At 44.5% G+C, this 72,089-nt stretch overlaps 1 protein-coding gene and 1 long non-coding RNA gene across 5 annotated transcripts; one reads left to right on the plus strand and one right to left on the minus strand.

The window, feature by feature from the left end:
- Positions 1–31,856: 31,856 nt before the first annotated feature.
- LOC111847304 (uncharacterized) lies at positions 31,857–46,328 on the minus strand. The gene is made up of 3 exons (XR_002839072.2): positions 46,218–46,328; positions 33,389–33,562; positions 31,857–32,375 (listed from the first exon to the last, which is right to left on the minus strand). It is a non-coding gene; the product is annotated as an uncharacterized lncRNA (long non-coding RNA).
- A 1,429-nt stretch (positions 46,329–47,757) lies between these two features.
- Positions 47,758–59,669, plus strand: pcdh10b (protocadherin 10b). Of its 4 annotated transcripts, none has more exons than XM_023818412.2 (5): positions 47,758–50,722; positions 51,434–51,492; positions 51,733–51,839; positions 54,800–55,099; positions 57,574–59,669. In XM_023818412.2, exons 1-5 carry the CDS (start codon positions 48,221–48,223, stop codon positions 57,591–57,593), a joined length of 2,988 nt encoding a protein of 995 aa, XP_023674180.1. In that variant the 5' UTR covers positions 47,758–48,220; the 3' UTR covers positions 57,594–59,669. The 4 variants fall into 4 exon arrangements, with proteins under 4 accessions (XP_023674180.1, XP_023674181.1, XP_023674179.1 ...); XM_023818413.2 differs by having other exon boundaries at positions 54,800–54,957; XM_023818411.2 differs by lacking the exon at positions 57,574–59,669 and having other exon boundaries at positions 54,800–57,563.
- The last annotated feature ends 12,420 nt before the right edge of the window (positions 59,670–72,089 follow it).

Genomic DNA, 72,089 nt, shown 5'->3' on the forward strand with positions numbered 1-72,089 from the left:
TAAACTGAAATATTAAAATGCCAAACTGAATCAGTGCTTAACTGACTCTGTGCAGAACACGATCCAGTGAATTTTGTGTATAATACTGAGATTGAGCATTTGACTGCTTATTTCTTTGCATCCTGATTGTTCGATTGAACACTGAGCTCTCCTTTCGCGGAACTATCAGAAATGTGTTTGACTTTAGCGTTCTGCTGAACAGTGCTGTTGGAGATGAGGAATCAGCAGTGCGCACTGAACAGTGCTGTTGGAAATGAGGAATCAGCAGTGCGCACTGAACAGTGCTGTTGGAAATGAGGAATCAGGTATGTATTTACAAGTCAGAGGAACTTGGCTCTGATGAGAGGCTGAAGGAAGACCAGACTGTTGCTGTTTGTAATGAAACTAACATTAACACATGAGTTTATTTAAGAACAGCAGTGGGGTCTACCAGCCCTCAAACTACGCATTCGTCTGGGGCACCAGGTTTGGGGGCCACCTGTTGGCTACACACAGTCACTACTCTGCGGGGAGGGGGGCACTTTTTAAGTGTAGCCCCAGAAACAAAAAAAAAATCTTGCTCCCTTTCTAAAAATGTAACTTGGAAAAATTGCATGACTAAACAAAGATGGAGTGATTTCATTTGGTAACAGTAAAATCAAGTCAGACGACCATTCAAATAAATGAATGTTAATTTATCAAATATTATGTACTGTACAAGCAGGTTTGTGTGCTGCTGCACCCCTGCAAACACGTGGCTCAGACTTACTCGTGGCCTATGCTGGAGCGTGTCAGGCCGCCGCAGAGCTCACACTTACTCGTGGCCTATGCTGGAGCGTGTCAGGCCGCCGCAGAGCTCACACTTACTCGTGGCCTATGCTGGAGCGTGTCAGGCCGCCGCAGAGCTCACACTTACTCCTGGCCTATGCTGGAGCGTGTCAGGCCGCCGCAGAGCTCACACTTACTCGTGGCCTATGCTGGAGCGTGTCAGGCCGCCGCACAGCTCACACTTACTCGTGGCCTATGCTGGAGCGTGTCAGGCCGCCGCAGAGCTCACACTTACTCGTGGCCTATGCTGGAGCGTGTCAGGCCGCCGCAGAGCTCACACTTACTCCTGGCCTATGCTGGAGCGTGTCAGGCCGCCGCAGAGCTCACACTTACTCGTGGCCTATGCTGGAGCGTGTCAGGCCGCCGCACAGCTCACACTTACTCCTGGCCTATGCTGGAGCGTGTCAGGCCGCCGCACAGCTCACACTTACTCCTGGCCTATGCTGGAGCGTGTCAGGCCGCCGCACAGCTCACACTTACTCCTGGCCTATGCTGGAGCGTGTCAGGCCGCCACACTGCTCACACTTACTCGTGGCCTATGCTGGAGCATGTCAGGCCGCCGCAGAGCTCACACTTACTCGTGGCCTATGCTGGAGCGTGTCAGGCCGCCGCAGAGCTCACACTTACTCGTGGCCTATGCTGGAGCGTGTCAGGCCGCCGCACTGCTCACACTTACTCGTGGCCTATGCTGGAGCGTGTCAGGCCGCCGCAGAGCTCACACTTACTCGTGGCCTATGCTGGAGCGTGTCAGGCCGCCGCACTGCTCACACTTACTCGTGGCCTATGCTGGAGCGTGTCAGGCCGCTGCACTGCTCACACTTACTCGTGGCCTATGCTGGAGCGTGTCAGACCGCCGCACTGCTCACACTTACTCGTTGTCTATGCTGCAGCGTGTCAGGCCGCCGCAGAGCTCACACTTACTCGTGGCCTAAGGAGATCTTGGAGGTGTCTTCTCACCATATTTTTGCTCTCCAGGAGAAAAACATGCAAACTACGGTGTCTTGCTTTGCTAATCATTTGAGTATATATATTATTTTTGTTTGTGGTCATATCTGTAAGTAAAAAAGTGAGCATACTTGAATATCTTTTCCAGTACTTTTGTAATTCCTTAACTGATAGCTCCTTGATTGACTGTTCTGTTGGGTTCATTGCTTTGCATCCTCTGATTGCAATTTGAATAATAATGATTTAAAGATGGTTTGTTGGCTCCCCATGTAGCCTCCTGCCGCCGGGCTGCATCTCCTCGCTGTATCGTGTCCCCCTGGGTAATATGCTTTCTTCCAATAGAGCAACGACATGCAGTTAGACAAACTGGCACTGTCAGTTTGCCTGCAGTGTCTGAGTGTGTATGTACGTATATGTGCCCTGTGATGGACTGGCATCCCGTCCAGGGTGTACCCCAGCCCCGTGCCCTGTGATGGACTGGCATCTAATCCAGGGTGTACCCCAGCCCCGTGCCCTGTGACGGACTGGCATCCCGTCCAGGGTGTACCCCAGCCCCGTGCCCTGTGATGGACTGGCATCCCGTCCAGGGTGTACCCCAGCCCCGTGCCCTGAGATGGACTGGCATCCCGTCCAGGGTGTACCCCAGCCCCGTGCCCTGTGATGGACTGGCATCCCGTCCAGGGTGTACCCCAGCCCCGTGCCCTGTGATGGACTGGCATCCCGTCCAGGGTGTACCCCAGCCCCGTGCCCTGTGATGGACTGGCATCTAATCCAGGGTGTACCCCAGCCCCGTGCCCTGTGACGGACTGGCATCCCGTCCAGGGTGTACCCCAGCCCCGTGCCCTGTGATGGACTGGCATCTAATCCAGGGTGTACCCCAGCCCCGTGCCCTGTGATGGACTGGCATCCCGTCCAGGGTGTACCCCAGCCCCGTGCCCTGTGATGGACTGGCATCTAATCCAGGGTGTACCCCAGCCCCGTGCCCTGTGATGGACTGGCATCCCGTCCAGGGTGTACCCCAGCCCCGTGCCCTGAGACGGACTGGCATCCCGTCCAGGGTGTACCCCAGCCCCGTGCCCTGAGACGGACTGGCATCCCGTCCAGGGTGTACCCCAGCCCCGTGCCCTGAGACGGACTGGCATCCCGTCCAGGGTGTACCCCAGCCCCGTGCCCTGAGATGGACTGGCATCCCGTCCAGGGTGTACCCCAGCCCCGTGCCCTGTGATGGACTGGCATCCCGTCCAGGGTGTACCCCAGCCCCGTGCCCTGTGATGGACTGGCATCCCGTCCAGGGTGTACCCCAGCCCCGTGCCCTGTGATGGACTGGCATCCCGTCCAGGGTGTACCCCAGCCCCGTGCCCTGTGATGGACTGGCATCCCGTCCAGGGTGTACCCCAGCCCCGTGCCCTGTGATGGACTGGCATCTAATCCAGGGTGTACCCCAGCCCCGTGCCCTGTGACGGACTGGCATCCCGTCCAGGGTGTACCCCAGCCCCGTGCCCTGTGATGGACTGGCATCTAATCCAGGGTGTACCCCAGCCCCGTGCCCTGTGATGGACTGGCATCCCGTCCAGGGTGTACCCCAGCCCCGTGCCCTGTGATGGACTGGCATCTAATCCAGGGTGTACCCCAGCCCCGTGCCCTGTGATGGACTGGCATCCCGTCCAGGGTGTACCCCAGCCCCGTGCCCTGAGACGGACTGGCATCCCGTCCAGGGTGTACCCCAGCCCCGTGCCCTGAGACGGACTGGCATCCCGTCCAGGGTGTACCCCAGCCCCGTGCCCTGAGACGGACTGGCATCCCGTCCAGGGTGTACCCCAGCCCCGTGCCCTGAGATGGACTGGCATCCCGTCCAGGGTGTACCCCAGCCCCGTGCCCTGTGATGGACTGGCATCCCGTCCAGGGTGTACCCCAGCCCCGTGCCCTGTGATGGACTGGCATCTAATCCAGGGTGTACCCCAGCCCCGTGCCCTGTGATGGACTGGCATCCCGTCCAGGGTGTACCCCAGCCCCGTGCCCTGAGATGGACTGGCATCCCGTCCAGGGTGTACCCCAGCCCCGTGCCCTGAGACGGACTGGCATCCCGTCCAGGGTGTACCCCAGCCCCGTGCCCTGAGATGGACTGGCATCCCGTCCAGGGTGTACCCCAGCCCCGTGCCCTGTGATGGACTGGCATCCCGTCCAGGGTGTACCCCAGCCCCGTGCCCTGTGATGGACTGGCATCCCGTCCAGGGTGTACCCCAGCCCCGTGCCCTGTGATGGACTGGCATCCCGTCCAGGGTGTACCCCAGCCCCGTGCCCTGTGATGGACTGGCATCTAATCCAGGGTGTACCCCAGCCCCGTGCCCTGTGATGGACTGGCATCCCGTCCAGGGTGTACCCCAGCCCCGTGCCCTGAGATGGACTGGCATCCCGTCCAGGGTGTACCCCAGCCCCGTGCCCTGTGACGGACTGGCATCCCACCCCAGCCTTAAGCCAAATTGCTTGCCACTATTTGCAGGTCCCTCCAGTAATCCTGTCCAAGACAAACGATTGGAGGCTGGCTGGATAGATTAATATGTACCATTACATACATTTTATTGCCCTCAGTGTTTACTAAGGTTTTTATACATATTTTGACTAAATAGGAGGTACGAGCTGCAGTTGTCTGGTGGTGAGAGCAGAGGTGAGAATAATCTCCCAATATAGTAGCATAAGTGTTAATTAAGGAGCGAGCTGGTGTTTGGTGTGTCACACAAAAACAACACGGAAAAAGCAGAATCACTGAGCAGGAGGGGGGGGGGGGGGCACGTCCCACCCCATCAGCTTTCCCATTGGTATGTCATGTCAACTTTCAGGCTTCTGCACATAACATCCTGCTTGGTCCTTTCTTCTCTGGCTTTCTGTAGGGCTTTTCCATCACCCCCCCCCCTCCCCATCCCCCGATAATAGAGTCATCAGAATGAATATGTCGCTACGGAAACAATCATTTCTGTTTTTGAATTGCCATGGATCTGCCTGATGTGCCGCGGGCTCCTCTAAACGCCTTATAACCGTCTCAGAGCCGCTGATTACGTTTCGTAATGCTACTTGTGTTTCACCTGTTGAAACAGATAAATGAGGAATTGATCCGCCCCTGATTGGACTGTTGATTAGGCGCGGTATGTACATCGGGGTGGGGGGATGCCGTTATTCAGAGTCTGCTAAATGGGGTATTTTTTGCCCTTTGTAATGGATGTTTAATTACAATGGCACTCTTTAAGGTAGTAAAATGAAATGTGGATTTACATCATTAATTTCTTTTGAAAATTGAGAGAAATAATCAGCAAGTTTCATCTGCAGCACGCAGTTATGTGCTGTGGTACCGCGCGGCCCTGCGCTTCTCCGGGGCTAACAGGCACGCAGGGCTCTTTGATCATTTTCCAGTTCCTCTTCCTTACGCCCGCCCATAATCCCTGCTATGCGGAGGACTTCACTGCGCTAATTTTCCCTACAGACCCGTCCAAACCTCCCACCTTCCTCCTCGCCCCCTCTCTGCGCATCCGGGGTGCACGACAGCGCCATCGTAAACATCTGCAGTCCTTCTCCAAAGCCACCCTGCAATTATACTGACTCAGGAGTTGTGCCCGCAGCAGAACTGTACCTCTTTACTGGTGTCGTTTGAGCCCCCCAGTAAGAGCTGGAACAGGGTGACAACAAGAGTGTTTCTCTTTCAGAGAATGCTCCACACCGACAGCATGCAGTAAAATATTAAATATTGTCTTTGTGTGGAAAAAATAGGGTAAATATCATCTGAAATGTTTATATAAAATAGAAAAATTATGGATAGTTTATAATACAGAGGGGTGGAGGATGAAAGAAGAGAATTTGGATGTTAAGTCCTGATCGGTTTAACTGGTTACCAGAGAAATGGACATGGCCTCATTCAGAAGGTGACCTCTGTCAGGTACCAGAAAGCAAATGGCAGCATGGGAGAGTGACAGGTTGCCACATAGTGATTAAGAGTGGGAAATTAGGTTAATTTACTGCAAAAAAACAAACAATTGACTGGACCTTCATTCCAAAATGTAAGGAACATACTAAAAGAATTTTACAATTAGACTTCATCCAACCAGAATACATTCTTACCCTAAACAAGGTGATAGCTAAACTAAAGCCTTTTTTCCTGTAATATTTTCCTTCTTATATCCCTTGCATCTTTTGCTGTGTCTGATAATCCGCACCCGGAGACTGTTTTTTCGGACTTAGGAACCCTCCGCTCGCTGTCTGCTCAGACTGTCCGTGTTGATTGCTCGCGCCGGGTCGCCTGGGATTCCCTGACATGCATCACTGTCTCTGCGGGGTAATCCCGGTCTCTGTATTTCTATTTACTTTTTATCTCTGCCGTCGTTGCGATTTCCCTTCTTGCCACTTAACGTAAAAAACACACACAGCCCCCCCCGCCCCCCCACCAGTCTTCGACTTTACAGTACCCATCAAACATTCTACTAAAAGTGCAGTCCTGCCTTCTTGGGATTTCAAAGTTATCCTCTTGTTTAAGTCTTTCTTTTTGTTCATTTGTAAATCACCTTGTTTTTTTATCGCTCCAGAAAAACATAAGCTTCAGGCCGAAAAAACGGTACAGTGAATTTCGTTCTGTAGAACTTCGCTAGTTCAGCTAAAATTGCTTGTTGCCCTCCTTGTTGCCGCTTTGTAACCGGTCCGTGTTTCCATTGCCGGTGCCCTCCCAAGGTGCTTTCGCATTTACATACCCCGGATGAGAACCTTCACTCGCGTAGAAACAGTTTCAAAGCTGTTAGCTACTTAAGTCATGACATTGTTAGAATAGGCTGTTTTATTCCACAGGTATGAAGTTTTTGTAACTTTTTTTATTTCTCTGAATTTTGATAGCACTTCCTTAACAAGTATAAAACAAAATTTTGATTCTTATATATATATATTACTTAAAATGCATTTCATCTCTCAGTCAAACGAAGAGTGAGAGGGAGCCCTTTGTTATTGAAATGAGCAACTATTCACCGTTATTTCCCATAAGAAAGGCAAGAAATCATCGCCAAAATTTGCAAAAATAACATTTGAACATAAAATACAAACATGACTACAATGTTTAGGTTAGTTTTGCTAGCTACTGGATAACTTTTTAACTGATGCATTTCACTTTGTCTAGAAATGTATATATTGTTTAAATAGCTATTTGTCTTATATCAAATGGTCTATGACCAAAATGCACTGAAATAAAGCCAGACTGCATAACTCACTGGAAAACATTAGCTTTGTTCGGGTGAGTGACGGGGCAAAAGAGGGAAAATGGCGCACTTTCAGTCGTCGATGCAGTGAGCTGAATGTTTTGCAAGTTTCTCAGATCACTGGATATCACCTTTTGAAAGGCGATGGCATGCAGCAGTCCTGGCATCAGATTAAGCGGGATTTTTCATTCTCATTAACGTAAATGGTTCCCAATCTCCGACACTGGTTGAGTGCATGTAAACAGACACATATTTCTTCCATCTGTTTGTTTGACGCGTTTTGCTTCCTTTTTTCATTTTTTGTTATTGTTATTTTTTATTTTGCGATATCTCGGATTATACCTTCAGGTTTGGCTGTTTCTGAACCAAATTTAACCCAGGCTTTCAGCGCTGACCTTTCCTCTGTAGTCAAAAGGCTTTTTACCAGACAACATCCTGCCGTGACCTTTGTAGCTACAATTTTGTACCAAGGTCTTCTTGCCTCATCACACCAATTAAAGCAGAGAATTTGGTACAGCACCGCTCACATGCTTGTGTTCAGTCTTGCATCTGCTGTTGTAATTATCTTAGAAATTCTGGGATATCACCTTGAACCTGAGCTAAATTGAATTATACTGCTTGCTCATTGCTCAGTGCCTTTATTGGCGTTTTTACTGGCCATGTGTTTGAGGTTCCCAGGTAGCGTTCAAGCTGTTCATAACAGTAATTACTCCCCTGCAGGAATGTCACCTCCCCCGTGTTTGTTTGCAATGTTCCTGGGAGTTTACCTGCTGCATGTCTGCCTCAGGTATCTGTAATGTAATTGCCTTTTTTGCCCAATATGATGACAGTTTTTACAAACCATAATTTTGATTGGCTGTTTACATTTTACCGCATGGGTGGTGGGGTGTCGCCCAGTAGATTTGGGATCTATGCCCATGTTTGTATTTTGTAATTCCAGTGCGTGGCACCGTTGGCCCCTTCAGCAGGGCCCTTTTTTTCCAGTGGCCCCGGGGACAGCGGCTGTCTCTGCTCACTCTACGCTAAATGAATAGATTAATATTAAGACACGGTAAGACAGTCAGTTACACCTTAGGAGGAAAATCTTACTCTGCCTGTTCTGTCTGGCACAGTTGACACAGATAAAGCATAAGACACAATATCAAAACAAAGAGCGCAATGGAAACATATGAAGGTATAAAGTATGTATACACACATATAAGCATAAATACACACACACACACACACACACACACTATTTGGACAAAAGCATCGGGACACCTGGTCATTACACCTACAGGAACTTTTATGACATCACATTGTAAATCCATAGGCATCAATGTGTAGTTGCCCCCCCCCCCCCCCCCCCCCTTTGCAGCTGTAACAGCTGTCACTCTTCTGGGGAGGCTGTCCACAAGATTATCGAGTGTGTCTGTGGGAATTTTTGCCTGTTCGGCCAGAAGAGCATTTGTGAGGTCAGGCACTGATGTTGGATGTTTAGGTCTGGCTCACAATCTCCATTCAAGTTCATCCCAAAGGTGTTTGATGGGGTTGAGGTTAGGGTTCTGTGCGGACCAGTCAAGTTCTTCCACACCGAAATCACCCAACCATGTCTTTATGGACCTTGCTTTGTGCACTGGGGCACAGTCATGCTGGAGCAGAAAAGGCCCTTCCCCAAACTGTTCCCACAAAGTTGGAAGCATAGAATTGTCCAAAATGTCTTGCTATGCATGTTTCAGAATTGCTATGCCATTCTATGCTTCTAATTTGAATTGGTGCTTTGCCTGCAGGGGTGTCTGAGTAAGTGACTGGTGTGTGACTGTGCCCTGTGATGGGTTGGTGCCCCATCCAGGGATGTTCCCTCCATGTTGGGCTCCGGGCCCTCATGACGCTGAAGAGGGTTAGCGGTTACAATAAAGGGAGAGATGGAAATGTGTGTGTAATTCATTTTATTGTACAAGTTCACCTTCTTTGGTGGAGCAAAGATATGCACTGGAAGCCTTCATGGCATTAAGTTAACAATGCATTAGCAAAAAGACATGAGAATATGTATTTTTCCTCAAGACAGCGAGCTGTTTACCTTCATGTGGGGTCTGTAAAATGACTTGATGAGTATAATGCAAGATTTGCAAATAGGACAACAAAAACAGACTGGAGGCGAGGAAATGAAGACTGTGGGACCCATCTGCAGGGTTATTTGTTTGCGGCATCTGGACTGTAACCATTTCTGAAGACGGGCAAATATTACAATAAATAAGATTGGATCCAGATATCTGGGGTCACTGCAGTGACAGCAAGTAGTTTAACCAATTGTGTTCTTACTGTAAAGTATATATTGTGGAGAACAGAGATTCTCGATCCGGTCCTCAGGGACAGATAGTCCATGTTTTCGCTCCCCGGGAGCAAAAATGTTGACTGTCTGTGGGTCCCCAATGACTGGGTCGGAAAACACCGATGTAGACTTGTAAAAAAAGCAGTAAAAGTAATAGGCTGTTACAAAATGGGTCTTATTGTTGTATAAAATCTTGTAAGATTTAAGCAAGTGATTCTTTCGAGGTCTGCTGTTCTATTTAATCATAAAGTTTTAAAGTAAACCTTAAATGTTTAATTTAGTTTCGACCGGTCTTGAAACAGGCCATCTGTTTGATTTCACATTTTTTTTTTCCCGTAATTTACTTTGACTTTGAACAGGATGAGAAGGATGCATCTACAGCCCACATCTGTTTGAGCCACGCTGATGTTAATGCTTCATTTGTAACCCAAGTGTTTGTTTGTGTTATTTAATCAATTATGTGATGTCTTCATTGTACATTTACGTGTATATATATATATATATATATATATCCATCCATCCATTTTCTGTAGCTGCTTGTCCCATTCAGGGTCGCGGGGGGGTCCCGAGACTATCCCGGAGGCCACTGACCTATCGCAGGGCACACTCCCACACCACTTACTCACACACCACTTACTCACACACCAGTCACTCACACACCACTTACTCACACACCAGTCACTCACACACCACTTACTCACACACCAGTCACTCACACACCACTTACTCACACACCAGTCACTCACACACCACTTACTCACACACCAGTCACTCACACACCACTTACTCAAACACCAGTCACTCACACACCACTTACTCAAACACCAGTCACTCACACACCACCTACTCACACACCACTTACTCACACACCAGTCACTCACACACCACTTACTCACACACCAGTCACTCACACACCACTTACTCACACATGCACCTACGGGCAATTTGGTAACTCCAATTAACCTCAGCATGTTTTTGGACTTTGGGGGTAAGCTGGAGTACCCAGCGGAAACCCCATGATGACACAGGGAGAGCATGCAAACTCCACACACATTGATCCATGGCGGAGACTCGAACCCAGGTCCCAGAGGGGTGAGGCGACAGCACTAACCACCCTGTTTATCCATGTATGTAACATAATACAAAGAGAATAGCAGATGGTAGGTCAGCTTCCAGGGGTCTGGACCAATTGGGGGTTAAGGGTCTTGCTGAAAGGGGCCCACACCAGTCTACCACCCCAGGATGTGTAACAATATATTTGTTCCATGATAATATATCATCATATATGGGGCATGTACTTAGGCACAGAGATGGATAGTTCCGGTCCAGAAAGTTAAAATTCAGACCAAGATTTTGTTTCAACCAATCAGTTGAGTCCTCTGTGACTGTGACTCTTTCTACTCAACTGGTTGGTTGAAACAAAATCTTGGATTTTTCTCTTTCTGGACTTGAACTATCCACCTCGGTACTTAACTGAAATGTGAAAGAGGAAGCAGGAGAATTTTGGCAGCCGCATGAAAGCCTTCTTCCATAATTAAGACCTTCTGCGCATTGAGGTGCACGGGGCTTGTCGTTGCCCATCATCCATACAAGTGAAACCTTTTCTCGTCGTGTCTGGAGAAATCTCGCAGTTCCCATAATCCTCTGTTTTTGTTTTGTCTACCCCGCCTTAATAATTAATTTCCCCATTTACTGGTGGGTTTTGACATATGACATGAAGTCTAGGCTACATCAGAAAGGTCGCCTACATTTCTCTTTATTCCTGTGATATTCCTTCCTGCTCCCTCACACAGGGCCACCAGAATATATTATATACTGTCATGTTTTTTTTTTGTCTAAAATGACATTTCCTTTGAAATATTATCTACAAACATCCAATTGTACAAAAAAGTTTATTTTTTAGTTTTTTTTAACCATCCCTGTCTTTCTTTCCTCACTTCTCTACACTCATTTCTTTCTGCGCGTGTTGGTGAATGTGCACGACATTATAATGCTTTTTAAAAGGTTTGTTCCTATTAAATGGTGACATTTAGAAGGAAATTTACATTTCCAGAACTGGAGTTGGTCGCATTTGGTCATAAGCACAGGATGGCTCAAATGTGTCCATGTCAATTAATATGCAGGAAACTTCAGAGAAGTCCGACCAAGTCCCTGATGGGACGGTCTCGTCGCCCTTCATATCCGCAGAGAGTTGTGCCTGACAACTTACACTCATACTTCTGTCATCTGGAACTTCACATGCAACCAGGACCCACAGAGTAATAAAATTTAGCAGCTGGATGAAATGTCAGCTTGGCCTTTTCCGCGATGCACCGATTCAAACAGAGTCAAATGTTTCATTTTGTTACGCCAACTGCCAACATTAGCTTAATGGAAACTGTACAGAAAGAGTGACATGTGTCAATTTCCTTTATTTATTTTATTTATTTATACATAGCCTCAGAAAGTTAGGCCACAGAGAGTTTAAAAAGACGACGATTTAACATTAAGCGATAATTTATAGTTCAACATTTTATATGAAGGTATTCATTAAGCAGAGGGTCTGGCATCTGAAATCTGAACTCTTGCTTTTGCGATCACATGACTTGTCTTCTAGGAAATGGCCGCATGGTTAACACACAGTCCCACCACTTGCTTTGCCAGCTGCCCCTCAGAAAGGTTGTGGGGATTCTCTCTCCTCACCGAATGTCAAGCTGCGTCGTTCAGGAATTCCACATATTATCAGTGACATTTAGTTCTCCCTAGTCTTGCAGTTCCTTTACACGTCTAACAGTTATTTTGTCCGTCTATCATAACATATAGGGCCTTTGAGGTCATGATATGTAAATGAGCTCAGGCACGAACGTGGACATACAAGCGAGATGGAGAGCCTTATCCCTGTAAACAAGGGAAGGTCAGCCTGTAACTGCAAAGCACTGCTTCAGCCTACAATCTCCAGGGTGTAACAACAGATTAAATACAAATAAAAATTATGATACAAAAAAGGCAAGACTTTTTCTGTAGGTGACACAGCCTTATTTTCCACATCCATCCATCCATCCATCCATCCACTTACTTTGTAAAAACACTCATCCCATGTTCCACACTCCATGAACAGACATTCTGTAACTGAAACCTATGTAGGTACCACGTTGGGGCACGCACACACACACACACATGCATACACACACGCATGCACGCACACACACACGCATGCACGCACATGTAGGGTAAACATATCCTTATGGGGACCGCTCATTCATTTCAATGGGAAAAATGCTAACGCTAACTATGACTGTCACGCCCCGCTCCGTCCGCTCCCGATGTGTGCCACGCCCACCTCATTACCTCCTGTTTCGCCCTAATTGTTCCCACCTGTGGCTCGTTCTGTTACCTAGTCTTGTGTATATAGTCCGAGTCTCAGTCTGTATTCCCCAGATCTGTCATCGTTGTATGGTCCGTCGTTGTCTGCACCTGTCCTTTTGCCTTCAATAAACCCTTCACCGGACCTTTTGGCTTCGTTCGCCTGCTTCCGTGCTCGCGTTCACCTCCGAAGCTGACAGAATGACAGATCTCCCGGAAAGCATGAAGCAGCAGTCCGAGCACCACCGGCTCGGACTGCTGCAGGACTTCATGTACTGGCATGCCCAGCCCGAGGTGCAGGAGGACCCGCTAGCCCTGGAGCTGGCTAGCCGGGGCCGGGACCTGCTCCGGAAGGAGCGCCCGCCGGGGCAGGAGTACCCTCTGGGTAAAGCCCGGAAATGCCTCCGTCGGCTGCAACGCCGGCTCGCCGAGCGTGGGGAGAAGCAACAGGAGGAGACTCCGTCGCTCTTCTTAGGAGCTTGCTATCTCCTCCCCGCCTTTGCCGACACCAGCGCTGCGAGCCTGGCAAGCTCGCATCCGGAGCAGGCCCCTCCGATGGAGGCCTATTACTATCGGCCGGAGCGTCTGGGACAAGGCGGAATTCGCGCCGCGAGAGATGGCATTCCCCGGGTTCCCGAAGCCCTGAAAGGGAGGACGCCCACGCGCTCAGCACCCTTCCTGCCGGCTCCGGACCTGCGTGTTCCGGCTGTGCGTTGGACGGCACCGCCGGCTGCTGATGCCGCCGCACTGCCCGCGGCACCGCCGGCTGCTGATGCCGCCGCACTGCCTGCGGCACCGCCTGCTGATGCCGCTGATCTGCCAGCGGCTTTGCCTCTCCTGCCTGCTACCTCCGCCGATCCGCCTGCGGCTGCGCTGCCTGCTGCCTCCGCCGATCCGCCCGCGGCTGCGCTGCCTGCTGCCGCCGTCGATCTGCCCGCGGCTGCGCTGCCTGCTGCCGCCGCTCCGGATCTGCCCGCGGCTGCGCTGCCTGCTGCCGCCGCCGATCTGCCCGCGGCTGTGCTGCCTGCAGCCCCGCCTGCTGCAGCCTCCGCGAGGACAGCAGCACCGCCCGACCTGCCAGTCCTGCCTGTCTTCCCTGCTGCAGCTGCCGCCGCTCTGCCTGCGGCACCGCCTGCTGCAGCTACCGCCGCTTCGTCAGCGGCACCGCCTGTCCTGCCTGTCTTCCCTGCTGCAGCTGCCGCCGCTCTGCCTGCGGCACCGCCTGCTGCAGCTTCTGCCGCCTTGTCAGCGGCACCTCCTGACCCGTCGGTCCCATTGGACCCGCTTGACCTGCCTGGCTTGCCTGCAGTCCCGGTGGCTGGCCGCGGGGTGACAGCGCCCGCCAAGGCGCCCCCTGCTGGCCGCGTGGAGGCTGCGCCCGCCGAGACGCCCCCTGCTGGCCGCGTGGAGGCTGCGCCCGCCGAGGCGCCCCCTGCTGGCCGCGTGCTGGTGGCGTCCGCCGAGGCGCCCCCTGCTGGCCGCGTGGAGGCTGCGCCCGCCGAGGCGCCCCCTGCTGGCCGCGTGCTGGTGGCGCCCGCCGGGGTGTCCCTCTCTGGCGCGCCCGGAGTGCGCGCCTTTGGGGGGGGGTTCTGCCCCGCGACGGCGCCCCCTGCTGGCCGTGGGATGGCAGCTCCTATCCTGCCGGCACCTGAACTGCTTGTCCTGCCAGCACCGGAACTGCCTGCCCTGCCGGCACCTGAACTACCTGTCCTACCGGCACCTGAACTGCCTAAGGTTGCCACGGTTACGCCCCCTGCTGCCCGCGTGCTGGTGGCGCTCAATGAGGCGCCCCCTGCGGGCCGCACGCCCGAGCCCGTCTCACCTGACCGGCCCGTCTCGCCTGTCCAGCCGGCCCAGCCCTGCTCACCTGTCCAGCCGGCCACCGTTCCAGTCCTGCCCGTGGCCCCGCCTGAGGCCGCCGTTCCAGTCCTGCCCGTGGCCCCGCCTGAGGCCGCCGCTCTGCCCGCGGCCCCGCCTGAGGCCGCCGCTCTGCCTGCGGCCACACCCGAGGCTCCGGCTGCCCCGCCTGTTGCCTCTTTGGAGGCCAAGACACTTGTCTGCCCAGACTCGACCTCCCTCCTGACTCCTTCTCCCTTACCCCGGCCAGACCGACACCGCCCAGGACCCCGCCTGTCGGTGTCCCGTAAGGGACGGGGACACAGGCGTCGGGCCTGGGTCCCGCCCGCCATGCCCCCTGGCTCGCCCGTTCGGCCCCTAGCTGTGGCTCGGTGGCTGCCTGCGGGTCCTGCGCCTCGGGGTCGGCGGTCGCCGCCGGGTCTCCCCCTGGTCCCTGGGTGCCGGTCCTCGGTCCCGCCTCCGGCTCCCGGTCGGCCGCCTCCGGGCCCCCCTGCTCCGGCTTGGCGTCGGACGGCGCCTTCGCCGGCTACGGCTGCGCCTCCGCCTGCCGCGGCTTCCCCCTCCTGCCTGCCTTCCCTGGTGTTCCCTCCTGCTCCCTCCGTGTCCCCTCCGTCACTCCCTCGTCCCGTTCCCTTGGTCCCTGGGTGGTCCCCTCCTGCTCCCTTCTCCCTCTCCCCTGCGGCCCCTCCGGCCGCTGCCCGTCGCCCGCCTGGGCCTTTTCGTGCTCCCCTTGCTCCTCCTCCCTTTTCGTTCGTCCCGCCTGTCTCTCCTTCTGGTCCCTTTGTCCCTCCTTTTGGCACTCCTGGCCCTTTCGTGTCGCCTGTGGGTGTTCCCCCTGTGTCTCCCTTCTGGGTCTGTCTCTCCGCCTTCCCTGTTCTCTGTCAGGTCCTGTCCTTCTTTTCGTCCCTGTTCGTGTTTTGCGTCTCCGTCCTGTTCCCTGGGTTTGGTTGACGTTCTGTTTTGTCTTTCAGGTCCTGTTCCCTCGTCCCGTCCGTCGCCTCCTCCCTGGCGCGCCCGGTGTGCGCGCCTTTGGGGGGGGGTTATGTCACGCCCCGCTCCGTCCGCTCCCGATGTGTGCCACGCCCACCTCATTACCTCCTGTTTCGCCCTAATTGTTCCCACCTGTGGCTCGTTCTGTTACCTAGTCTTGTGTATATAGTCCGAGTCTCAGTCTGTATTCCCCAGATCTGTCATCGTTGTATGGTCCGTCGTTGTCTGCACCTGTCCTTTTGCCTTCAATAAACCCTTCACCGGACCTTTTGGCTTCGTTCGCCTGCTTCCGTGCTCGCGTTCACCTCCGAAGCTGACAATGACAACCTTAACCCCTACCCTGCCCTAACCATAACCATAAGTAACCTAACAAAATACAAGAGTTTTTGCATTTTTAGTTTTTTCATAGCAGTCACCGATTTTTATAAAATATACTTTTCCCTTATGGGGACCAGGAAACCGGTCACCATAAGGGGAAAAAAAACGGATATTTATCACGTTATGGGGACATTATGTCCCCATAAGGATAGGTAAACCCGCTCGCACATGTACACACACACTCATGCGCCCGCACGCACACACACACACACACACACACACGTGCACATTTCCTCCAACCGGCTATCACTAAAAGCTATTTACAGTCGCAAATTTACCTCATTCGAATGTCTTTGGGTAGTTCAAGGAAACTATTTTCCAGTAAAGCAGTAAACACACAGCCAAGGAAACATTTTTTCTACTATTTCAGGACAATTTCAAATAATAAACAAACAGAGACCCAATGTTACATTACATATGATGGTGGTACCATTGTTTTCTTGCTTTATTTCTCCTCATATACGTGCCACAGTTAAATAGAAACTTACTCGTCTTCTCAGTCCGTGCTGCCAGTATGCAGCAGGGCTGTACTTCTGTCACATACTGCACACAATCCGTCCGGCCAAGTTCACTTGGCCCACCACCGTCATGATCTGCGCCTAGAAGCTGCGAGATCTTCAGATGAGAAGGCGGCCTCCCTTCTACATCGTTAAATTTGACCTTCCGCAGTGTGAGATCATAAACCACCTTACTCAGAGTAACAACGGCCGAAGGAAAATTACCCAGACGTGAAGAGAGTTACTGATCATCTACGATAATATTTATAGTCTGTACTCCTGCCTCCGAACCCAAAGAAACCCACAGGACACATATAAACACACTATTCAGGGGAGAGATTGCTTATTTTTTCTTTAATATGGCAGCTATGGATTTCACTGGGATTTTATTTGAATCTCTAAATACTACAGTAACTTCAAAGCATTTGGAGCTTTACTCAACACAAACTTGTAACAGCTTCTGAAGGTAATTATACATAGAAAAATCCATGAACAACTGATAAGGGCACATATGGAAACTTAAAGGCTAACAGTAAACAAGTCTCAGATTTAATCTGACGATTAGCATATTAAAATATCTTCGCCTAGAAACACTGACTGGATTTGGAAAGGCCAGGAAACCCATGAGGGGGACTAATTCAGATTTGTCGAGACTGCGATCAGATCATAGCCCCAGCGTCTTGAGAACACAAAAACTTGATATATATGCATTTTGACACGTGACCTTTCCTGAAATGAATGATGGCATACAAGCCCCAGGAGAATAGAGTTTATGCGAGTCCTTTTTCAGGAATAGGAAGGCAGTGATTGTCAATATCTGTGTTGTGCAAGGAGATCATTCAGTGTTATCTTATGCCGCCTGCCCCCAGTGTTCCCGGGATGGGCTCCGGTCCCCCCATGACCCAGTCTACAGGGATTCAGCTGTTTCAAAAAATGGATGGATGGATGGATATATTCATTGTGGGGACCTGAAAAATGGCCATTTGGTCCCCATAATGTAATATAAACCTAACCTAACCTAACACACACACACACACATACACACAGCATTTTCATTATTTTTTTTTTGTTTTGTTTATAAAACAGTAATTCAAATGAATCACTTCATCCAGTTTAAACCAGATTATCATCTGGACTTGTTTCCATTGTCATTACAGATATCTGTAAAAGGTTTCAGAAAACGTAATGGGGTATAAATAAATATTATGTTAACCAGATCTGGCCTGCTAATTCCTGAGTGGGTTTCTGTCAGATATCAAACTCATACACTTAAGGTCCTTTTTATTACACGCATTTGAGTGTGTTCATACTCGTTCTGTAACGTGTAGCTACTGTGATTAAAAATTCAATCCAGAATGTCATTGTGCCATGTAAACCTACTCCTTCATTTTCCCGAAGCAATGTTTGCCACAATTACTGCAAATAATTCATTTGTCAATTGGGCATAATGAAAAGTGTCATTTGAACACAATGTGAAGTCAAAAAAGCTAACAGACAGCCTACAGTATAGCATCAAGCTATAGACAAATGTCACACATTCACATCACAAAGAATGCAGTTGTACTGAATACTGATTCGCCAGTCACTTATTAAAGTCAAAGTTCCTTTATTGCCATCTTAACTCTATGATGCATGGGTCATACAGTGAGATGAGATTATTGATGTGGTACGTTTAGCTAATCATTCTAAAAACATAAACCACTCAAAATGCTTACGAATTAAAATACTCAGTTTTGTCACTATTATTTTTTTGTTTAATGAATCGCATTATCCAAAGTAGCATATAATTTTCCCTGTATGTAAATTAAAATAAATTGATTTTTATTTATACATTTTTTTATTGGAGCAAACACCCATCTTATTCTGCAGGAATAAAATGCGGGTCTTAAAACTTTGATTGCTACAATTTGCAGCTTTCATTTTGATGACAGATTATTTTAGCGAGGCCCTGTTGCATTAAGTTTCACTGAGCTCCTCGCCAATAGATCAAAGGATGCATTTTATGCAAATAAGCTCATTGTTTATTCAGAATACATTCATTCTAAGGTGCAATAATGACATGAAAGCCACCCATGTCACCTCAGGAGAAGCGGCAGATCTGTCTAGGATGACAGAGGACAGCCAGCTTTGCGTTGCCCGCTGACGGGAATTTATCAACTTCATGTCAAAGCCTGTTCAGAAGAAGATGGTTTGTTTTTTGTTTATTTGTAATGTTAAAATCACCTCTCAAGATATGACTGCATTTTCAGGGACGTAATCTCATACAAAGAAAAAAAAATGTAAATCAGATGTTATTGCCGATGCAGCCATACAGTACATATATTTCAGCATTTGTTAGCATGCCTTGAATGACAAACTCACAGTCCTGTTTTGGATCAGTTAAACAAACAAACAAACAAACAAACAACTCGGTCATTAAAATAAATAACCATGTCTTCACTGCCTTGATGAATTCTTTAAAATTTCTTTTGTTGTATTGCTTGATATGATGCAGTTAATGATGAATACTGAGATATTAATTGCAAAATGCGTTTCCTTTAAAGCCTGAGCATGTGAAGATGAGTACTGTCACACTTCCAAGGTCTGATTCCCATCTCTGGCTCTGTGTGTGTGTCTGTGTCTGTGTCTGTGTGTGTGTGTGTGTGGTCCAGGTATACATTACATTGTGGGGACCTGTTATTTTGACATTGTGGAGACCATTATTTCCGTCCCCACAAGGGGAACTTCAGTTTTACAAAAATCTGTGACTGCAATCAAAGAACTAAAAATGCTGAAAGACTTGTATTTTATTTGGTTCCTTATCATTAAGGTTAAGGCTGGGTAGGGTTAAGGTTGTCACTGTTGGGATTAGGGTTACGCCCACAGAATTGAATGGACGGTCCCCACAAAGATATGAGTACAGGTCTGTGTGTGTGTGTGTGTTTTCTTTCATAACCTGCAGTGCAGAATCACTTGGGTCTATCAATACATATAGATTTTATCATTCGATATAGATTCTCCTCCCAGCACACAGAACACGAAATATTGAAAGTTTGTACTTTTGATAACTGCCTGGTAAAAAATTAATAAATAAAAATTAAATATAAATAAAACGACACACTTTTGGTGTGTGGATACTTAAATGGAACATCTTTGGACTGAAGAATATTCCTTTGAGGACATTCATGCGAAATCCAACAAGGGCTGCCATTAGGAATTTGCAACAATCAGTCATGTTTTACACTGGCTTCATAAGATGCAGATCTAAAGTTGTCTAATAAACTTTTATTGCTGTTGGTATCTCAGTGTTCTAAAAATAAATTAGCGGTCAATGAGCTGTTTCGGAGAATAAATGTGAACAGCAGGCCAGATTGATAATGTTACCAGCACATGGAAAACACATTATATTTCACTGAAATTAGTATTGGGGGATTACTTTTAGCTTCTGAAATGAATAATAATACAATCTTTTTGCAGCTTCCCTCGTTGCCTGTCTCTGTCTTGCTTTATCTCACCCTGGTCCGCACCTGTAAAACCTGAACTGAATTAAGCCATATTTCAAGATGCCATTTTATCTAAAATTTGTTGCTAATCGTCTAGCTAAATGCCTCGTATGTAGGGATTCTTGAAGTGTCTCTTTGTGTTTTCTGTGGACATGTTTAAACTGGCAGAACATGTAACATCGCTTTAAATGAGCAGGTCGCAGGTGTGAGTTTGAGGGAGCTCTTGATTATAATAAAAAAATACACATATATAGACGTATAAATAAAACTGCCTGCTGCCGGCAGTTTCTGAAATTGAGTTGCCCATTCCCATCAGGCTGGAAATGGGAGGAAAACCATTTCTAAAGACAGTGGCCTCCATCAAGACATGATTGGACAGTCAGTGCACCAATAATGGCAATTTGACATCATTTTGCCTCTTCCCAGAAGTGCCTGTCCAACAGAAACCAAACGTTCTTCAACGTGCCTTAAAAAAAATGCAGAACAAGGCTAGTGTATGCGGGGCGAGACAAAGGAGCTGTGCGATGCACCAAGAAAAAATAAAATCTGCCTGTTTTAGGTTTGTGATGAATGGGAGGACAAGAGAAACATCTTGGCCTAAAAAAAAAAACAAATCGATGGACAAAAACATTCAAAGAGAATGGCATTCCAGCCGTGAAGCATGGTGGTGGGAATATCTGGGTTTGGGGCTGTTTCGCAGCCTGCGGGGGCCGGCCGGCTCGCAGTAATTGGGGGAGCAGTGACTTCTAGGTTATACCAGAAAATTCAGAAGAGCGACAGGCCATTTGTCCGTGAGCTGCAGCTTCACAGAAAGTGGGTCATCCGAGGAAGCAGCGCTTCCGAACGGTGACGGGGCTTCATGACAGGATGAGCGTAAGGGCTCGTTTCGAGCTGGTGGATGGTCACGTCCTCAACGTAGCCCCATCTGAAATGAGGTGGAATGACCTGGAGTGAGCAGTTCATGCCAGACGTGGCAAAAATATCAGGTGAAGTTGATCTGCAGAGAGGAATGAACCAAAAGCTGATGTGCAGAGCTGATCAACAGGTACAGAAAGTGATTTCTGTTAGAATATGTGCTATAACTTCTATATCAAAGATGTCAAAACCTCCGGCACAACGCTTGTGTTTTTTCACATATAATTTTTGAAACAGTGCTGAGTATTGTCTGAAAGATATTTGCAAATGAAAATTAATGAGAGCAATGAAGTGAAAGATGATTTAATTTTTTCTTAACCTCTCTATTGTTTTGGAAAGCTTGGAAAAAACAAAATTCCGCAGTACGACTGTGGTTTTCTTCATGAACAACAAATCGACTGAATGCATTTGCGTCACACGTTTTCTCTTTACAACTGTTCACATACTACCAGTGAAAGAGTGAAGCGAAACAGTACAGATGAGTCATAAAAATCATAAATCCATTATAAGGTTAAAAACAACCAACACCTAAGGCACGATTAAGAAAAAACCTTCACAGGTGTGCAAACACTATTTCACCCGTCTTACCATTATTAATTTGTGCTGCTTCGCAGTGTTTTCTTTCCCTACAATAGACGACCTAAAGATGACCTAGCGCTACAATGAAACCCCGCACGGTAATTGTACTCCACAAACAACGCAACCTAATGCATCCACATCGCAGTTGGGTCTCTCTTGAGAGGCCTTTGTTGTAATTGCGTCTACTTATATAGGGCTTGTTCTTCTTTGAAGAAAACAATGCATCAGACTGGTGCTACAGGTCCCAGTCCCACACCGAGATCCAGATCAGGATGCTTTTATCTTAACTTTTTCAGCAGAGAACATCCATGAATTCATGTGACCAAACTGAAGCAAAGGACTTGGAAAACATCTTGTTGGGATACTCAGTTAGGTGTCTACAGGCAGGCGTGTAAAGAACATGGTGGTTTCGAAAGGACTGCCATAAAGCCTATTATATTAAAAAATTGGGTTAAATACAATGGGTTGTAGTAATGAACGCACACGTTACTTTGTGATGCTGGTGAAAACATTGCGCTGCTTTAGTGATTTGTGACCTGTGCCCGAGGTATAGTACAGTACCATAGGAAGTTACTTTTATTATTACTCTATTATTATTCTGATGTACTTTATTATTACTGTTCCAACATACATAAAAGTTAAGCTTAAGGCCTTGGGGAACGGACTTCGTTCGTACCCTGGAGACTGTCTGTATTTCTGAACTAGAATCAATGAAGAAGATCTAGACCTAAATTAAAAAAAAAAAAAAAGCAGAATGCAATATGATGCCTTTATAGCCTCGACGCTGCATTTTTGTCAAGAATATCTATGGCACACAGCCACAGAAGAATGGGGCAGAGTGCAGTACTGTCCCTGCAGTCAAACAGCATTCATTATGGGGACAGTCGATTAGTCACCAAGTCACCTTCTCAAAATGAGACTGAAAAACAACAAACACAAAACACAATCTGAAACATGCCTTTAAGCTCTGGCGGCTGTTTTCATAGGATTTAAAGAACAAATTCAGGAAGCTAAATTATATTCCACAAAGCTTTAATAATGTGCTTATTATTATTATTATTATTATTATTATTATTATTATTATCACATTTAAATAATGTGAATAAAGCTGGGATGAGTGCACTTTATCGTGTTGTTAATTTACTTAAAGAAGTCTTGGAGACGGATTGCCTTTGTAAAAACAAGCCCTGTTTCTGAACACCTGTGACTTACTGTATGACCTGTTTTTCTTGCTGCCCTCTGCTGTGTGAAGTTTAGGCAGCTGAGATCATTAACGCTGTCGCTCTGCATCCCCGCCCGCCAACACTGACATCCTGCCATGTGTGTCTAACCAGGCAAACAGGCCGTTTGTGTTTGTATCCTCCTATCTGAGTATTAGCCTTTCAGATGGTCAAAGATTTTACCGTCTCTGACCAATTATTCTGCGCTATGTTCTCTTCCTAATGCAAAAGCAAAACTTAAACGCCATTTCTTAGAACTCGGTAATTAAATGAACATCAGACCCCCGTGGTATAAAGCGCAGAGATGCAACCGTTGAAAATTGCCCAGATGCTGTAAGCTTACTCTTGAAGCCTATGGCAGCAGTTAAGGTTAAACTGTTTCCAAATCATTAAAAGTAGTGGGAGGATGCCAGAAGCAGGATAAATGAGTGCGGGCTCTTCTGCGGGCCGGAGTCACGCCCGGAATTTGATAGAGGTGTCAGAGTCTTTGGCTACCACACAGGTTATGGGAAATGTAAGCAAAGTACATTTAACCTTGGATATTATAAATAATTCACATGTTATCGTGTTTTCAGGTTGGTTTGTTGTGCTGAATGAACATTTTTTTTTTTTTTTGCATTGTAATTTTTAAGCACAGTTATGAGGAAAATGTCATTATCATGATCATAAAAGTAAGTTTACTCAGCTGTTGCAGGGCACCGACAGTGATTTGTAGTTCACTTGTAACATTGTTGATGTTTTTTTTTTTTAAGGCGTTTTCTTTTTTGGATGGGGAGGGGTGGGGTGGAGATTGTTAACACCACCATGTGTCACTATGGAGTGGGAAATATAAGCACTACAAGTGAGCTGAACGATTCAGCACCCGACATGTTTATGAATGTCCGTTTCAGCATTTCACATTCGGTAACGCTTCACATTCAGTGCACCTTCATAATGCATTCATTATGCATTCATAGAACATTCAGTGCACCTTCATAATGCATTCATAGAACATTCAGTACACCTTCATAATGCATTCATTATGCATTCATAGAACATTCAGTGCACCTTCATAATGCATTCATAGAACATTCAGTACACCTTCATAATGCATTCATTATGCATTCATAGAACATTCAGTGCACCTTCATAATGCATTCATTATGTATTCATAGAACATTCAGTACACCTTCATAATACATTCATAGAACATTCTGTACACCTTTATAATGCTTTCATAGAACATTCATAAGCAGCATGCAAGTACACCTTAACATCCTAACATCCCCTAACTGCTTTAATATACATTAATAACAAACATTACATGATTATACAATTATAATGTTTGTTATTATTATATAATGTTTGTTATTAATGTATATTACAGCTGTTAAGGGATGTTAGGATGTTAAAGTATACATACAGTACATGATGTTTATGAATGTTTTATGAATACTTAATGAATACATTATGAAGGTGTACTGAACGTTTCATGAATGCAGTATAAAAGCATTATGAAGGTGCAGTTAATGTAAAGCGTTGCTTCACATGCTACTAAAAAAATTAATTTATATTTGTGTTTGACAAAGCGAGTTAAACTCGATACTGGTGACCAGCGATCCACGGGTCACAGATGTCTTGAAAGATTCGGTGTACTTTGACACGGGTTTGATAGCTGGTCTCGATAAGTATCCCGATGCGCTGTTATATAGCGATGCTGACCAGCGGCTGTAAATTTTCCTGCCTCAACATTTGTTTGTGGTCGTCTTTTTTGCTTTGTATTCTCACAGACTGGTGCAGTCAGTCACTTTCAATACTCAGGTGGTCCAATCCTTTGAGAGGATCCTCAAACAGTCTATTAACCTGCATGCAGCAGAGATGTCAGAACCTATCCAGCTTTGTTACTGGCTCATGGTCAGTGATTCTCCTCCCTAATCCCAAGATGAAGTTCAGGGCTTTTGGAAATAACAGTACCTGTAGGTATCTCATGCAGGTGTTTATTCACAGCCCTATATTCACACACACACACACACACACACACACAGTCGTGTAATCATATCTTTTTGGGGACCGTTCATTCATTACTATGGGAAAAATGCTAATGCTAACTATGACAATCTTAACCCCAACCCAGCCCTAATCTTTTAGTGTTTTGATTGCAGTCACAGATATTTATAGAATTGAATTTCCCCTTTAGGGGACTGAAAAAATGCCCCCCCCACAATGTCAAAATAACAGGTTTTTATTACAGTGTGTGTGTGTCTGTGTGTGTGTATGTGTGTATGTGAATATATACATAATCCACACACACAGGTCACTTGCGTGGCTGCTTGTTCCTCTGGCTCTGTAAGTATAATACATCTAGCTGCAAACAATGATATATGATAACAATTAGCGGTGAACAATTAGTCGCTAAGGGAGCAAAGTAACATATCGACCGGGAATCAAAACTTAATTGTCCCTAATGTCGAGCGTGTTTTCTAGAATGACCTCAGACAGTTTGATTGTTACTTTGCTTTAAAATACTGGGTCTGAGCTTAGCAGTTTAATGGATACACAATTCACAGAAATTTGGTTTACAAGAGACAGACAGGCTTAAATCCTGAGAATTAATGTGCAAATGCAAATATGCAGTACTTTACTGAATCTGTGGGAATGTGTGCGAGTGTGCATTCATGTGCACGACCCTGTATATGCATGCATTTGGAATGTAACCTGCAGTTTAAAGTTTCGTGAATATAACTGTACTTTATTTTATCGACATATGTACTTTGAATATTGTGCTACAGCATAGTGAAACCCATTTTAGTTGGCATTTCTGTTGCTGGGATCAAAGTCACAAAGTCATCCATTAGTTAATCCATACTCATATGCAGTGATTTTCTGTCCTTCAAAATACCGACTCCACACTCCTTTAATAAGTGGCACCAGAAGAGTAGTAATAATAAAAATACATTTTAAATGCTGCTCAATTTGTTATTTGCTAATCAATATCAGTCTGAACTTTTCAGAAGTGAAGACCATAAAACAGCACTGGAAAGATCCAAGCATTACTTTGTGTCCTTGTTTGGTCGTCTTGTTTTCCAAAGGAACATGCAGTTTTTCTAAGTTTTAATGAACCAGTCTGGAGACAGAAAGTGTCAGTAGGTTTCTCACTGGTACTAGGTTCTCCTGGGACTTGGCCAAACTGGCACAAAGCAGGGAACATAATATATGGGATGCCCAGGGGTGTGGGATCCCCCCCCAATGTTTAATTTGGCTTGATTCATTCCCCCAATAAACACACCGGTGTGTTTAAATTATTAATTTTTGTCATCCCCCACCCCCCTCCTACACCATTGAAGATGCCAATCCATAACACAGCATGAGGGGGCAGGTCCGCCGTTTTCGAGGGAAAACTCACCCCGCCAGCCCTAGTGTAGTGATTGTTTGGGGCCAACAGGGGGCACCCAAGCCTCGGCGGCCCCACGCAAATGCGTGGTAAACACCGTCGATGACGTGGCGTGCCAATAAACAGTCACACACAATCACAAAGACTGTAGCAGGAGATGAGAGTCTGCAGAGGGAGGAAATCCACACCAAGATGGGGAGGACATGGAGAAGCTGGGATCCGAACCCAAAACCCTCAGGGTGCGAGGCTACACTGCTACCCACTGAGCCCAAATATTAACAATCAGCCCAAAATCAAATTAAAATATTCATTCCTTGCTTGCCTGCCCCCCCCAAACCAAAATGCATTCCGCAGAATAAATGAGTATTACTGACATCTTCTGAGAAAGCAAAATAAAAGCCTTTGATGGCCAGCTGGTTATTTCAAAAGAAAAAATGAAACACCAAACATTAAGCTAAAGTAAATATTTGATCAAGGCATCCATAAAAAGATATTGTAATATTGGTTGTTAAATAAATAAATAACACAACGAATGTATTAATTGTGTTTTCCCTGAAACAAAACAGGCAAATAAACAATAACCCAAAGCTAATTTGGCACTACTCAGCTGTGCTAGCGTTAATATTTCTGGCAAGACGGCGTCTTCATGAATGGCAAATTTTAGATTTAGATTTCACAAGAATACACATGTTTTCCGCTTCCATAAGGCCATTATTTTTCAAGTCTCTTACTAGAATTCAGAGTCCACTCACAAATATGACATAGAAATGCTCAAAAATATATATATGTATATATATATATATAAATGGATAATGAATGGATTTAGGTACGTACAGTAGGGTGCATTCAATGCATGCACTTTAGAATAGAATTATTATCCACAGATTGAAATAATGGGTCTAAAATACACTGATGCAATGTAATTTAAAACTAATAAATATGTATTCTGACTTCCAGTGCAAAATTTATAATATCAATTTTGACTGAATTGCAAAGATGACCCTTTATACTTCTGACCACATTGTAAAGCGTAGCTGGAATAGAGAGAGTCTTCCTGGAAATGCATGCCATGCTTTTTTCTTTCTTTCTGAAACACAGCATTACTGGCAGTTAGATACGTTACGACTGCTTTGTTGCGGCTTCCAAGCCATTGACGACATAAGGATTCGGGCATGATTATTCTACGGCGGCAAATCAACTCATATTATACCGGCCGTCTTTGTCCTTGAACTCCTTGAAGTTAGAGGTTTATTACAGAAGCAATAAAGTTTTCAGAGTCTCTAAAGTATTTAATTCTGAGAAGTTCCGAAAATATGTCGTACTAATCATCCATCTTCGATACCCGCTTGTCCTGTTCAGGCTCGTCCCAGAGGCTACAGGCGCGAGGCAGGGAACAACCCAGGATGGGGCAACAACCCATCACAGGGCACAAGGCAGGGAACAACCCAGGATGGGGCGCCGACCCATCGCAGGGCACAAGGCAGGGAACAACCCAGGATGGGGTGCCAACCCATCACAGGGCACAAGGCAGGGAACAACCCAGGATGGGGCGCCAACCCATCACAGGGCACAAGGCAGGGAACAACCCAGGATGGGGCACCAACCCATCACAGGGCACAAGGCAGGGAACAACCCAGGATGGGGCGCCAACCCATCACAGGGCACAAGGCAGGGAACAACCCAGGATGGGGCGCCAACCCATCACAGGGCACAAGGCAGGGAACAACCCAGGATGGGGTACCAACCCATCACAGGGCACAAGGCAGGGAACAACCCAGGATGGGGCGCCAACCCATCACAGGGCACAAGGCAGGGAACAACCCAGGATGGGGCGCCAACCCATCACAGGGCACACATACACCTACAGGCAATTTGGTAGCTCCAATTTTCCTCAGCGTGTTTCTGGATGGTGGGGGGGGAATTGGAGTACCCAGAGGAAATCCTATGATGACATGGGGAGAACATGCAAACTCCACACGCATGGAGCCAGGGCAGAGACTCGAACCCAGGACCCAGAGGTGTGAGGCACCAATGCTGTCCACTGTGGCATCATGCTGCATGTGCTGGTTCTGGGTGTCACACTGGCTCATGCCTGGGCGTCTGAATCTCACCTCCCATGTGCCGATTGTTAGGCTAAACTGGTGTCTCTGAATCGCCTGTAGTAAATCACTAGTAAAGCACACGTTTGTGTATGCCTGCAGCTACAGAATTTAGAGATCCAATTTTCTAATACCTGTTTTTGTCCGTTTGGTGGTCATTATCAAGGATAGAAAAACTGAACTGGGCAGGGGGGGGGGGGGGTGGTTTAAAACATTAGGAATGTGAGGAGTGACTCAGCTGGTTCTGATGCTGTACCTGTAATCAGTAGGTTGCTGGTTTAAATCCCTGACTCATATCCCCATTGGGCCCCAGTGCAATGCTTGCTCCAGAGACTGGCTCAGCCTCCCTCTCTTCTTAAAAACATACATCACTTTGAAGGAAAGTCTCATCTAACACACTCATTGTAGATGATCATGAGAATCTCTGTGATAGAAGTAAAAGCAGGTAATGATCCATTTACTTGTGCTGCATGACTTATATAAAAGGCTCCTGTTATTGTCTCAGGCCCAGCTTCTTACATATTTTCCTTCTTCTGAATCTGTATTTTGTGTTTGCTCCTCTCCCCAGTCCTCTTAAACCACCCCCACCCCCGCTGTTAAATAAGGTCCCTGCCACTGCACCCCCAACATGTTCGGAACACGGATTAACCCCACATGTCGAGACGGTATTTTCACGGTGTGACGTCGCTCAGGGAGAACATCAAAGCAATGGAAGGATACCAATAAGTCACATGTGGGTCATGTGACCCAGAATCACCTGCAGTTATGAACAGCAAACACTGCACATAGATTCTAAAATGCTCTCACTCATCCTTCCTGAGAACTGAGCACAACAAAGGAAATGTATCACCCAGCTTGATCATGAACAATAATCACATGTCTGGTATATTTCTTTCAACGCATCCGTTCATTTTAATATTTTTAATTGAGAATACTTTTTCCCCCTGTATAATATGATTACACCTTATTTAAATTTAATCGATCGAGTCTTTGAATCCATATGTCATTCAGTTAGTAAGAATTATAGAAATACAATTATTTTTAATAGCCACGCTGTCTTAGATGCCGGTCACAGGCAATTGGCTGTGAAGTTCTAAAATCGATGTGGTAATGAACATTTGTGGATGGAGTTGTATAAGGATCAATGCTGTCTGGCAAATGAGTTGCTAGGCTGCCAACGTGAGCAACAGCTGAGTCCGGAAGCGCTGTGAAGGTACGGTCAGTACGCACCGCGCTTTATGGGGCTCGCCAGCTCCCGAGCCGGTTATTATTACATTACGGGAAATTGAATTAAGTTGCGTTTCCGTGGTAATTGGTTAGACAAGCTAAAAAATTGCCAGCGGACGGAACCGGACAGTTACTTGGGGCTAACAAATGGAATCAACTGTTGACTGCGCAAGATATGAAATGATTGGGCAAAAAATGGTTTTAAAGCTGTATCGCCGTCAGGTTGCTATGTAACTCGATATGACGCATTTTTACATGTTTCACTTAAATGTTTATAAATGTAACCAAAAGTTGAAAGGCTTTGTTGTTTACGTTTATATTGTGCATTACAGACCACTAAAAATAAGTCATGTTATGGTCATCTAAAGCAGTAAAAGGAAAGAGTTGTAACGGCCAAATCGTTAGCTCGATCGCTTTCTAAAGAAACAGCACACAGAGAATTTAAATCAGTAGATATAAACTGACTTAATATGCAGTAATTAATTTCAATTTACTGTGCAGTCTCCTGCAAACAAAATAGCAACAATACAATGTGTTTTTTCAGATGTAATTTGTGCATATAGTTTGTGTCTTTATGTTAACTTTGGGGGTAGCGTGTGGCTCAGTGGGCCAAGCCTGTGTGCCTATAATCAGAAGGTCATCAGTTCAAACCCAGCCTCAGCACGTTTACAGGTACTTGAGCAAGGCCCTTAACCCCCAGCTCCCTGGGTGCCGCTACAGGTGGCTGCCCTTCACAGACAACTTACTCTACAAAGGGCAAGTTGAGGGAAGCGTAAAGACAATTTCCCCATGGGAATAATACAGTATCTATTATTATTATTAATTTTATAATTTTTCTATTGAATGCATGTTGAAGGTCAACAGAATGCAACATACTGTACTTTTTGTACAAAAGTTATGTTTTGAATGCTGTAAGCCATAGAATAGAAGTGATTACATGTCAGTTTCACAACAGTCCCGAACTTGCAGTTTGATGGCAATTTCAAGGCAAATTTAATTGATAAATGCTACATTGCATCAATCAGGGTATCAAAGCGACTTTTAATCATGTTTTTAAGCTAAATTCAGGAACTAAAATGAGCCGTCATTATGAAAGCCTAGGGTGCGAATCGATCACCATTGAACGCTGACTCACGATATGTTTTCACACACTTTTTGCAATGGTGGTTCATAATTGCACTATACCTAAGAAAGAATCTATATTTCCTGTTGTTGTATAGCTGCGTTTGCTATTATACAAGCAGGACACTAAATGGTTATTATCTGCTAAGTCGCCACGGTTGGTCCAAGGAAAAGACAAACATTTTCGGTCTTCTGTTAGGAACGTATGTATATGCAATACGAATGCTTTAAAGATCAAGGAAAACTGCAGTGACACAGAGATCAAAACTTGATCTTTTCAAACTTCCAGACAGCCATGGATGCAGTAAAAAATGCAAGATCCTATTTAATTGTAGTTCACATTCCATTGCTTATCATAACAAAACAAGTGTTATAACAGTGAATCGGTGACATACTTTTTAGGCAGCCAAAGAAACTAAAGATATAACTAGTGTATGATTTACTATACATGCTTATATTTATTATTTATCAATTACAGTTTTTGTTTGTCAAATTATATTAAAAAAATAACAGATATGCTCAGGCAGATGATTCCCTGCTTATTAGCTGCTCTTCACCATTCCTCCAGATTCCTGGTGTTTCTCACACCTAATCTGAGTCCTTGTCCTTTGGCTTGTGGCTCACCTGACAGTTCTGGTCACTGCCTTTCTGATTAACACTCTGCCTGTTGGTTTAAAAGAAAATAAAGCAACTCTGCCCGCCATTGAGTGGAATTCCAAAGTCTTATTAATGCATGTCGACCAAAGTCAATTTAGCTTCAATCAAGACAAAGGAGTTTTCCTGAGGACCAGGCTGTTAAGCCGCTGTGAGTCATGTCGGCCTTCTAATGGAAATGGCTGTGGATTAAAGCACTTTTTGCCTGAAAACTAAGGTGAGAGACCTCCATTCTACATTAAAAATACTCGTTAAGCTCCTCTAGTCCTGGAATAATTAGAGGAACATAGACCTTGAAAAAACACATAAACAATAGATGAAGTGTTTCACTGTGACTTTGGCAACTTTTGCTTCCCCACATTAGATTTATACATATTATTTCGTTAAAATGCGATTTATCCCTCTTTCTGGCAAACACAGCTTTGAATTTTTTCTGCAAACTATAATAAACTATAATAAAATTCCAACTTGGAAACCGAAGTTGAAAATGGCATTTATCGGTCTGCGCAGTCAAACCCTTCAAATACACCTCCTTTCAATAAATATATCTTCTTCTAAGCAATTAATGCCGCAAAAGCTTTAAGGAGCGGTTTTTATTGTGATTTTAAAAAAAAAGTACTTCAGGTGGAGAAACAGACAGACATCGATGTCAATAAATGTACTTACATGGTATAGAGGTACTACCATACGTCTTCTAGTGTAATATCGATTTCTGTTAATAAAAATGATTTTGAAAATACTGCTCATTTTGAAAAGCGTTTCCCAAGGTTAGGAAGATTTTTACTTTACTTGTTTAAAATACGTTTTAAAAATGCATATGCTGGTATTTTGCCTGATCTTTGCCCTTTCCAGCCTTCATCCCATTATGTGATCTGAAATATGCATCTACGTATATCTACAGCTGTCAGCAAAAACAAGGGTTTTGCCACATCCTACAAACAGCCTCTTGATAGCTTCAGCACAAAGTGAAACTGTGAAAGTGGCATCTGCACAGATAATTAGCATATATGTGTTTGGGCATTAGCCTTTTAAGCTGTGTATTTATTTACTAATCCTCTGTGGCATAATTCCCGCATAGCTGGGGAGAGAATGAAGGCATTCTTCACTCCCTGACTGCAGGAGAACAGGAACATTCCTGGACAATAGTGGAGGGGGGCTGTAAATTGCGAGAAAGAGGCCAGTTGGGGGTTGTGTCACGCAGTTTTATGCTGATTAGTGTGCTTGCGGTTTCAGACGACTGTCAATGGACTGTGGCGGGTGTTGGGGGGCCGGGTGTTGTAGTCTTTTTTGTCTTCGTTTACGGGGACCTTGTTGGAGTCCGTCTGATTGGCTGACATGCGGTCATCAGTCAGATGCTATGGGACGACATTAAAGAAGCAAGACAGGAAAAAGGGTTAGATTGGAACGGGAGGCCGGAGCAGATTTAGGAACAAAATAATGGATTGTGTCGTTCTGTAGAGTATTTTGTTGGCCCTCTGGTAACAAAGTTCTAGAGAATGCAAGCAGACGGAAGAATTATCGGGAGAAGCTGCGTATCGTGATGATTGTGGAGGTCTGGATCTGCATTAGTCAGCATCTAGAAGCTATCCTGTCTGCATTGGTAATCTTCAACCAAGCATCTGGCCCAGGAAACATAATAAACTGAAGGCGTACTGAACACGCCTTATCGAGAGCTTGGGTCTGGTGCTGGATCCAGCCAGTGGAGATGCATTGTGCCAAAGAAATGTTCCATAATAAGGGCACAGTTTGCCAAATAGCAAAATAGGCCGCGTCCTTTCTGTAAGCAACCAATAAGGGGGAATAGGATTAGGTGCCGGAAATAAATCATTTTAAGCATAATTAGTGTCTCGTGAATAATTACTACCTTGGGAGGAACAGTCTGCACCTTGGCGCCCCCACTGCCCCCCCCTACTGCCAACAGCTCACTTTCATTACGGAAACAGGAGACTTCCCAGGCAGGCTGGACAGATAGTGAAATAAACCATTGTCCCCCCCCCCGACTAATGATGGTCTCAGCCAGAGTCCCACTTATAGGCCTTCGACTCATTAGATTATCTTTGGAGCCCCTGTCTTCTCCTCTTTAGTTTACTTCATGGGTCTCTCTTCAGAATTAGTAATGATAATTTAACTCGGAGCTACGGAATGAAACTTTAAACTTAGTAAAGCAGGACTGGCTTCTGTGAGGGCGTGTTTCGCAATGGACAAGCTGCCATTGGCTGCATATATTATACTAATAATTTTAAGGGAACTGGACAATTTTTTCCCCAATTCTAAATGTGTTCAGCAATTTAACAAACACTTGACAAACGTTGTCCCTAGGATGGCACAGTTGCAGAATTATGCAATTACTAAAGATATGCATTCTTACCGAGAGCTGAGAAGCTGTCGGAGGATGCGTGCTGGTTCAGGGCTTCTGGTGACTCCAACAATGTGTGTTTTCTTCCATCTGCTCTATGCCTCTTCATTGGTGGTCTTTGCATGGCCAATGCTCATTAGGAGGTCATCTCCATCTCAAAGGCTCTTCAGGGGCTGTAACTGCTACCTATGAAAATCGCAGCTTAACTGGGTTCAATTACATACGCAGAAGAGTTGCTGGAAAATTACCCAGAATAACTTGCACCTACAGCACAAAGTAATTTCATTATTATTATTATTACTTTACAATAAGACTATTCTTATAAAGGGTTTATGAATGGTTTATAATCAGGTTATTAATTATACTGTTATTCTTTGTAAATCATTAATAGACCATTATAAACAAGTTACAGCATAGTTTTGTTTTTATTACTGAGTTACTACCATATGTGGCAAAAGGGAGCCTAGTTTTCATTTTGCAATTTTACGAAACACAAATGTGCACTACATACGCAAGCATGTCAGCGCATGCATGCGAGTGTCTCTATGCGATGGCAGTAAGGTGTGCGGCCCGGTACTCTGGCTGTAAGGTGTGCGGCCCGGTACTCTGGCTGTAGGGTTTGCAGCCCGGTACTCTGGCTGTAAGGCGTGCGGCCTGGTACTCTGGCAGTAAGGTGTACAGTCCGGTACTCTGGCAGTAAGGCGTGCGGCCCGGTACTCTGGCTGTAAGGCGTGCGGCCCGGTACTCTGGCTGTAAGGCGTGCGGCCCGGTACTCTGGCTGTAGGGTTTGCAGCCCGGTACTCTGGCTGTAAGGCGTGCGGCCCGGTACTCTGGCAGTAAGGTGTACAGTCCGGTACTCTGGCAGTAAGGTGTGCGGCCCGGTACTCTGGCTGTAAGGCGTGCGGCCCGGTACTCTGGCAGTAAGGCGTGCGGCCCGGTACTCTGGCTGTAAGGCGTGCGGCCCGGTACTCTGGCTGTAAGGCGTGCGGCCCGGTATTCTGGCTGTAAGGCGTGCGGCCCGGTATTCTGGCTGTAAGGCGTGCGGCCCGGTACTCTGGCTGTAAGGTTTGCGGCCCGGTACTCTGGCTGTAAGGCGTGCGGCCCGGTACTCTTGCACCATATTTGCTGTTCTGTGTCTGTCGCGTGTAAATAAAATAAGAAAAAAAAATATGTAAAAATATACCCCTTTGTCCACGTGTGTTCCCTTGTGCACCACACCCTGTGCTTCCCTTATTCCCCTTTCCCTTCCACCCTGTCACGCCCCAACCCTAGACTGGGGTTCGTAACACCTGCTTCTGATGGAATTTAATTGACCTCTGACACTTTGGACATATTTCTTTATATTCGGGCGACTGAATTCACGGTCACTCTCATTGTGGTCTTTCCTGCGTGTTTGCATGTATATACAGTATACACTGCCATTAGCAGCCCCGACAGGTGGGGTCACTTACCCCTTTTAATCACTGCTTGATTTATTTGCTTGATTCGCAAATGAAAGTGGGGCCTAAGCCTTTATTAGGAGGGACCTGATTTTAATGAAAATGAATGAGTGCACACTCTTTAAAGGAATTATTGACGGGGGTGGAGGGGTAAAGAATATATTATGGGGACTAAAACCCTGAAAAATAGTCCTAGTGACCCCACTGGTGCAGAATAATCCTCGGCATTTCCATCAAATCCTTACAAGGAATAATAAAGACATTTAAGTTATGTATCTAAGATACAACAATCAGAACAACACATTTGAGTTATGTATCTAAGATACAACAATCAGAACAACACATTTCAGTTATGTATCTAAGATATAACAATCAGAACAACACATTTCAGTTATGTATCTAATAGGGTGACCAGATAATCCATGTCAGGGAGGACACTATGGGCTACTTCGGGTTTTACAAACTACTTTCAAACTGAAAGGCTCCTGTGCTCGGCTAATTAGTTCAGCTCTTCCTGTGCTTTGACTGGTTTGTTTCCTTGAGTGAAAGACACATCCAGCTGTTTCACATTAGCATTAGTGTCACATGCATGATTATAGGAGACTGACCAATCAGCACACAGCAAGAACTCAGCGCTCAAGTGAAATCCAGGTCCATTTCATTGAAATGGTAATTTACAATTCCTGTCCTAGCTCAGAGTGTCCTCTCTGACATGGATTATCTGGTCACCCTAGTATCTAAGATACAACAATCAGAACAACACATTTGAGTTATGTATCTAAGATATAACAATCAGAACAACACATTTGAGTTATGTATCTAAGATACAACAATCAGAACAACACATTAGAGTTATGTATCTAAGATATAGCAATCAGAACAACACATTAGAGTTATGTATCTAAGATATAATAATCAGAACAACACATTTCAGTTATGTATCTAAGATATAACAATCAGAACAACACATTAGAGTTATGTATCTAAGATATAATAATCAGAACAACACATTTCAGTTATGTATCTAAGATACAACAATCAGAATAATGCATTTGAGTTATGTATCTAAGATACAACAATCAGAACAATGTATGACATAATAATCAGAACAACACATTTGAGTTATGTGTCTAAGATATAACATTCACAACAGCAACAATAACAATAAAAAGAAATATGCTAAATGCACAAAATATACTTAAATATTCTAAATTATTCTAATTTACTAGATTCTACTGCTGCTTGCCACTTGCACTCTTACAGCGTAAGAGAGAGTCAGTACCTTCGGACACATTAGTCACCTCACCGTGAGCTTGGGAATACTTTCCGGAGTGTATACATATCAAAGGGACCACTGCCGTTAGTGTAACTATGGTGGATATATTTTATGACCTTATTAAATTAATTAAGGTGCTACTTATCATTACGGCGCAGTGGAAAAGGGAAGCCCGCCGAGGCCTGCTGCAGTCGGAGCTGGGAGCACCCATACGGAACTTATTAAATCTGGTCGGCTCTCCAAGGCTTTCAGACATAATTGTCATACATGTCATTAAATCCGTCCCCCTCTGCCCTGCTTCCGCAGTGACTTGATGGGACTGCAGCTGCGCAGACCGTCGGTTTGCAGTGCCAAGGCTGAGAGTTGTTTTCGAGAATTGAAAGTAAGTTAATAGTCTGGAGCTACACAATGTGGCCCCACGTGAAGGAAAACCAGCAGGTGGAAGAGTGTCTCTACCAATCAGTGATGTGCAGCTATTTATTTTTATTGAATATTTAATTGGTCTCTTGCAAATTACACTGAATATCCTAATATATAACAAGGGAATGAAAAGACCAAAAACAAAGTTACAGGCTACGGTAAATTTACATCAGTTTGCCTACTAATACTACAAAATTTGAATTCATAAATATAACGGCTATTCCCCAGATCTTAATATAAAAATGTAAAATTTCTGAATGGATGAATATCTAATAAAGAATTATAACAAACAATAATTAAATTCATTTGATTTTTACTCATGGGAATCGCCGAAGTAATTAATACAGCTAATCATGCATGATCTTTATACTAATTAATTCATAATTATTTTAACCTTAATTATTAAATTAATCACCTCATTGTAATTAAGACGAAAGCTAAATTTCAGCGTAATTATGTGGACTTTTGTATATTTTTTCTAGGGTACAGATTTCTGGGTGAAATTGACAGACAGGCAGTGCGGAGGTTTGACACTGTGGCCTCCTGTCTCTGGGGTTGTGGGTGTGAATTCACCCCGTCAGGTTCGTCTGCTCTGTGTGACTCCACGCATTCTCCCATCTGCTCCAGCTACTTGTCCCAAAATAACTGCTAAATCGGAAACCCCTCCCCTACAACGCACCCTCGGCTAATGCTTCAGACTGGGGGGGGTTTCCAACCTTTTGATGACCACGGACCGGGAGGCTGGTGCTGGCGGCTAAATTTGATCGGATCGATCAGCCAGATTTAATAAATGTCACCATTTCCCTTTTTTCCCAGAAGTGATCAGAACATGTGTACGGCCTGGTTTGTAAAAAAGAATTGAAAATATATAGTTACTTTGTTTTCAGAAATGAATAAACCCCTCCCCCAGCCCCCAGAGTTCCATGGCTGGGACAATACTTGCCCTTGCTCTAGACTTCACCCACATCTGGATCTGGCCATGCCTGATGCTGGAAGTGGATGGATGGACTGCGAGGCCAGGGACAGTGTAGGGGACATCCCAGACTCTACACTGTGTTCATTAGGCCTTTCAATGAAACTGCCACGGGGGTGTGAAATGAGGTGTGTAGTTCTGACACCGAGGGTCTGTGTTGAGCCACGCCCAGCGAAATCCGTCCTAATCACAGTATCGATTCCTCAAGCTTATTACTGCCGGAGGAGCATGTTTTTATTTTTTTTTCCTAGCCCCTATAGCGGAAAATAAAAAGCAACCTGATCAAAGGATATCTTCGTATTAATCTGGGTCATTAATCAGCATCGTCATGGGATTTTAGGTGTAGAGCAAGTTAACTCAAACCTAGTCTTTCAGCATCTTAGGTTGTAAGAGAATCACAACTGAATGTGAATCAAAATGCTATAGAAAATTAACCAGCGGACAAAATGGATGTTGGAACCTCACCCCAAATATGTATATACCTCACTTGATTAAAAAAAAATGCAAAGCCCATGTTTCGGTTATGGAAGGCAATGCCTGTTTTGTTTTTGCAAAGGCGGGGGCACAAGATGAATCAAAGCCCCACTGGAGGGAAAAAAATGAGGGGAAAAACGGAGAGGAGAATGACAATGAGACGTTTCCCTTGTTGGGAGACCTGTGAGACTCACCGGCTTGAAACACTATTATGTTCAACTACCAGCGGATTGTTGCATTTTACACCAGCCGTAGGACGGCCCTCTCAGTAATTATTTCACCTTGACATGCACCAGGAATAACAAATGCTGCTTTGGGATTGGAGGGCCATTGTTGCAAGCTGTTCGAAACCGTAATAACGTAGAAGTTGCGAAAACGCCACCATTTATAATATTGTCTCGCCATGTTCCTCAGATACGTGCCCCGCCACTGGGCTCTAGAGATGTCTATAGGGCGGTGTTTCCCAAGTCAGTCCTCAGGGACCCGCAGACAGTTCACGCTTTTGCTCATACTGGGAGCTGGGTGGGAGCAAAAATGTGGACCGTCTGGCAGGGAGCAAAAACGTGAACTCTCTGTTGGTCCCAGAGGAGCGGGTTGGGAAACACTGATCTAGGGTATCAGAGGGCTTTCTGCCGCTCATAAACATGTTCATTGTGGAAGAGCTTCGCTGCGGCTGAATAAATTGTAAAAACAAAAGTATGAAGCTATTTTAGCTTCTTTTTTTTCTCCCAGCCAGAACCAAACCATCTCAAAGTTTCCGGACAATTAGGCAACAGACACGCACATATACCGGTGATATGTTTGATCTGAGAAATTGCATCATTTTGCAGGACTTGCCTGCTTCCAGCAAAGCTCTAAAGGAAATGCTTCCAAACTAAATGCTTAGCTGACGCTTTAACCTCCCAGCTCAGTCACATTTATATTCAGGCTAATACACTGTTATTACTCTGTCATGCAGAGAAAACTGATAATATCTGCAGCCACATGAAGGAGACACAGTACAGGAATGCAAAACAAATGCAGTTGTATTTCAGTCTCTGATGGGTGCTGAATAAAACCTGGACTCTTTTTTTGTCATCCCATATATAACTTTCTTAATCTATCTTAAAATTGTACACGGCTCTTATCTGATACTTTGGAGATTGTATCTCTGTCCATTCATCTTCTGTTTGCTTATCCTGGAGCACAGGGCATGGGGCTGGGGTACACCCTGGACGGGATGCCAGTCCATCACAGGGCACGGGGCTGGGGTACACCCTGGACGGGATGCCAGTCCATCACAGGGCACGGGGCTGGGGTACACCCTGGACGGGATGCCATCATACACTATTGACAATTCAGAGACCCCATCTGGTTGAACTGCATGTGTTTGGATGGTGAGAGGAAGGCTGAGCACTTGGAGGAACCAGAGAGACACGGGGAGACCATGCAAGGTCCTCAGACACGTGCTGGCAGCCTCCCAGCTCTCAGCACTGGAGGCACGAGGTCAATGTGCCACCCACTGAGCCATCATGCCACCCACTGAACCATCATGCCACCCACTGAACCATCATGCCACCCACTGAACCATCATGCCACCCACTGAGCCATCATGCCACCCTCATCCTAGAACAGGTTCCATTTCACTTTAAATCTCCTAAAAATACTGTATAATGTTTTCCAAAATGCATTTAGCACCTTTTATGTATATTCTGCACTTGGGCTTTCAAGATCTGTTCTCTTTCTACCATGGACAAGGTTGAAATACCATAAGACTGTGACTGTAGCCTAGTTTTTAATAAACTCCTTAATAGCAGGACCGCTGGAACATTCCCATGCTATCGATCCCAGCTACTTGCCAAGTATAAGTAGCACTGACCTTGTCTTCTTACTGTAATTAATTGAAATTTCACATGAAGGTGACAAGTGAGGAATTGTTTCCTGTTTGTTATTATTCTGGCATTAATCGTGCAGCCTTTTCCCCAGCTAATGTGCCAGCTGAGGTAGCAGAACAATGGAAACACACAAACCCAGAACGGGCACGCTAACACGTACATTAGCATGAATGCCAGCTGAGTTAGCAGAACAATGGAAACCCACAAACCCAGAACGGGCACGCTAACACGTACATTAGCATGAATGCCCAGCTGAGTTAGCAGAACAATGGAAACACACAAACCCAGAACGGGCACGCTAACACGTACATTAGCATGAATGCCAGCTGAGTTAGCAGAACAATGGAAACACACAAACCCAGAACGGGCACGCTAACACGTACATTAGCATGAATGCCCAGCTGAGTAAGCAGAACAATGGAAACCCACAAACCCAGAACGGGCACGCTAACACGTACATTAGCATGAATGCCCAGCGGAGTTAGCAGAACAATGGAAACACACAAACCCAGAACGGGCACGCTAACACGTACATTAGCATGAATGCCCAGCTGAGTTAGCAGAACAATGGAAACACACAAACCCAGAACGGGCACGCTAACACGTACATTAGCATGAATGCCAGCTGAGTTAGCAGAACAATGGAAACACACAAACCCAGAACGGGCACGCTAACACGTACATTAGCATGAATGCCCAGCTGAGTAAGCAGAACAATGGAAACACACAAACCCAGAACGGGCACGCTAACACGTACATTAGCATGAATGCCCAGCTGAGTAAGCAGAACAATGGAAACACACAAACCCAGAACGGGCACGCTAACACGTACATTAGCATGAATGCCCAGCTGAGTTAGCAGAACAATGGAAACACACAAACCCAGAACGGGCACGCTAACACGTACATTAGCATGAATGCCAGCTGAGTTAGCAGAACAATGGAAACACACAAACCCAGAACGGGCACGCTAACACGTACATTAGCATGAATGCCCAGCTGAGTAAGCAGAACAATGGAAACACACAAACCCAGAACGGGCACGCTAACACGTACATTAGCATGAATGCCCAGCTGAGTAAGCAGAACAATGGAAACACACAAACCCAGAACGGGCACGCTAACACGTACATTAGCATGAATGCCCAGCTGAGTAAGCAGAACAATGGAAACACACAAACCCAGAACGGGCACGCTAACACATACATTAGCATGAATGCCCAGCTGAGTTAGCAGAACAATGGAAACACACAAACCCAGAACGGGCACGCTAACACGTACATTAGCATGAATGCCCAGCTGAGTAAGCAGAACAATGGAAACACACAAACCCAGAACGGGCACGCTAACACGTACATTAGCATGAATGCCCAGCTGAGTTAGCAGAACAATGGAAACACACAAACCCAGAACGGGCACGCTAACACGTACATTAGCATGAATGCCCAGCTGAGTTAGCAGAACAATGGAAACCCACAAACCCAGAACGGGCACGCTAACACGTACATTATCATGAATGCCCAGCTGAGTTAGCAGAACAATGGAAACCCACAAACCCAGAACGGGCACGCTAACACGTACATTATCATGAATGCCCAGCTGAGTTAGCAGAACAATGGAAACCCACAAACCCAGAACGGGCACGCTAACACATACATTAGCATGAATGCCCAGCTGAGTTAGCAGAACAATGGAAACACACAAACCCAGAACGGGCACGCTAACACGTACATTAGCATGAATGCCCAGCTGAGTTAGCAGAACAATGGAAACCCACAAACCCAGAACGGGCACGCTAACACGTACATTATCATGAATGCCCAGCTGAGTTAGCAGAACAATGGAAACACACAAACCCAGAACGGGCACGCTAACACGTACATTAGCATGAATGCCCAGCTGAGTTAGCAGAACAATGGAAACACACAAACCCAGAACGGGCACGCTAACACGTACATTATCATGAATGCCCAGCTGAGTTAGCAGAACAATGGAAACCCACAAACCCAGAACGGGCACGCTAACACGTACATTAGCATGAATGCCCAGCTGAGTTAGCAGAACAATGGAAACCCACAAACCCAGAACGGGCACGCTAACACGTACATTATCATGAATGCCCAGCTGAGTTAGCAGAACAATGGAAACCCACAAACCCAGAACGGGCACGCTAACACGTACATTAGCATGAATGCCCAGCTGAGTAAGCAGAACAATGGAAACCCACAAACCCAGAACGGGCACGCTAACACGTACATTAGCATGAATGCCCAGCTGAGTAAGCAGAACAATGGAAACACACAAACCAAGAACGGGCACGCTAACACGTACATTAGCATGAATGCCCAGCTGAGTTAGCAGAACAATGGAAACACACAAACCAAGAACGGGCACGCTAACACGTACATTAGCATGAATGCCCAGCTGAGTTAGCAGAACAATGGAAACACACAAACCAAGAACGGGCACGCTAACACGTACATTAGCATGAATGCCCAGCTGAGTTAGCAGAACAATGGAAACACACAAACCCAGAACGGGCACGCTAACACGTACATTAGCATGAATGCCCAGCTGAGTTAGCAGAACAATGGAAACACACAAACCAAGAACGGGCACGCTAACACGTACATTAGCATGAATGCCCAGCTGAGTTAGCAGAACAATGGAAACACACAAACTCAGAACGGGCACGCTAACACGTACATTAGCATGAATGCCCAGCTGAGTTAGCAGAACAATGGAAAGAAACAAACCCAGAACGGGCACGCTAACACGTACATTAGCATGAATGCCCAGCTGAGTTAGCAGAACAATGGAAACACACAAACCCAGAACGGGCACGCTAACACTTCATTAGCATGAATGCCACGTCACGTACATCGGCACGACGATAGGGCAGGGGGAAAGGGAGGATGAGTCCAAGGGCAGTCAGGGGCCCTAAACATTTCCGGACATAATTGTATTGCTCTGGGTTGGAGGCCCAAAATGATACACTTTCATGGGGCCCAAAATCACCCCAGTGATATGGTACCAACATTTATGCATATTTATGCATCTGCAATGCTATACTGGATCTCAGTCTGCTTTTGCTGATATGGGTGTATGTTACTCTGAATACTGCCATCTGTATTTGTCTGACAATGTACACACTATCCAATCTTATTGTTATCTTCAATTTGTGAAGAAAAAAATGCTAAAGGTGAACATTTTCTGTAGTATATTCTCCCAGTTTTGGTCCAACCTTACTACCTCTTAAATTTAAGGGATCTGAAGTGGCGACAAGTGAAGTAAACTTTACACACCAAAGTAAAATTGCTCCCCGGACTCAAGGTCTGTCCCTACATAAACAAAGATATCCCAAAATTCACTTCCTATGCAATTCTATTTGCGCCCACAAGGGGGGAAATGTGAATTGAGTTAGCATTGAGTTCTTGTTGCATTTCTTCAGTTCACAACGTAAACACATGGTGAGCTGGATCTGAAATGTATTGTGTCGTCAACCAGTCTTTGCTCCTTGTCTTTCCCAGTCATGCTTTGGATCACGGCGACCTGGCTCGGAAAGCAGGATAAAGATGCGTGTAAAAATCCACCCCTAGAAGTGCGGAGGGCACGTTTAAGGCATGAAATTTCCGAGATCATTTGAAAAAGATCCGAATTAAGACAATCCCTGTCAAATGGCAGCCCTTTGCCTGCCTGGCATCTCGGAATAGCCTGTCACTTCCATGTCAGTCAAGCGCTATGAACAGGTCCTAAAAGCGTCTTTCACAAGCAGACAATGTGAAACCAATATGGACTACAGCAACCCCTAGGGAATGTGAGACATTAAATTGAAGTGTGCCTGTTCTGTTACAGCTGAGATGAGCAAAGTTCTTCCTTGCGGGAATAAAAATTGACTGTGTGACATACAGATATAAACCATTAAAATTATACAATTGCATTTTCTCAGCTCTATAAAAAATAATAGCATAATACAGTACAATTTAGTTATACAACCAGCATATACGCACATATATATGTTAGCATTTAGCCCAGCTGCTAGTGGATGTTTTAATGTCAACAATTTCCTGGTCAAAGTTATTAGAATTTTGGCTACATATGAGCAGGAAATATGGGGATTTTTTCCCTCCCCAGCTCTGGGTTCTTTCTGTGTTCATGTGGGAGGCTTCCTGTTCCCATTCTCGACATCTCCAGACAGTCGTCTTTAAAAGCGCTTTGGCGGTAAGAAGGTAGCAGCTAAATTGGGGCATCCATGCTGAGCGCCGCTTGGGGCCCTTGCCGTCACACACAGAGACGTTTCTGTCTGCTTATGGCTGTCTTCGCTTTCTGTTTCATTTTTGTTGTGTTTGTTTTTGTTTTGCCTTCACATTTCTTTTGCTCTTAACATCTCGCTAATTCTTTTTTTTTCCCCAAACAATTTTTTGTTTCTATCTGCTCTGCAAACCTGGCCAGCTGTCTGGTTATGGTGACACGTGGTTTAATGGTCAGTCGCGTACTGGAGAACGGTTAGGTCAGGTGTGTATTACGTTACCCTAAACCTTTAACGAACCAAGCTTCAAGCAGATTAACAGCTATTCCTTGGAGCATAACTAGGGACATCCATGTACTATATGAACGTCATTTGGTGATGTCCTTCTCTGGCTTTGCCTTTCTGTGCTGCCCTATGTTTCTGCACGGAGTGTTAGGTGAGCTTGGATGTTCCATGCATCTTGGGATAGACTCCATGCCCACTGCAATCCTGGACTTGATTCCTCTCTCTCGGTATTCCCAAGGGGGAAACTGAACATGGGGAGGACATTTCAATTTCACACACAGAGGCAATGGTGGGATTCAACCCCACAACCCTAGAGGCGTGAAGACAAGCTACACGTTTTTTTTTTTTTTTAAGTTCAAACACAGGTTAGGCATTACTCTCCACTCTTCAGCAGAAGTATGGATTTTAGCAAAACAAACCCCGCAAGTTGCATATCTGTCGTCCTTTCATCCGACACCCATTATAATTCTAAATATGGTTTTGTATAAGCTGCCAAATAATAAAATGAGTAGCGATGCTTTCTCCGCAGTTACGATTTAATTTTGCATCTGCTCAGCTGTTCTGTTGCCGTCGGATATTACGACAGCAGCAACTTTCTCCGCTGTTACGATTTTTTATTTTTTATTTTTTGTTATATGAGTTGCATGGTGCCGATGGACATGAACTCATAAGGGACAATGAGCAATGAGCATTGGCAGGGAGCAGTCAGTGGGACAATAGTTCTCTGGAGTATGGACAGGATGCAGCTTCTTGGTTCCTATATTTGATAATGCCCCCCACCCCAAATCCCCACACTCATCGTCCTGACTACATTAATTGGTGCTGCAACCAGGACCTTATGGCTGTTTAAGCAATTTTAGAAATCAGCACGCATGATTTTGAAACCCCGTACGGATTTTTTTTGGCACATGCAGTACATTTTAAATGCTGTGATATTATTGGTATTGTTTTAAGTCTGGAGGCTAACGGGGTGGTTGATTACAACAACGAAAACTAACACCTGAACGGTGCCAAAAAGCCAAAGAAAAGTGCAATGATAATGCATTTTTTTCTTCTTTTCAACTGTTACTTACTATAGTTTTTACCAATTTTGCGAGAGAGAGAGAGAGAGAGACCAAGAATGAAATATTAATCTCAAAAACGATCGGCCACAAAGATCAGATGCAATTTGTGGGCAGCAACACGAAGGTATCTAATCGCTAACGGTGGGTGTGATCTTTACTTCCATACTTCCAGAGTAAAAGTATCGGTTATCGATTAAATTCAACGAAATTTACCAGAGGATGGTAAAATAAATAGATAAGTAAATAACTAAAAATAAGACTTCAGTCAATGTTTGTAAGCTATATAAAAAACAGTCCTTTCGGTAAAACACTCGGCCATCTCATCTATCTATCTATCTATTGATCGATCGATTGACTGATTGATAATATGCACATGTTACACACAGTACTGCCATCTTTCACTGGAGGGAGCTATTGTACTCGGCCTGCCCTTTGTTAGTTTGGTTCTATATTGAAGAATAAACGCAAAATCACCTTCCTTTCCACCGCGATGCCATATGTTTGTCAAAATAAATAAATAAACCTTGTTTGTGTTTCTTCCAGTCCGAATGTTCAAACATGAAAAAACCAACTCCTTTAGCATTGTCGCTGCCACCATTTACAAACACTTACTCGTCAGCAGAGATCGTTACTGTAGTAAGAACGATTATATAGGCTAGGCATATTTAGCACATAAAGTTTACTAAGATCGGACTGCATGACCCCTGTTATAATTTTAGGTAACTCCTCTCGTGTCATAGATATGTGGATAAACGCAGTACACAAGTCCTCTGAGGCTCACACTGACCTTTCTGCCTTGCAGTAACGCACAAACGCCTTTGCTCTGATTAGGTCATATACAACTGAGACTTTATATTGAGCGGTATCATGTGTCGTAATCTTCTAAAACACAACAAAATAGTTAATTTTGTTATAGCTTGTTTTTTTATTACCACTAGGGGGCATATTCAGCCTATGTTTAGGGCGATGCAAAAATGTCCTCAACAATCTTCCAAAGCCCCCTGAGCTATTGGGGAAAGGGAAGAAATTGTCACGCGTCTATAAATAAGAATGCATATATTAAGGCGTAGTTGATTTGAAAAAAATATATATATGAAATAGCTTATAAAATAACACAACTTTTGGCAGTTATACTCCTGTCTCATGCATATCACGTGGCAAACCACAAACAGCTTATATAACTGTTGCCGAAACCTAAGTGGCTCTTAGCATTTAACGGTAAAACATTAATCCTGGGAAAGTGATTGATTCGCGCCAGCATTTATATTCACACGGGGCATAATCTGTTTATTGATCATGCATTAAATTTATCACGGTTTACTTTTCTAAGTAGCTACTCTCATCTCTGAAATGGACTGCGTGATTGTGTGTGCGCGCGCCCGCGCGTGCCCGTTTGCTTGTGTGTGTGTGTGTGTGTGTGTGAGAGAGAGAGAGAGAGAGAGAGATCAAAAGTGTGCAAACACAACCGCGCACGCATACGCTACGTATGCCTTTCCCTTTTGTCCTGTGTCATTTTGCTGTTTCTGTTGCTTCATTAATATAGCTATGTTTTCTGTGTATTACTATATACGCCATATGGTTCGTTGCGGCCGATAACGAGCTGTAATTACAATTAAACACCTACATGAAAACTCATAATTCACCTATCAGTAAGCAGCATCTGATTTGCATCCGGAAGTTTTAGTGGTGATTTCAGGGTTTTGACCCTGAAAATACAGCAGTTACAGATACAGAAAGGAAAAAGAGCTTCATTTCTGACTGCTGAGCATCCAGCTTTACACAAACTGCTATAAAATATAGCCAGATCATATGTGCGTCATTAAACAATCAAACTGTTACTCTTCAACAATGTGGTGTTCGTAAATGTCCGCTCAGATCCGCCATTTGCCTGCTTTGATTTTAAAAGAGAAACTTATTTAACGAAGCGCGTGAAGGATATTGTGTATCAAGTTCCAGTCTCAGAAATGTAAATATATTTTTATGTAATTTAAAAGCATTTACTGGGACAGTGAAGTCTGTGGTCCTGCAGTTTAATTCGATAATAAATCCGGCATAAACTCGTTAAAGCGCCCTCAGAATTACAGCTTCGTGGTATTTGTTCCCAGTAATATGTCTTTGTGTATTAAATCTATCATCAGATATACAATTCAATTAATCGAACCCCTGCAAAGATGCTAAACGGATTCTTTATATGGGCTTGTGACTTGATCTAATTGACGTCAAAATCTTCCAATCAGCCGTAAGGTCTGTGGGTGTCGATGGCAGCCATTGGTTGTTTAGGGGGGAGCGCTGCGCAAAAACTGAAATCCGGAGCAGTCCGTGTTCAGAAGTCTTTTAGGGGAGTTCGCCGTGTGCGCGCCTGGCTCAGAAAGATAATGCAAGAGTAAGAAAACTGCCTTTGTATATTTATATGCCTATATAGGACTAATATGACAGCAGCGACTATAAAATAATTAACGCGTCGCTTTGTACAATGTAATTTTAGTAATTATCTGTCTTTACACGAAATACCATCCTTTTAATGTATGGCTGTATTATACGGATGGTTTGTATACAATGTCGGTTATAAAGCCAAAGCTCACAAAACTCCGTATACAAAAGAACTGTTGAGGATCCGAGACCTGCATTCATTATAAAAAAAAATGTTTGGGGTTGGCAATACCAAAAAAAGGAGACACGTCTGATTTCTGAAGCCTTACGTTTTTCGCCTTTCCACGGACAAGGGTGATGGAAAATTCCAATTCAAGTCAGAGGGAATAATTATACGTGCATTTTTTTCTTCTTTTTTTGATGATGATTGTGTTACTTATTCTTATCAGTATAGCGGATGGAGTGGTTTCCCAAATACGCTATTCTGTTCCAGAGGAACAGGACCATGGCACATTTGTGGGAAATATTGCCGAGGATCTTAGCTTGGACATAACAAAACTTTCATCTCGTAGATTTCAGACTGTGCCAAGTTCGCGGACTCCTTATTTGGAAGTGAATTTGGAAAATGGGGTGCTTTTTGTGAATGAAAAAATCGACAGAGAGCAGATTTGCAAGCAGAGCGCAACCTGCCTCCTGCATTTGGAAGTGTTTTTGGAAAACCCGTTGGAGCTTTTCCGTGTGGAGATCGAAGTCGTGGATATTAATGACAATCCGCCCAGTTTCCCTGAAACTGACATTACTGTCGAAATTTCTGAAAGTGCCACTCCGGGAACGCGCTTCCCGCTGGAGACCGCGTTCGACCCCGACGTGGGCACCAATGCGCTCCGCACCTACGAAATCACCACTAACAACTATTTTTACCTCGACGTGCAAACGCAAGGAGACGGGACGAAATTTGCCGAGCTAGTGCTGGAAAAGCCGCTGGACAGGGAACAGCAGTCGGTGCACAGGTACGTACTAACAGCGGTCGATGGTGGTCTTCCTCAAAGAACCGGTACTGCGCTGCTGGTGGTTAAAGTGCTCGATTCCAACGATAACGTTCCCGTTTTCGACCAGCCGGTGTATACGGTAAATCTGCCCGAAAATTCCCCGGTGGGCACCTTGGTCATCCAGTTAAACGCCACCGACATGGACGAAGGACAAAATGGCGAGATTGTCTATTCTTTCAGCAACCACAATGCCCCGAAAGTGAAGGATCTTTTCAGCATCGACGGGCGGACCGGTCGCATTGAAGTCAGCGGAGAGGTCGACTTTGAGGAGAGCAGCATGTTTCAGATTTACGTGCAAGCGAAGGACCTTGGACCCAACGCCGTGCCGGCTCACTGTAAAGTTCTGGTCAAAGTGATAGATGGGAACGATAATGCCCCGGAGATCACTTTCAGCACCATGACCGACTCAGTGAGCGAGAAGGCTGCGCCGGGCACCGTGATCGCATTGCTCAGTGTCACGGACAAAGATTCCGGGGACCACGGACAGATCCACTGCGAAATTCTCGGAGACGTACCTTTCAAGCTGAAATCATCCTTCCGGAACTATTACACCATCGTTACGGATGGACCGCTAGACAGGGAGAGCGCTGACTCCTACACGGTGACTGTGGTGGCCAAAGACAACGGCATCCCGTCGCTGGCCACAAGCAAGTCCATCAAAGTGCAGGTGTCGGACGAGAATGACAACGCGCCGGCATTTACGCAGCCGGCATTTGACGTCTACGTGACAGAAAACAATGTACCTGGCGCCTACATTTACGCAGTAAGCGCTTCGGATCCGGACGTCGGGCAGAACGCGTTAATTTCTTACTCCATAGTGGAGTGCGACATTCAGGGCATGTCCGTTTTCACTTATGTGTCCATCAACTCCGAAAACGGCTACCTGTACGCGCTGAGGTCTTTCGACTATGAGCAGCTGAAGGACTTCAGCTTCATGGTCCAGGCGAAGGACTCGGGGAGTCCGGAATTAACGTCCAACGCCACCGTGAACGTTATAATCGTGGATCAAAATGACAACGCGCCCACGGTCATCGCGCCAGTGGGGAAAAACGGCACGGCCAAGGAGCCACTGCCTCGCTCCGCCGAACCTGGGTACTTAGTAACACGCATAGTTGCTATGGATGCGGATGATGGAGAGAACGCCCGATTATCATATAGTATCCAAAAAGGAAACGAGAACGGGATGTTCCGCATGGACTGGAGAACCGGCGAGCTGAGGACCGCGCGGCGCGTGTCCAGCAAAAGGGACCCGCACCAGCTTTACGACTTGTTGATCGAGGTGAGGGACCACGGGCAGCCGCCTCTGTCATCCACGGCCAGCGTCATCATCATGATAGTGGACAGTATAGTGGAGGGACACGGCGGAGAACGGGGCTCCGCCAAAGCGAAGGAGACCTCGCTGGACCTGACCCTCATCCTCATAATCGCGCTGGGCTCCGTCTCTTTCGTCTTCTTGCTGGCCATGATCGTGCTGGCCGTGCGGTGTCAGAAGGACAAAAAGTTGAACATTTACACGTGTCTGGCCAGCGACTGCTGCCTCTGCTGCGGCTCTTGCTGTAGCAGGCAGGCGAGAGCCAGAAAGAAAAAGCTTAGCAAGTCAGATATAATGCTGGTGCAGAGCACTAATGTCACCAGCACCGCGCAGGTCCCGGTCGAAGAATCGGGGAGCTTCAACTCCCACCATCAAAACCAGAACTATTGCTACCAGGTATGTCTTACACCGGAATCTGCCAAAACTGATCTAATGTTCCTAAAGCCCCGTAGCCCTGCTAGGGGCGCAGACAGTGACCACAGCCCATGTGGAGCCTTAGTCACAGGTTACACAGACCAACAACCCGACATCATATCTAACGGCAGCATTTTATCCAACGAGGTAAGAATTGCTGATGCCTGTTTTATGCTATACTTTTATGTTTTGTCCTTTGTGATGTTACATTTTTATAATCCCGCTTTGTAAAAGGTGTGAAACGTGACCGCACATTTAATCCATTTTAATTGAACCACAAAACCCTGCGTTTTGAAGGAAAGCTGAATGTGAGAGGTCGTTTAATATATTTTTAAGTAATTGCAGATTTTGCGGGGGGCGGGGGGGTTGGCAGATGGATTTGTACAAGTATTTATGGAAACACCGGCTGCTGTTTGTTGAAATTTGTGCGTGTTTGAAAGACCGAGCAACTGAAACCCTGATCTGAATGATACGTGTCACGGCAGTAGTATGTGGAAGGAGCGGCTCCACAGTCAGTGGGAATTAAGTATGCCTGGCACGGTCTTTCCGAGCAACACTTGAACAAAGATTCGTCTGTAGCAGAAGCTGAGACGGTTCACCACTAAATAAAACTGTTACCGTACTATAGGCAAGCATAAATAAATAAATTACAACAAGCGTCTCCACCGACACGTCCATTTCAGGCATTTCATTGCATGCGCTGGTATTTATGAGAGATATGCGGAGATAACGGCATTGGTTGATATATGTCTTTTTAGTGGACAAGTTTAAAATAGTCTATATAAGATGTCATGCTTTACATCGGGCGAAAGGTCATGTGTTTATGCACTTTATTTATTTATTTTGTTTTGTTTTTAGAATAAACACCAGAGAGCTGAACTTAGCTACCTTGTCGATAGACCTCGGCGTGTTAACAGGTAAGGAGACGGTCTGTGTGGCGTTTACCTTGAACCGTAATCGTGATGACAATACGATGATATATGGGGGTGGGGATGTATGCTTCTAAGTGCATTTATTGTGTAACACCTGTGGCGGCCATTTGATGGCAGAATTATGTGTTTTTGTTTTTTTGTGTTGTGCAGGGCAGTGGAACTTTGACGTAAAATATATATTATAAAATGATTTCTATCAAATTATTCATTTATTGTGATTTTTAGTTCTGCTTTTCAGGAAGCAGATATAGTCAGTTCTAAAGACAGTGGACACGGAGATAGTGAACAAGGAGACAGTGACCATGACGCCACCAATCGAGGTCACTCGTCTGGTGAGTGCTCTCCTACACACCGATGCCTCTTTAAGTTGTATTGTGCGTGATTCCCAGGCGTGTTTAATCGTATTACTGATGTTTAATTTATTAGGGCTGTCACCATAGGCCTGACTCCAGAAGCCGTCAATGAGATGTTTTTAATCTGCGGTTGCGTTTAAGTTTGCTGGGAAAATGAACCTGCACCGTGTACTTATTGAAAATGCTATTTTATACTTTGATTTGGTACACTTTTTGCAGTCGTTGGAAATGTGATTTTACGCCGTTCGCTAACTATATAGTCGTTATTTGCCGCAGTAGTGGTATTTCAGGTTTTTATATCCATGGCAGCTATAGCAGACTATACCAAATGTCATTCTAATTAAAAAGGTGATAAGTGTAGCCCGGCTGTTGTTGCAGATGTGTCGGCTTGGTCTGGCCCTATTTTTATGTGGAAGATTCTCCACAACAATGACCCCATTGAGTGGCGGCTCCGGTTTAATTCTGCTGTTTATAAATATTCAGCCTTAATGAGGTTTGCTGGACGACCCCTGCCATGCTGCTCTTGGACAAAGTGGGGGATTTAGAAAAAGGACGGGTTTGTCATTCATGGTGTGGGAACGCGCTGCATTACTTCACGCTAGGGGGACTGTGTCACTCCCAAGTTCCCATCGCTAGTCTTGACAATGGTCCATCGTACATGAACACACATTACCCAACAACGACCGGGGGCAGGGATGCATTCTGAGAATGAGTTTGTATGGAATTAAAATTTACAAAAGTCACAGTACAACTCAATAACACTTATTCATTTCTGTATACCGAGTCATTATGGATGAATTGGATGTGCTGTAACTTAGACAAATAGTTTGGTTAAGCACACACATTTTACTGTTCTAATATTGTCTAAATCAAAATAACATGACGTAAGTTAATCTATCTATGTAAACGTGCCTATTTCTAATGAAATTTCGACGTGTTCGACAAAATCTTCCTTTTGCAGGACTCTTTCTGTAAATTAGTTTCATATTTTCATACTTTATAGAATTAATTACACGCAGATGCCCGTGCGCGTTTCTCTTACGAAATGTATACAAAGTAACGTTTTTGTAATGAAAATTCGGTGATAATTAAACGCACGCCTCTTAGATAAAGAAAGACATGAAAAATAAACGTATTATAAATTAAGCACGTTTAAAAAGATGAATAAGCATATTTTCACAATCAGGTTCCTGTTCCGGTGATGCGTAGTCTGTACTTAAACGATCTCGTTTAGACAGCAAAGCAAAACATGATAAATTGCAAAGCTGCTCTGCTTTAAGATGTACTTTGCAAATATTAATCGCGTCTCCCGGGGACCGTCTCCCTCCGTTCTGTCTGTGTGGCACGTAAGCGCCGTGTAGCCCACTGATCAGCAATTTACTTTCTGACCTGCATACCAATAGTCAAATGAAGGTTATCATTAATGCTCAGATTGGTGATGCTTGAATTTCGTTTAAGAAATTCTCGATGAAAAGCCATTTTATCGGAGGATTCGTCTTATGAAAGCCACCCTCGCGTCTCCTATTCGCACGTGACTCTGTACTTGTTGATCTGTAAGAGCTGCAGGTCAGTAGGCCTATAGTGTCAGTGGGGTTTGCCCCGTGATGATAAAGATTTCAATAGTTAGCAATAGTCGCTACAGTGTGACCAGTGACGTCAAGAGTTTGGCGTAGATAAGAACAGGGGAAAAAACTGTTTTAATCGATCAATCCATCCATCTTCTGACTGCCTATACTGGTCAGGGTGCCAGTGTCCCAGGCAGCAAGGGGCACGAGGCTGGGGTGCATCATGGATGGGATGCCAGTCCATTGCAAAATACTATTGAAGATGATGCAACCAGAAATGCTTTTTGTAATCAAAATTTGAGCATCAATGTGGTAAATAAAACTGAAATGCACAACAGGAGCATTTTGAAGGGACACTGTTACACCTTCATTTCATAGGTCTTTTACAGAAATGTAGTTATTCTCAGAAATTTGCTCTGTATGTAACAGTCAAAAAGAATCTGAATTACTTATGTTCCTCTTGAAATTGCATTAAACTAATATCCATGTTGCGTTCAATGGAATGTTCGTGCTGGATTTCACTCATTCCATCCTCCAAATGGGATGTTTTACAGTCACCCCAAAGTAAATGCACCGATAAACAAAATTTTTAGCCGATCCAGCAAAAAAAAAATCCAATATAAAATGGATCTTTTCATTGGTGTAAGATTCAGAACCTTTGTCAAATTCTTTTGAGGAATATAAATATTTCCTTTGATGTATGAGTGAAGTGAAGTGAAATGTGACCTTTATCCTTTTTATCTACCAGAAAACCTGCAGGTTTTTTCTCCCTTTCTGCCACTTTCAGTCCCTTTCTTCGTACGCAGAAGAACTCGTGCTATAAGGAATCCAAGATTAGACATTTGGCTCCAGAATATATTCAGTCTGTCATTACTGGTGCTTTGATCTGTGTGTTCAACATTCCGAACCGCCGTCGTCCCAGTGCTGCGACCGCTGTCCGAAGTGGCGGAATCATCTGCAGGCGATTAGGGCTGTCAGAGGATGTCATTATTTTGCTGCGGCGGAATTTTCATTGCTCCGAATGAAGTAATTAACTCCAGTATTGGGCTATTATTTTACGGATTCCCAGTTTTGCATAATTCCGGACAATCACCAGCTTTCCTGCCTTCTCTGTTTCAGAGGAGAACTTGTGTTGAAATCAAAGTCTGAAATGACCTGGAGTTTCCTGTGTGTGTGTGGGGGGGGGGGGGGGGGGCGTTATAGGAAAAAAAGACATATTCATTTCACAGAGGAAATGCATGAAAGGCATATTATCACTTTCTGGGCCTGTCATCAGTGGAGGGGTGGAGGGGGGTGGGCATGGGGGCGGGGCTTATGCTTCATGACAGGGACGGTGTCCTCATGCATTGCCCGCTGTCGATTGTCTTGTTGTAGGCGCTGATCTCTTTTCAAACTGCACAGAGGAGTGCAAAGCCCTCGGGCACTCTGATCGATGCTGGATGCCCTCCTTCGTGTCGTCCGACGGCCGTCAGGGGGCAGATTACCGTAGCAATCTGCACGTCCCGGGAATGGACTCTGTGCCCGACACTGAGGTATTTGAAATGCCTGAGCAAACTGGCGAGAGATCATTCTCCACCTTTGGCAAAGAGAAGTCACATCACGGCACCCTAGAGAGGAAAGAGTTTGATGCACTTCTGTCCAGCACACGTGCGCCTTTCAAACCCCCTTATTTGAGTGAGTATTTAGCCATGGATTTTGATCTGATCGAATACCACTAAAATCTCACATCGGCTGGAAGTGCCATTAAATTCTTTCACCGTAACCCATCTTGCCATTATGTCTCTCACACTAACATTGTCCTTTTCCTTTTGTTTCCTTAACATTTTTCATCTTTCTTTAATCCTTAAGAAGTCTCAGGCACATCCATTCCCCCCCCTCCCCCACATAAACAGTAATTTGACAGTGATTGTGTAATTTGTCCTGTGAAGCTGGGACAGGGCAGAATGAGCCTTCACGACCGCTCTGCCTTTTCATTTAGGCACCTATCTGCTGGTTTTATATGAGGATTCAACACAGGGCTCTTTTTTAAATGAATATTTTTTCAAAACGTGTAAGTGTGAATTTGAACTGAGTATGGAAAATACTGACCACTGCTTTTAAACTTTGATTAAATGACTCATATGCCATACGCAGACTTTATGGTCATCTTCTTCTTGGATATTTTACAATCGTGCAAAAAAGTTAATTTTTTGGGCAACCTTTTGTTTTTCTGGATCCCATTTGAATTGCTGAAGTCAGCAGTCACACAGTATATATATATATACATATATACTATCTATATAGTTTGTACTCTTAGTGCTATTCAGTTTATTTGCAGGTGAACTTCAAGGAAAGATCAAATTGTAAAGTACTCAAGACACATCAATGTAATATGAAAATGTTACTAGTAAATCCTATTGTATTGATTATTGAGGTTAATAAAATGCTAAACGATCTTGTGTTCTGTTGTTGATGTGAAGTGAGCTTGCGGTCTAGAGGAGGAGACAAAGGCTGCCTTCCCTTTCTTGTCGCGCCGTTCTTATGTGAATGTCTTTGTGAAGGCGTCCGTCTGTGAATCCCCCCCCCGAACGGCTTCACGGCTCCATTAGATGCTGACGGGCCGCTGTTGTATTATATCTGCCGTGTCGCATGCTGGCATGAGCAATATATCAACTTATTCCCAGTGTCTTTGGCCATTTGAATCTATCAAAAATTCAGTGTCACGGTTCAAAAGGAATTTCTTTAATTTATAGGCCATCTATTGATAAGTTTCCCTCAGTGTAATTAGATACATGTCATTACACAGCCCAGGCAAGCCAGCCTTGTTATATCTGGTGTTTGTGTATTGCTGTTATAAATGTAATATTTAAACTAGAGATAAATTTTATAATGTGCAAGAAAATGTAGCTTAGCTTAGTTTTTCACTGTGATGTGGCTCTCTAAGTAAATGCATTAATAAATTCTTGAATACCTATGATTTTATATATTACTTTATGAAAAAATACTGATTTTTAAAGTAATTCATGCTATTATATACGCCTAAGAGTATTGCATACTTGTGTTACATGAGCAATATCATTAGCTTAGTTTGTAGTTATATTTGTTAAAATCAAAAATCAATGATTTACAGGCAAGTTAAACTCGGACTCCGTGCACAAGGATCCGTGCATTTAGCTAAACAAGCGGTTTTAACTCGAATCATCATTTACTCTCAGCAGTGTTATTGCGAAAAGGCGAAGTGAAAGGACGTCCCGCTTCAATGCACTGGCGTGATTATAAACGTGGCCGAACAGTCAACGGCGGCCTCGATCGCAGCTTCCTGTCCCGTCGTACATCGACTCACAAAATCAAGTTTCGTTGCATGTGACTTATGTTTGACAAAAAAAAATAAAAATTGCAAAAAGATTCATGAAAACCTTGACCTCATACATATGAAAACTCTTACGGTGTGAAACGTCGGTTGATTGCAAAGTAATTTTCTGTGAACAAAGGAGGGCAGCACCCAATTTCAGCCACAAGGGGACATCAAAATGAAGTCACCGTCACCAAAATCTATGCCACAGACTTTTCTCTGTCCTTTCGTGTGCCGTTTAATTCCAAACGTGCGGCATTTTTTTTATCGTTAACATATTTTCACTTTTACTCACCAGGAAAGCCTTGTGAGAGTCGCATTTGGACTCGAGTGGTAAACAAGGGGACAGTGGTCATTATTTTCTCTCGTTTTTAGGAACCTGTATAGTCATTTTTAGACAGTGGAGATTAACGAGAGACTTTGGGACATTTCAGAAATCTCCTAAGTTTCTTTCATACCTCGGAGAGTGTCGTAGGATTGCTAATAAATGTTACCCACAGGGAAAAGCAGGGATACATGCAAACGATATAGACCTATATGTGTCCATTGCTTTCCCTCTCTGTGCACAGACCCTATCTCCATTGATGTTGGCCATGATGAATGAATCGTGGAATATTTATGATAATATCCTAACCCTAATAACTACTGTCCTAATAACCATTTGTAGATTTTTAATTAGTAAAATGCAGATGAATAATCACAGAAGAGTTATGTCTCTGCTATGAATTTATTAATACAATTAAATAATGGTCTAGCAGTATCTTGTAACAAGGCCTTGGGAGTGTAGAATTAATGGATGTATGTTCTCTGCTTGCAGCACGGAAAAGGATTTGCTAATCCTTATCGTGTGGACATACCCGAGACTGCATGAATTTGCACAAATAGTTGACCAACAAAAGCATCAAGTTTTCAACTGCGTTACTGTAGCCATCTAAGCAGACATTGCGTTTGGAGCGCTCTGCCGTTGCGGACAGAGACCGAGATGGCGGACTGTAGGACCACGAGTGCTCTCAGCAGGCCTGAGAAATGAGCCGAAACAGAACTATATACAAAAAAAGAGAGAAAAACTGCGAGGTGACGTTCACCTTTTGATCTTTGTGTGCCTGTTTACAGCACTATGTACATCTTCAAATGTCACTGAGCCCTTTAGATGTTTGTACTCTCACCGAGAAGCCAATTGTACAGGAAATATTTGTGCATTATAAATGCAATATCACTGTTTTAGACTTGACTGTTTTATATTATGTTTGTGTGGTCAAGTGTTCCAAAATCTAGTCCAGCTTTATAAGGAAGATTGTGATCATGCTTTTCTTTATTATTATTATTTTTTATAAAGACCTTTGTTTTTCCACTAAGTCGGTCAGGAAAGTGTTGGCTGCCAACATAATGAATGACATTCTCTAGTTTCTATCATGTGTTAAAGTGTTTACTGTACTATTTTAAAGCTTCTAAATAAATATATATCTATATACATAAATCTATATATATACTTTTCTGGAAGTGTGGTATCTGTTGGTCAATTTTTATTATTATTATTTTTTTTTTAATTCACCATAGAATTCCGTAAAAGGACATTAAATCCTAAAGACGGCTTGTGATGTTTCAGTCAGTTAAAATAGAAGGCCTTATTTTCAGTCACACCAAGTTATATATACAGTATATATATTTTTCTTTTTCACTTTCGAATATTGGGATTCATGTCTAGAAATAAGAGGAGGTAATACTTTAGATTCAAATTCATGGTAATTAAATGTTATTGTAACCAAAAATGGTCATTTAAGGAACAAAAGTAGTATCAACGTTATAAATACATCAAACAAACACACACGAATACCGAGAGGTGATTAATAAACAGAAAAATACAAAGTATGAAGGCTCAAGTGTTTTTTTTAATCTTAAAAAAACATATTTGCATTCTTAAGCGTTCTGTGGATAATAAGTGTGAGATTCTTGGTCAAATATGTTTTTTTTTTCATATATATCCACATGCCTTTGTAGGATCATACTTGTTTCACATTTATTTCTTGAAGCCCTATCATCATGCAAACGGTGCACATTGCAGAAATGTGTACGAGAGTGTCTCATGTCAAGTGCAATATGTTCTTCAAGATGTCCTCGTGTCTTCTGGTCCAGGGAGAATGGATAGTACTGATGTGTGACTTGGCCAATCTCACATCTCGCAGTGAATTGTTGACTTTCAAAGACATATTAATGCGTGCGCTGACGTGCACTGGTTATACCACTGGCCCGAGATGTCTTGCTTGCACTGGGTGACACAGCTACTGTAGCCATGTCGACGTGAAGTGAATTGTATTGACGTGCCCCTGTATCATCATGACAAAATGTGAGATCACGTTTTCTAAGCTTGTTTATAAAGCTGGTCTCTGCTCCTGTTATTTTCTGTATCTGTGTCTGTTCTCACAACAGCGGCAGTTAGTGCCTGTTGGCTGTTGCTTGCTGGGTAGTTTAGGACTCTCAGGCTGTGTGTGGAAGGTTGTGGGCTCAGATCCTGGGGCAGCCAGAGAAATCAAAGCTCCGTTGGGTCCTTGAGCAAGGTGCTGGCCCTCGGCGGCTCCAGGCATCCTGGACGCTGGCCAGCTCTGCTTTCTGTCCCCAAACTGTTGCTTTTTCCACAAAAGCGTCTGCTAAGGACGCTGCTGCATTTATTTGTACAAGGTAATAATCAATAGACAAATTGCTAAATGCCACTGCATTCAATCATTCGGCAAAAAAGTGGTCGACATCAAATAAAGATGGAAGCTTGTGCTACAAAGAACCCGACTTATCAAACATAATGATGAAATATGGTCATATCGTCGAGTTCATTATCTGTATAAGCATACAGTAAATTCTGTAAATGAATTCAGGACAACAATTTAAAAAGCTGCTGGAAATAAACAGAACAACAAAAGCCTGAGTTGTTGGTGGGTTATTCTGCACATTATGTTGCTGGTACATTACGTTCTACTTCTGATTCTTTTGCACAATGAGATCAACTTTAGTAACTTAAAAAAGTTCATAATTTCACATTTTTTCTCAGCCCAAAATTTTACCCACCTTAACATTAAGCTTGACACATTTTACATTAAATATGTAACAAAATATCAAATAATATAATAAATAAGTTATCTGCAAGCCAGCAGATAATATTAATTCGTGTTCATGAAACTCCTCTGAATTGATAACCTGAACAGGTTACTTATTCATTGTAGAATTATATTTATGCACTACATAATCATAATTATGTATCTAAAGACTAAACTAATTTGAATATTACTGTTGCGTTATTGAATCCATTGTAACTCTTTTGTGAAAGCCTTGTCAGTTGTTTTAGATCTTGCACTATCTGTATATGCATGATGTAAATATGTTGTTCCTGGGGGAAAAAGATGTTTATTTGTTAATTTGGAATCTGAAAGATTATTTTTTTTTGATTCCTCAAAGAGGTATCGTCAGCATTTTTGCTTTCCTCTGTCTGTGTTAAAATTTTAAGAGAACTGAAATATTTTTCCCCCTGAATTAAACCTTTTATACCCAGCCTTAGTTAATAGCTATCACATGCTGCATTAAACACGAGCTACAAGGCACAAGAGGAACTAAATTAGGAAATCATTAAAGCCTAATGAAAGATAATTTAAGAAAAAATAAATTACTTACAATTCCCAAAACAAGCATTAAAGTTCTAAAATAATACAAAAAAAAAAAAAACCTGACATGGATTTCACATTCTTGGGCGTAAGTTAACTATCCCAGAGTTTCAAAGTCAATGAACAAAATTCCATCCATTTCAGAATGTTCTACATCACATCCAAAGAAACGCCTATTAATCCGGCAGTGCATGGAGCAACGAGAAAATCCATCATTGATAAACGTAAAGCTGTTTCTCAGGGAGGTGGGGAGGAATATTTCCTCACAGTTAAGGAAAAAAAATTGTAGACAGGTGGAAGGTGTGTGGTTTTCTGTCTAAGCGGAGAGAAATGTGCATTAAATATGCAAACAGTGTTTACGCTTTTAACACTTGTCAGTTTGGCATGTTATTGCTTACAAGTAACATTTGAAGGGGGTGCTCTTTGTTCAGCGCTGTGGAATTCATGAAGGCGGTGGGGGGGGGGGATGGGGGTGTGGGCAGGCCAGGTGGGAGGTGGAAGGAGGCTTGGCTTCCAACAGTTTTGTCAAGGTGCTCCCTGCCTGCTCTCGCCCTCTGTGCTGCTCCGCTGGAGGCTTTTGAGGGTCTGTGAGAGGTTGGCAGCTTCCTCCTCGTCTCCTGTCACGGGCGAGGCGGCGCGTCTGGTGGGGCCGGGAGCCCCCGCTACAGCTATCGACGGCTGCAACGGCTGAGATGCAGCAGGGACCGAACAGGCTTGCTGTGTGTGAACCTGCAGACCGTGCTGCCCCCCCCCCAAAAAAAGAATATATAAATAAAACCACTAGAAGAAAGAATGGCTAGATAGTCTGTGCCTGACCCTGATTCTGAAAAATGGGAAAATATATTTGTGTTATGAAATCAAATGGTTATTTAATTGCTTTATTCAAAGGGAATGTAATGAGTACAAATATGATATGCTGCAATTATTTCCATAATTTTATTTATTATAAAAAATAAACCACACATACAGAGAGAGAGAGAGAGAGAGAGAGAGAGAGAGAGAGATTAGGTATCTGTATCTTTGTAGGGACTGTCCATTCATTTCTATGGGCATAACCCCCACCCAGCCCTAACCTTAACCATAAGTAAACAAACAAAATACAAGACTTTTGGCAGTTTTCATTTTTTTTGATTGCAGTGACACATTTTTTTTATAAAATTGAGGTTCATATTGTGGGGACCTGAAAAATGACCTCTCCAGCTAAAAAGTAACAATTTTTAGCACATTGTGGAGACATTTGGTGCCCACAGTGTGGTAAATACACCCACACACACACACACACACACACACACTGCTGGTACTGCAGTCTTTCAAGATCCAAAGTGTAAGCAATATACTATACCTGAGAGAGATATTCTATGATATCAAATTGGAATAGAAGAGTATATGTCCATAGAAGAGTGTACATGCCCATATTTAAATCCAAAAATGTAACATGTAAGCTGCCTTATGTTTCACCATTTGTCCTTTCTGGAGATGAATGTTGCCTGAAATGCAGTATTTAAAGCTTTCTTTTTAGTTCTATCTCCATCTCTGACTGTCTCTCTGTGCCCTAGAGAAAAGCGTAATGGGTGGATGGTTGGGACAGAATGCTTCATTGACAGTACCATCCATCCAGAGAATCGGTTATCTGTTCTAATTTGCTTTACCCGAATGCTTCCCTCCGATAGCAGATATCACAAGATCTCTCGGCCCGGCGTGGTTCCATCTGGTTCTGCTCAGGCCCTGTTAGGCTTGCCATTATCAGTCAGAAAGGTCTTTGTTTTTGGGAAGGAATCTGTTTCCTTGTGATCTCTTCTGGACTTCGTCTGAGACTCACGAGTGAGGCCCCGACGGCAGAAGAATGTGACGTATGACTGTAAGAACAAAATCACATGCAAGGCTTCTGACAGCAAGAGAACGGGGAACGGGTTTTTTTGTTCTGTTGTCCAACTTCCAAACTAAAACCCTAAACTAGGGAGAGTTGTGCAAACAAAAACACTCAGAGTAATTGAAGGAAATGCATTTTCCAAGGGAGTGTGGAATTATCATGCACTTCATGAAGAGCCAGATCTGTCAGACTGCAACAGCAGTACCTGTCTGTGAAGTCAGACACTCCAACGGGGTGGAAAATTAAAGGTCTTCTAGCTGGTTAACTAGTTGTTTATTTGTTCTTTTTCAGTAATGTTAAGTCGCTTCTGAAACACTGGTTCTCCCTACGGTCGAGGACAGCGTAATTACATTTTTCATGATAGATAAGCAAGCCGTTTAGACCATTCTCTCATCCAGTGGAAGTTACACCTGAGTGTTAATGAGCTGGTAATTAGAATCTGGCACCAACATCCACGTCTTGCTCTTTAGGACCTGGTCTGCCATATGTTACAGCAGTTGTGAACATACCTTGCCAGGACCTAAAAAAAAAAAAAGCCATTAAACTAAGCAAGAAAAAACAAACATCTCAGAGATAGTAGCAAATTCCTGTCTATCTGTCTTTGTTTGACTTTAACTGCCCTGTTTTATCTTACGGGGGACGGTATCTGTTCTTTGTTTTGCTCAATATCCCTTCCTTCTGCCTTCCTGAAAGCTAAGAACAGGCCGCTATTAATAATTAGGTTATAATATCTAATTTTGGCCTTGCTAGGCTAAGAGGCTACATCTGTCGCTGCTTTAAGAAGTGGATCCTAATCATTCGCAGTGGCGCTGTAATGGGATCCTCGTCTCGGCCTGAATAGGGACTGAGGCTGTGCATTGAGTGAGCTGAAAGGGCTGCGGTTTCGTTTGACAGATGGCCATGCGATTAGGAGAAAATTTAGTCCAACCTTTCTCTCCCCCTTTCCTTCCCTGTTTTGCCTCTGGATTATTAACCTTTATGAAGGTTTGCCAGTTTTTTTTTATTTTTTATATTGCCAGTGTCGATTACTATGAAATTCAGAAAACAAAACTTGAAGTGGTTGAAGTCAAGTAAAATGGCCTCCCAGAAAGAGACTGACCCATTGTGAGCCGCCTTCTGTTTTCTCAAGATTAAGGGGCTTAAACAGATTACATAAGCGTCTCATAAAACATTTACATTCTTAGTCATTTAACTGAGGCTTTTGTCTGAAGTGATGTACTATTGTAAAAACAGGGTCAGTCTGGCCCTGGAACAGCTCGGGGTTAAGGGTCTCACTCAAGGGCCTGAGAGTGACATCATTCTCCTGAGCCTGGGATTTGAACCAACAACTTCCTGATCTCAATGTTCTAAGCCGCTGACCCACACAATACCTCCCAAAAGCTCCTCTCGAATGCTTGCATGTGATGTCTGATTAAAACAGCACCAAATGATTTTGTGCAACATTGCACTATGAACCGCTAAAAATCCCTTAGCATTGCCTTTCCTGCTGTATCTACAGGCTTTTTGTGTATGCAAAGTGTTCATCCAGACTCCTTATCTAACATGTATTACAAAAGTCATTGCAAAGCAATTTATTTGGGCATGTGACAAAGGGTAGGCAACATTGCCCAGGGACGGTCAGAAAGGTTACTGCCTTTATTATTGATTTTTTTTTTTTGTCTTTAAAAGAACGCCAGAATGGGAATTTTGGTCTTTGTAAACTAGGTCCACAAACAAAAAGTCAAGGAATGCAAACGTGACAGATTCCTACTTCGCCAGCGTTAACGATCATGTAGACAGCCATTTCCCCCCCCCCACTTTGAACGCACCTTTGACGCAAGCTTCTGAACACACTATGGGTAGAGGTTCACAATAGCATTGCGCTTGTTACCGTGGCGATTCATGCTATAAATTTCCGCTGCCCCTGCAAGTCCTTATTGACTTATTCCCCCTTTCCAGACATGGTGTAATCTGGATAGATTACCACATACATCAGCAGACTCAATTCCATCTGCTAGTTAAAGCGAGGCCATATTTTCTGCAATGTTTGTGTCATGGGGTTTAAAATGTAACAAAGCGGGGGAATTTTATTTATTTATTTTTACCAACTCATTGTAGAAGAGAGAGAAGTAAACACATTTTAATCACCCATTAGTCTCCTTCTGGTTATGCATAACCTTGGACGCTGACCTAATTTAATTTCCTCATTGATGGAAACTAGGGGGGCCGTTTGGAGAAGGGCTGTAAATCATCGGCGTTTAAATCTGAGTGCGCCTGCAAGCACCCCGGGGTGGGGGGGTTGGGGGGGTATGTACGACAGAAAGGCTGCGGTTTATCGGGAGGCCGATTCCACACCAGAGGCTCACTCCTCAACATCAAGGGGAAGATGGGAGCTCTGAAACGGAAGAAATCCGGCCCTCCGCCGCGTAGACGCTCTCCTGTGAATGCTGTGGCAGGTAACGGCAGAAGAGGGAGCACTGGAGGAGAGGTTTGAGCGGGGAAATTCAGATTGATTTACCCTTAAGGGATGTGCACAAATTAATAAAGTAAAACCGACATCATAGAGGCTGATGTGTGGCTCAGCTGGTTAGTGCTCTGGGTTTGTGGTCAGAAGGCCATTGGTTCAAATCCTATCCTTAGTGTAGTTACCCCTCCCCCTTCATTTCCTATAGCAAAGTCCTCCAAACAAGCCTTTGGGGGTCTTTCACTCAGACCCCACACCTTAGTCTCATCCGTATACCTCAAAGGTGAGAAACAGGATATGTGAGAAGATTCCACCATGTCTGCACTCATGCAAATGAAGTTCAGTTTTGAAAACTGCCAACGAAGTACTTGTGATGGTCTTCAGGGGGCAGTGTGCGGCTCAGTGGGTTAAGGCTCCGCGCCTGCGATGGAAAGGTCATCAGTTCGAGTCTGGTTTTGGCTGGCTAGTTATGCCAGGGGGCCCTTAACCCCCAGCTCCATGGGCACCGCTACAGGTCGGCTGTCCTCTCTGCCAAGCTCGCTGTCACCTACATGTGTGTCTGTTTGCCACGGACAGCAAGATGGGGTAGGCGGAAGGAGAACTTCCCTACAAGGACCACTACACTGTGCCTGTTATTATTAATTAGTATTATTAAAACAAACAGGAAGATGCTCCTTTAAAAAAAAAAATCTTTGTATATGCATTTTAAAGGTATTTCTGGCAAACAATGTCATGCGATTAAGAAACCTGTTCGTGTCCTCTGCAAAGTTGGCAAGGTAGTAGTAGTTTTCACCACAACTTGTAAAACGCAGCTATGTGTTAGATAAGCATAGCTAAGTGTGATAGACACGGAAACGGGGGTCCGCCGGTGGTTCCCGCAGAAGCCAGAGCCGCCCGCCGCAATCTCGCCTTTTTATCCTCGAGTTCAGCGAAAGGCGACTGACGCTTGCGCTGCTTTTGCTTGATGTGCAAAGTAACACCAAATTTCGCATTTTTCACTTCGAGTTGTGACTTTTTTTTTAAATTATCATTATCTCGGGGCCTCTTCCCCGGGCGGGAGGAAGGTGGCGAGTCCGTCCTCTGAAGTGTAAAGAGGAAATGGACAGACGACAAGATCAAAGCAGCCCCCCCCCCCACACACTGGCCACAGTCACCTACCTGAAATTGCATTGGTTTATGTAAAGCTGACATACACAAAAAAAATAAATAGATAAAATAAATAAATAAGGACAGGGATCACAGCGATCTTAGCAGGACTTAAATAACAATTAAATAAATTATAAAGACAACCTAGCACAACAATACTGTTTGGTAACACTTTCTGTGGAAAACCCCTACACAAGACAATATGAACGCATTCATTATATATACACAGTACATAATATACATAATGTACTTTAATATGCATAAGGTCTAAATAACAGATTACACAAGCAATCTTACTAAAACTAATAAGGAATTACATTGCATTTTAGGTAGTATTTATATGAAAATGTTAACATATTTTAATTAAGCGTAATAATGTATACTTTAATAAGTTGTGAATTTACTTGAGTCGCATTGCCTTCAGTACAAAGAAACGCGGTTAGCGCTCCCTACATTTCTGAATTTGTTTGATTAATACAACGGAAATCCACTGTAATGGATGCGAATACAGAAGTAACTTTGGTAAACGTACAACTACCTTTCTTTTCCTGTACTCTTGTAAATGATATTGTCATCTTGTAACACTTTTCCTGTTAGAAGTTGTAATAGACTCCAGAGACCGATATTACCAACTGGAATATACATTATGGCGATATCACCACCCTCCGGACGTCACTCACAAGGCTGCAGCAAAGCGCACGGTTACATTTAGGTGAAACCAAGTCTCTTAAAGACACATTACTTCTATAGTCATTACAGTCTCTTTGGTCTTTATTCAAAATATTACGTTCATCATTCAGCAATTAACATTTCGGGCACTTTGCTTTTGTTAAATAAATGATAGCTCTTTCCCGATACGCCCTTCCAAATTCTCCTATTTCCATAAGGTCAGAGGTCATCCCGAGGGGGGAGGGACCGGGCCGGTAAGTGGGACATGGCAGAGCGTGGTTTTCTGGTGAAGACAGCAGTGCAAGAAGTGCGAGAAAAACAGATGGGGGGGGAGGATGATCATTATACAAAAAACAGGACGCAACAGAAGAAGACCATTTCAGAATAAAGATAGTCTAACTGGAATTCAGTTACGTGGTTTCTGTGGCAGCATATACTAATTATCAAGACAGACCACAGTTTAATTTGTGCATAGTAATCTTCTTTACCTGCTTTTTTTTTACATTTCAGGTAATGGCTTTCAGGTAATTGCTTGTTAAGCAAATGAGAGAGTTCCGTATTATGGGGTAAGTATCACGGAATATTCCCTTTAGCAAATATTAATCTGCGGGTCCCATAACCATTAAATAAAAATCTGAGTAATAATTATTATGGTAATTAAAACACGTTCCCCGAAATTCCCCCATATAAATCAAATATGTGCTGTATTGTTAATACACATTCAGCTCTGGTGGCGATTCAGAGTTTAATGTAAATGTTCCTCTACAGAGAACCTGAACCTGTAAAAAACCATCGGGAAAGAAAATACCTCATTTGCACAGCCTGTTCCTCAAAGCTTTGCCGGTGAGAAAGCATTTTAATGTAAGAAGGTCCAGCCATCAGCGCTGACTCGGGAACTGGGAGCAGGCAGCTCAGCCTTGATGCCGACATTGTTCTGAAGTCAGATTCCTGAGCTCCTCCAGCCGCGAATCACACACAGCCGAGTGTGGAGTTTGTCACTCTGGACTTAACAGCTCTATGTTATACTGAAGTCTTTCCACCTCTTCTGGCTGTTCCTGCCGGCACATCAAAAGAAGGCCGGGACTATGTGTAGATTTCAGAGCGGCCTGCAGTTTGGCTCCATGTGTGTCGTCAGACAGCTTCCCCTCCTGGAGATACCATGCCTCACTGGTGTCATATCGGTCAATAAGGATTCTTAGAGGCAGTGGATTATGTTCTGCTCCATTTACGATGTCGGTTACTCACAAAAATAATCCATTACAGACAGAGGTGGAAAGTTCAGGCCCAGAAAGTACAAATCCAGACCAAGATTTTCTTTCAACCAACCAGTTGAGTACTCTGTGACTGTGACTCTTTACACTGGTTGGTTGAAACAAAATGTTGGTCTGGATTTGTACTTTCTGGACCTGAATTTTCCACCTCTGTCTGTAATGTCCATTTACCTACAGTAGGAGGTTGGAAGTCAGAGCTGGGAATGACGTCACACCCGAGTTAACTGCATTCCAGTGAAAGAAGTAAGAAAGCCATTTAGCAATATCACTGCTAGTCAGGTTCATTGTTAGCCAGTGTTAGCAATACCAGTTGACAACTCATTAAGCGGCATTTAATGACCGATTTAATGAGCCACAAATAAGACATAAGTGATAATAAACAGTATATAACTACAGCTTTCACTTCTGCTGATGAAGGGCACAGCTATCTTGGATCTGAAGTTGGGGTTGCAGAGGTTCCTCCAACTTTCCAGTTCAGACTTCAGGGGGCATTTCAGTTGAAATTTACTACTAGGAACATGGAAATGCAGCATTAAACACAAGTTAAGCCTTCCATCTCGCAGATAAAGCTCAACATTTCCAAGTGTACCAAACACATGCATTATATGGAAACTGAAGCGCTGTTCTTGCAGAAGGAGTTTTGCAGATACATGCAAGGTTTGTTATGCAAGTGGTGTAATAATTTCAATGAAATGGACTTCAGCTCCCGGTGGAGAAGGAGAGATTGTAGGTAAACGGCAGCAAGTGTATTGGCCGTGCGCCAAATGTCCTCAGTGATCTGCTTTTAGCCAAATAGATTCCTATTAGCTGAACAGAAGGAGTACAGACGCACCAGACAAGGTAATTGGATTCGTCCATGTGCTAGCCCATAGATGACACAGCGGAAACATCAGCCGATTCCTGTCCCCCAAAGCGATGAAAACGGCCGTCTGTTTGCTGCGCCATTATGCTGACCGGAGGCCAGCAACCCATCAACACACCGCTCCGTCTCGCCTACGCAGAACGCCGCCATGACAGGTCTGGAGAAGGACCCACGGGTGGCCGTCGTGCTCCCGACCCACGCCAGCCGCCAGCATGGCTTCCGTTCGTATTCTTGGTTGGGGCTTTCCTTGTCGGCGGGCGAGGCCGTCCTGTTATTCACGCCACGGTGCGTCCCACGTGCGAGCACAAGTCGCACGCCCTCGGGACGGAAGATGTCGCACCAGCCGTGTGCCGTTCCACGTGCGGCGAGTCCTTCATTAAATCAGCCCTGCTGCTACATGGACAGCCCCCCCCCCCCCCCCCATGCCCAGACCTCGCCTGCTCCCTCGTGGTTCAACGTGCCCTCAGAGTGCCGCAGCTGTTCGCCTTTAATTAGCTTCATTAGCACACCGACTTCCTCAGCACTATCTTATCGGCCGTCAGCGGTCGCCCGAACAATTTCTTTGCCCGTTTTGTTTTGACTCCACAATCTGCCAGTCCAAACAAAAGATCCCGCTCGCCGCTGAGGGAATTCTGATACGCCAGAGCCGTCGCGTAAGTTTGAAAGACCTTTTTCTGCTTGAAACACACACTTTAAAAACATTTTGAAAGGCTAAACGATTACATGACAAAGTCGACCAGACAGCGTCAGCTTTAAAAATGGAGATTATAACACTGGTCCTTTGTTGGAGACAGAGCACATAGAGACTAATTTAAACTAGAGTCACGAAGTACAAATTTTATTGTTCTTGAAATGTTATGCAATTTTTCTTTTATAATTACATTTCCATAAAGCAGTTAATGCAAAAGTGTAATAAAAAAAAAAAAAACAACTCAACTGTTTTTCAATGCCATTAATTTCACAAAGGAAGCATAGCTAATTGTACTCTTAGCCCAGTAGAACCAGTGGTGGTAATTACATTCCACATTTGTGGCAAAACAACGTTCTACAGCTGTTGTAACCATATGTTCAAAGGGTTCTCAGTGTTGATTATGATCATAACTTTAAGGCAAATTATAAATGGAAGCCATAAAATTTATGAATTACTATGAAATATCATTGCATTCATTCATTCATGGATGTATTTTAATCACATGTTGACGTACCGGTGACAACCCTCAAACAACCATTTTTAAATTATATTAAATCATCGATGTCATCATTTTATTTCAATCAGGATTGTTCAGTATTTATATCATTATGGCTTCCATTGTGATGTCATGAAGTCATGCATAGTCACTTATATTCAGTAACATCAACGTTTAGTTACTCTAAGATCATGGACCTCAATTACTAGTGTGTTGCTATTGATATTTATTTTTCAGTCACCCTTATCATGGGAGAACATGATGAGATCCAGCGCAACAAGTGCTCAGGCCGGCATCCCGAGACCATCGTGCAGCATAGGGAAGACGTCCCATAACACCCACTAATAATATCACGGGCACGGTAGACCCTGTGAAACGGAAACTTCACCTTACTTTGTCGGAAAACGAGCGCAACCTGCAGATGTTAAGGATGGGAGATTAATCCGTGCTCACTTTTACGGCCTTTTACGCGTCACTTTTACGATGTCTTGCATCAGCGACGGGGTGTTGATCAAAACAGCCTTCACGTGACTCGGGGGGGGGGGGGGGCTGCTGCTGCCGGGTCCCACAGGAGGCAATTAAAAACTGCTCCAGACTCTGGAACGTCTACGCCAACGTAGGCCTGAAAAGCTCAGCGCCCCCCCCCCACCTCTCCGTGACCCCTGCGTAGCTGTGTTAAATGACAGCTCAGGATAACAGGAATTAACCAAAATAAAACAACCAGACAAGACACAAGTAACGATATCTTTGGGGTATAATCGTATTATTAAAGTGTGCGAGTGAGACATGATTGGGCACAGCTAAGACACGGTAGCTGAATAGTGAGAATGCCGCATAATTAATCTATCGTTATGTCAGATCTATTTTGCGGAACGCTTAATGATGCCTTGTACTGCTGGCCCGCTTCCCCCTGCAGACAAACGTTACCGCGATTCCGTGCAGTGCGGAGGCAGTGCGGAGGCAGTGCCGGAGTCAGCGATAGATCGCGGCAGCAGATTATCCGCTTTTAAGCGGATTGCCCCGACTCAAGTCAGGTTGCCTTGTTGAACACACTCAGCGGGAGATCCGGGGAGCTCAGGGAGCAAGCGGACACGGGGAAGGCCCGGCCGCTGGCGGGACGGCGGGGCTGCGCGACTTCAGACTCCTCTGTTACGCTTCCTTCTGCAAATGGCACATCAATGCCCCGATGTAGTCAGCTGTGATGCTGTAGCTATTTTTAGCATTGCCCCTCTATTCTCTATCTATCTATCTATCTATCTATCTGCAGGCCTAGGTAAACTGTCTAATGCAGGGGTCTCCACCTCCGGTCCTGGAGAGCTACTATCCAGTAGGTTTTCTGTCCCACTTGGCTTCTGATGAGCCACACCTGCTCCTGGTATTTACCTGAGAACAGCTGTGGCTCATTAGAAGCCGGGTAGGATAGAAAACCTACTGGACGGTAGCTCTCCAGGACCGGAGTTGGAGACCCCTGGTCTAGTGTGAAAATTAAGTAAGTTTTCTTGTGTACGTGCTTGCAACTTGTCTTGCATCTTCTATGTTACACTAGGGCACGACACTAGGACAAATTGCTTGTATGTTTAATGTACCTGGCCAGTATTTACCTTTCTGAGTGTGATTCTGAAGACTGCTTTGGTAAAGGTGTCACTAGTCATACCACCAGTTCTGCATATGTTATGATGACAGGACCGACACGAATGAGTCTGCTTTAACCAATAAGCCTCCGAGTGACATTAAACCCTGAAATAACAGCACAATAATGACACGCTTACTCAGATCCCACATTAGGTTTCTGCTGACCAGGCATCCCATCACCATCCTTGCCTACTGTACTACAGAAGCACACGTCTCTAACGGAGGCGCACACACACAATGTCCCAATAATAAATATGCTCTATTTTCATCAACATGCCTCCCCAGGCCTGTGTCCGGTGACGACCGATTCAGAAAGCATTACGGCACCCCGGCATGACAGAACATGACACACCTGCTAATTGGTTTTGTATCTGTTGCACGAAATTACATCATGCGTGTGTGTAATGTATTCATCCGAGCGATACCGCCGTGTGTCGTCCCCCCCCCAGCCGTCCCCTCGCTGTGCGGATGGGGAGAGTGATGGAGACAAGCCTGGGCCCAACCTCCGCCGCACTGCTGTTCCCGCGGGGGACCCGTGGGAGGCGCCAGTGAGGTAATCATGCTCCAACACTTAAATCCGCTGCAGATACACCCATTTTTTTTCTT

The sequence above is a fragment of the Paramormyrops kingsleyae genome, chromosome 12, assembly GCF_048594095.1.
Source record: "Paramormyrops kingsleyae isolate MSU_618 chromosome 12, PKINGS_0.4, whole genome shotgun sequence".
In the NCBI taxonomy this organism is placed as follows: Eukaryota; Metazoa; Chordata; class Actinopteri; order Osteoglossiformes; family Mormyridae; genus Paramormyrops; species Paramormyrops kingsleyae.

Bases quoted from the DNA above. Each gene is read 5' to 3' on its own strand.
- pcdh10b (XM_023818411.2), top strand. From the start codon at position 48,221: ATGATGATTGTGTTACTTATTCTTATCAGTATAGCGGATGGAGTGGTT. The intron at 50,723-51,433 runs GTAAGAATTGCT...TTTTGTTTTTAG, and splicing joins GCAGCATTTTATCCAACGAG to AATAAACACCAGAGAGCTGA. The intron at 51,840-54,799 runs GTGAGTGCTCTC...GTCTTGTTGTAG, and splicing joins CAATCGAGGTCACTCGTCTG to GCGCTGATCTCTTTTCAAAC.